Source organism: Borostomias antarcticus (genome assembly GCF_949987555.1).
Source record: "Borostomias antarcticus genome assembly, chromosome: 14".
NCBI classification, from domain to species: Eukaryota; Metazoa; Chordata; class Actinopteri; order Stomiiformes; family Stomiidae; genus Borostomias; species Borostomias antarcticus.
The window spans coordinates 13,251,634-13,323,722 of NC_140247.1; the positions used below are offsets into that span (position 1 = coordinate 13,251,634).

The following is a 72,089-nucleotide window of genomic DNA, read 5'->3' on the forward strand; positions in this document are numbered from 1 at the left end:
AACGAACAGCTTATGGCCATTCATTGACTATTGAAACACAAACTCTTAAATCAAAGTGAGAAACATAACCTATTTGAATTGACTAAACAGCTTTGTAAACCAATTATCTAAACTGATGTTATATGAAACCATAACTGAATACTCCTACTATTATGAAATTCCTGTAATAAACTGAACTTAGCATCAAATCATTGATAACCATTCAACACACATGACTTTTTGTTTTTGTTTTTCTGAACAAAAAGATGGTTCATACTCTAGAGTCCATATTCAACTAGTTTGCTTCTATAATAATCTTCTGGAGACAAGTGTTTCTCCAAACTGTCACAGATGTAATAAAAATATTCCTCATTACTTCAACTTCAATAATGAACTCAGGCTCAGAGGTGACAACGTAGGTTATCACCGCTATCATTCTCCTAAAAAATTGATTCTAAAAATGTAAGAAATACTTATTGTATTGTAAATTGCTGATGACATCTAGCCAATGACATGTTTAACTTCCTATTCACCCCCCCTTTTTTTTTTTTTTTTTGAATTCTTCAGAATTAATAATCTCCCCCTGTCTGAGGCTGTTGGAAAACAGGGAACGGGAATGAAGATTACATCATTGGTTATTGTCGTCGTTGTTGTTCTGCAAAACAACAGCTTGTTTCTACTCCTCTTCTATCCATTTTCCATTCAAGAGCTGACTTTGAGTGAGTTTCCTCTTCAGCTCAGCATCTTGTTCCTTCAACTACTTTGCAATTTCCTTCAACTACTTCCTAATCTCCTTCAACTACTTCCTAATTTCCTTCAATTCTTCTTAATCTGGTACATCCTTGGTCCATGTTGTATCATCTTCCTTCGAGTCAGACTCCTCATTCACTTCTTCACTACTACTACTAGTCTGTTTCAATAGCAACACTTCCTTTCTATACAGCACCTGTCATAATCTTTCTAATACTTTCATCATATCCTCCAATATCCACTCCTTCATCTACAGAAGAGTCACTGTCGCTTCCACTTTCCCTTTTTGTTCATCTACTTCTTCTTCTTTTCAGCTGGTATCAGATGCTTATCTAATTTCTTGGTTTTGCACTTCACATCAGGATGAGTTACAACGGTCGTCCTGGCATGTCCCTTCTGCATAATATCATTATTATCATCTCTGATTACATATCTTCCCTCCGTATTTAGCACAAGTAACTGTGTATAAGCCATATTAGCTTCCCTCTTGATGTCATAAGAATGCGAAGTCAAAACTTAATTCATGTGGGAGAACAGAGCATCACTCACTCAACAGCTTGTCCGTTGTGCTGTTGACTTCCTCTATTTCGGTTGGAGCTATAATTACTGCTTCCAATGCTGTGTTCTGTATCCGTCCCACTTTACTGAACAGCGTCAAGACTATTTAAGATCCTCATAACTTGATAAACTGTTAACAATTCAAACTATCAATAAGCCTATTAAGAATCTAACACTATAAAAATCAAGCTTTATCAATTATGTAATTAATAAAAAAATGAACACTCAATCACTCACAGACATAGGACACTTCTTGCTCTGCCTAAACTGCCTATCCAGATATACTCCTGCTCAATCTCAACCCTAGTCTTCAGCACAGGGAGCGATCGGTCCCATTTAAGCACTTTTAATTTTTGCAAATTAAAAACCACAAAGCCCGGTTTGACGCAAGCTTAGGGTATTGTGCACCAGAGGACAATCCCCTCATTAATCGCTGTATGCCAGAAAATAATGAATTAAAATAAAAAAGGTTTTGACGTAGACATCGAAATGTCCACACCACTTTGCCTGTCAGCAAGTTGAGTCCTACTGTCCGTTCACTCACAGTCCTTTCACTCCACACACACAATATGCAAAGCGTAATATATGTATGTACGTCTATATCACTCTACTAAAGCAACGCTTAAACTGATGTTTATTCTATCAAAAACCAAGACACCTTTAAACCAGATATCCAACAGACCACCAATCACTCAAAACCAAAGCTCAACACCAAACCATCTACATCCATTTAACAATTAAACACCCACAAAACCACTTATATCCAGTATCAAGTAGAATTATTATATATATAATACTTATAATAATAAAAAGTTGATTAACTATAAATAATTAATCAAGTAATCAATAAAATATTGAAGAATTAATCAATTAATGAACTAACCATGTATCCTTATTATCAAATCAAGTAACCAAACCAATCAATCACCTTATCATAAAATACCAAGCCTCAAATGCAGGTCAACCACTCAAAACAATTAAATCAGGTGATCAGTCTAGTTCAATTAATGAGCATTAATCAGCAATTCAGGCTTACTTTTCAAGCAGGTGATGGATGGGTGGATGGATGGATGGCTGGTTTGGACAAAAGCTTTTTCGGATATAACTGTAAAACAGATTGACTCAAAGGGGAAAACCCAATTAATAAAAAGCAATGATAATTAAAAATAAATGTGCTATTAACAATCCATTATTCTAAAGTCAAACTGTCATAAAACACACGAATAATCAAACAAATATAGAAAGCGGTCATATCTATCAACGGCCACACGATGGCAGCATTGAACCACCTATTACACTTGAATCCATACAATCAAAACCAACTTGAACTGCAACCTAAACGCCACTAGATGGAGGCATAGGACAACAGAGGTGAGAAGGATGAAAGATTTCTAAATATCCCTAAAATCTGGCTAAAGTTATAATTGACTATTCTTATCTAATCCCGTCGTCCCATACACCGCACGACCCACTGGATGAATTATCTGTCCCTAATTTCTAAAGACAGGAAAGAGAGAGAAATAAGAGAGAAAGAAAGAGAGAGAGACAGATAGATAGAGAGAGAAACACAATTGGGTGACTTCACACCTACAAACCACAGCACAACCCCCCTGGCCAGTGAACGCGTTTCACCGACCCCCCCCTCTTCACAGCTGTTTGATGAGGGCTAGGAATTTACAACTCAGGGAGTTGCTTCACCCACAAAAGACAATTAAACAGGAAATATCAGCCAATATTATTTACATTAACTCAACTTTCAAACCTTACAATGTATAAAACCAACAAACACACAATCTCAACTTTTAAACTTTAAAGCACAAAACCCACAACACACGGCTCTCCTCACTCTCTCTGTTCACACCTCAACTTTCACACCTCTCACAGCTGGTTTACAGTACACCCCCACGTGGAAGAGAGAACAAAGGTGCAGGCACACACACACGTGGAAGAGTGAACAAAGGATCTCTCTTCCTCAATCATTCATTCAAGAAAGTAAGAATATCTACATTGACAATTACAAGAAACAGGACCAAATAGCAGACTGCTAAACGTACTTAAAACGAGACAATACAGGACTCCGGTTTAGCCTGCTTTTACATACTGGTACCTCACATTTAACAACAATATGCAATCCTATGCATTTAATTTAACCGGTTTTTTTTATAGACATGGAACCCCACTCTGGAGCTCCCGTCTTCTCTGACTTTGCGCACTCGTATGCGTCTTTTCAAGACTAGGCCCTACGAAGTCAGCGCATCAATGCGTACACAATTTTAAATCTATTCTCCTTATTTATTGGAAGTTCTTTACGGCGAAAGCATAAAATAGTTTGCAAGACAGTTTACCTCGATCAAGACTCGCGAGGTCGTTCCCTCTTGTCCTCCTTGGCCGTTAGGTTCACGTGAGGTAATTGAAGTCGCTATCTTTCAAGGGTCTTGCAAACGTAGCTAGAATCGCCGTCTCGTCCCCGTCGCCAATATGTCGTATCTTTTTGTCTTGACTTGGAAAGAATCTTCTGGAGAAAAATGCAGTTTAAACCAAATTTATTGAGCACGCCATTCGGTCAAATCTCGGCGGTACTACTGTACTTTACTCGGTCGCCGGTTTATATCCTTGGCTTCAGGCCAATGAGCACACGATAAACAAACAATTTTGCATACGAGGGAGGTACATTTACAACTAGTCTTCTAATTGGTCAATAGGTGTCACTGGGCTCTGCCCCTCCTCCGGACATGGGGGCAGTCTTGGGGTTTTTCCGGTCCTGCTTTGATCACCTGTAGACTTCCTGACTTCTTCTCCAGGGGTGCCATCTCTATTGTTCCTCAGGGGCAAAGGAATGTTGACTCAGGAAAGGACAATATGTTGTCATCTACATGTTAAACTAATTAAGTTAACCAAGTTCCTACTGCAATGAAGTTGCTTGTAATTACAGAGTTCTATCTAAAATGGAGTTTATTCCTTATTCTTAGTAAATGATTACTAAATGAGAGTATCAAAATGTATTGATGTAATACCGTATAAAAATACACTACACATGGTCACAGCCAAAAACACTGAGTCAACTGTACCTTGAGTTTCCAAGAGAAATCCAGAGAGGACTATCCAACTACTCAACAGTCGAAATCAGTTATCTATGCATTATCTACATGTTAGAATAAGAAACCATTAGTGCTTACAGTTACTAACCATTCGGTGTGGATGCAGTGATTAATTAATATGAAATAGGACAGTACAGACAAGTGAAGTTAAAGGAGTACCCTACCAATACAGTACGTAAAGCTGACGGGACACATTGGTCGCAGTTTGGTAAATTTGCGACGGTACCAACAGTAAAGTAAAGGGAAATTGCATGTTTAGCCCTGTTTTAAGGCTACTTATGATCATATACAATGGTTCAGATCAAAACGTTGACAAAACTAGCACTTTTGTGAAAGTCTGATAATTGCTCTACCACGTTTAGGTCATACAATGGATGTGGGTGGGCACCTTGAAAAATCATTCACAAACATGTTTAACTCGATTTCAAAGACAAGAAGCTCACCGAGGGGGTAATGGTGTCCGTTGGTGTTCTGACATCAAATCCGCCGCAAAGTATGAATCCTGTAGGGTTTTATTGATAATTTTATGAAATCCATTGACTTGTATTGACGCGACCGTTGTAGATGTGTAGATCAATCCGCAGAGGGAATTCAGGAAGCGGAACTACTTACGGTTGCTATTGTTATTGTTTATGTTGCTAGGCTACCTAGTTTGCGGAAGTTTACACACGTATGTGCTGCGACTAAATAGTTCTATGCTAAATATTTAAAAAAGCCTTTCCAGATGAACTAGAATCTTACTTTATGGCGAATTATATGTCAGAACGCCAACTAACATCTCGGTGAGTTTCTTGTCTTTGAAATTGAGAGTTTGACATGTTTTTTGAATGATTTTCAAGGTGCCCACCCACATCCATTGTATGACCAAAACGGTGGTAGAGCAATTATCAGACTTTCTCAAAAGTGCTAGTTTTGTCAACGTTTTGACCTGAACCATTGTATATGGTCATAAGTAACCTTAAAACAGGGCTAAACATGCATTTTCCCTTTACTACTCCTTTAAACTTCACTTATGCATCATATGTATGTTTAACCCTAAAAAAGGGTCCAGATATTAAACTATGATGCCAGATGGAACTCTTCCAGGTAAGGACGTGCTCCGAACCATAAATGGGTCTTTCCGACCCGAAGTGTATAGAACTATTTGTGAAAAATGTTTTTAAAAACTATTTTACTACCATACTGACAACATGATTAGTGACTGGACTCCCCCTGCTGGCCAGTACGTGACCTGCACCCCTGCCTCTCATCCTCTGGGGTTCTCCCAGAAACAGCCACCTGGGAAACACGTTCAGACGTCAAATGAGAAGCAGCGTTTGTTTCAGTTTTGAATCACATTTATTGTTCAGGAGCTGATTCCTATGAACCTCAACCCTTTGTGTACAGTACAATTACAGTACAATTCTTTTCATCATCCTCCCCACTGTCTTCACGATCTTGCTCACACACACACACACACACCTTAGCCAGTCCGACCAGCTGAAGGCTGTGCACACACGCGCACACACCCACACAAACACTTAAAATGAACTATGTTCCTGTGTGTCAGTCCCAGCTATGCCTGGCTGAGGGGTATCTGAGCACACTGACCAATCCCCTTTAAGACTGGAGCACACTGACCAATCCCCTTTAAGACTGGATTTAGGGTCCTTGGATGGAAGGACGAGACAGTTACAATGTTCTCTAAACCTTAAGTCACGCCCAACATCTCCAACCCATTCTCACAAGCACCAATGTTTCAGCTTAGAGAACATCGCTTACAGATAAAATAAAAAATAGTCCCATACCAACTAGATTTATCTTCCTAGATTGCAAATACAGAAGTGCACAGAGCAATAAAATACAGAGGAGACGGAAAAGAAATCACAAGGATCACATTTTTTTTCATAACTAACTGTTAATAGAACTGCTGATAGCTCTAGTAGCACCAACAGGGTCATACGTACATATAGTTTATATATCTATATTCCATAAACGTACGGTAGGTTGCCGGTAGGGTCAAACAGTCATGTTTTCAGCATAGTAACTGTTAGGACAAACTTTGGAAGTTAATCTCATGTTGACCCTACAGTTATTGCCGCTGCTGATAAGAACACTGATGTGAATTGGGGTGAAGAGACTTCTCTCCCCCCTGGCCTAGTGTCCTCACAACGGCCCGCTGTGAGTCTCTTATTGGTTGACAGGATGCATACCTACAGTACACTGTCCAATCAGGACCCTCTGCTGCGGTGGAGAACGTCCTCCATGATCAGAGTGTTGTTCTAGAAAGCAAGCTTCCCAAAACGTGTCAAATAACTTGTTAAGACAAAATAATATGCAAAAGTGACTAAATACTTTCAAATTCATACCTGGACTGGCTAATTTAGTGAGATGGCTAGCTGGCTGCTCCTGCCTGCTGGAACAGCCCCAGGTTCAGGTTGAGCAGAGGCAGGACTGAGGTGGACACTCTTTGGCACGTCCTGACAGAGTGGTGGATGTGGATGATCAGACTAGATACGGACCACACACCTGAGTCAGATCAGCCTCAGCTAGGTCTCTGGACCTGACCTGGAGTCAGCTAGGTCTCTAGACCAGACCTGGAGTCAGCTAGGTCTCTGGATCAGACCTGGAGTCAGCTAGGTCTCTGGATCAGACCTGGAGTCAGCTAGGTATCTAGACCAGATAGCTAGGTATCTGTCCCTAGACCTGACCTGGAGTCAGCTTGGTCTCTTTCTCTAGAGCTGACCTGGAGTCAGCTTGGTCTCTTTCTCTAGACCTGACCTGGAGTCAGCTTGGTCTCTTTCTCTAGACCTGACCTTGACTCAGCTAGGTCTCTAGACCTGACCTGGAGTCAGCTTGGTCTCTTTCTCTAGACCTGACCTGGAGTCAGCTAGGCCTCTGGAACAAAACAGATCTGTCTCAAGCTGACAGACATTCTGAATGCACCTGTGATGCAGCTTCTACATATGAAAATAAGAACTAACAAGCATACACACACACACACACGCATGCATGCACACAGATGCGTGTGCACACACACACACACACACACACACACACACACACACACACACACACACACACACACACACACACTAGCAGGATGGGCACTTAAATAAAACTTCATTGTTGGCCTATTTTCAAACATTCCAATGTTCTACTTTAGCTTTACTAACACAGTTTACCACATTCAAATGTTTAATAAATAAAACAATTTTTTGGGGTTTAATTTACACCAAGCTAGAACAAAAGGAGACAGGGGCTAGTCTAGTCTGTAGTGTGCTGTTGTGTCGCGAATAGTGTGTAGCGTACTGTAGTCTAGTGTGTAGTGTAGTAGTGTGTAGTATAGTGTAGTGTGTAATGTAGTATAATGTAGTGTAGTATAGTGTGTGTAGTGTAGTATAGTATAGTGTAGTGTAGTGTAGTGTAGTATAGTATAGTGTAGTATAGTATAGTGTAGTGTTCACCCTGTATCTGGTCCCAGTCCTGCTAGGGGAATCCCACCAGCATGCAGAGCAGAGTTCAGGGGCGTGGCCAGGCATGTTGTAGACCTGCTATCAGACCAATCACAGTTCCGGGGCGTTGCCAGGCATGTTGTAGACCAATCAGAGACAGCTCACATTCATCAGTCTGGACAGCCACCCATTACAACTGATTTCCACCCGACCAGATATTGTTCGGGGCAATCACAACCATTTATCTAATATGGGGCAGGTTTCATACCCACTTGATATGATGACTAAGCCATGTTTCGTAGCTCTGATTGGAAATCGAAAATAAACAAATTTCCAGATCCTTCACATTTTTGCAAATTGGGTCTGGCGAGGCCAGACTACCCTGCCCCACCATCACCACAGCCCTGGACTACCCTGCCCCACCATCACCACAGCCCTGGACTACCCTGCCCCACCATCACCACAGCCCTGGACTACCCTGCCCCACCATCACCACAGCCCTGGACTACCCTGCCCCACCATCACCACAGCCCTGGACTACCCTGCCCCACCATCACCACCTCATCCCTGTGTCTGGTCACCATGTACCAGTCACATATCCCTGGTCATGGTGTACCAGTCACCTATCCCTGGTCATGGTGTACCAGTCACATATCCCTGGTCATGGTGTACCAGTCACCTATCCCTGGTCATGGTGTACCAGTCACATATCCCTGGTCATGGTGTACCAGTCACATATCCCTGGTCATGGTGTACCAGTCACATATCCCTGGTCATGGTGTACCAGTCACATATCCCTGGTCATGGTGTACCAGTCACATATCCCTGGTCATGGTGTACCAGTCACATATCCCTGGTCATGGTGTACCAGTCACATATCCCTGGTCATGGTGTACCAGTCACATATCCCTGGTCATGGTGTACCAGTCACATATCCCTGGTCATGGTGTACCAGTCACATATCCCTGGTCATGGTGTACCAGTCACATATCCCTGGTCATGGTGTACCAGTCACATATCCCTGGTCATGGTGTACCAGTTACCTATCCAAATACCTGATCTTCAATGGTGAATATGATGTAGACATAGACAACCAGTTAAGGACATCATGACATAGCACAGGAGTTTTGGGGAAAGATATATAAGTGTGTGTGTGTGTGTGTGTGTGTGTGTGTGTGTGTGTGTGTGTGCGTGTCAAGGTGCTACATTCGGTGCCAGATCCTCTGGTGTGACTGAGCCTGTAGAGGGCCAATAAGGGACTTCCCTTTAAGGGTGTGCTTCCTCTCTAGTTTCTCCCCCTACTTGCTCTCTCAACCATAGAGATTCATCTCTGTCATCGTTGTCCCTCTTCGTTGAGGATGTAGTTAAGTGCTTTGTTACCTCCACATCAAAAGTGCCATATCAAAACCCATGTGTTTCTGTGTGTTTAAAGTCTCTCGGACTGAGCATGAATACAAATCCCTCCATAGCTGTCGGGGCTGGAGTCGGGCTCCTGCAGTCCTAAAATGACTGGGCAGAGCCTCGGGAAAAGCACCATTAACCTAACTAAGGAGTGTTTGCCATTTGTGGCAAGGGAAGGGGATTTAACCACTGTACTGTATATGGACAGGGGGAGACTACCCTATAAGGACAGGGGAGACTACCCTATATAGACAAGGGGAGACTACCCTATAAGGACAGGGGGAGACTACCCTATATAGACAAGGGGAGACTACCCTATAAGGACAGGGGGAGACTACCCTATATGGACAAGGGGAGACTACCCTATTAGGACAGGGGGAGACTACCCTATATAGATGGGGGAGACTACCCTATATAGATAGGGGAGACTACCCTATATGGACAGGGGGAGACTACCCTATATAGATGGGGGAGACTACCCTATATAGATGGGGGAGACTACCCTATATAGATAGGGGAGACTACCCTATATAGATGGGGGAGACTACCCTATATAGATGGGGGAGACTACCCTATATGGATTAGGGAGACTACCCTATATAGATGGGGGAGACTACCCTATATAGATGGGGGAGACTACCCTATATGGACAGGGGGAGACTACCCTATATAGATGGGGGGAGACTACCCTATATGGATGAGGGGAGACGGCCCTATATGGACAGGGGGAGACTACCCTATATAGATGGGGGAGACTACCCTATATGGACAAAGGGAGACTGCCCTATATGGATGGAGGGAGACAGCCCTATATGGACAAGGGGAGACTACCCTATATGGACAAAGGGAGACTGCCCAATATGGATGGAGGGAGACAGCCCTATATGGACAAGGGGAGACTACCCTATAAGGACAGGGGGAGACTACCCTATATGGACAAGGGGAGACTGCCCTATATGGACAAGGGGAGACTGCCCTATAGATACACACAGCAGTTCCAGGAAGTGGGGTACAACGCATTTTAATGAATATAGTTTCTGTACTTTTGGCCACCTCCGACATAAACTGTTTGCTTTTTTGGTGGTTGAATAAACTTTTCTGCATGTTTGTTGGGTCCCTGTTGACACATTTAACAGTTATCACCATCAACCAACTGCATAATGTTCAAGTCACTAACCTTGTAAAGAAAATATTGCTAGCCGGCTAGCTAAAGCTAACAATAACAGCATCGCATAGCAGTGTGTTGGTCGTCAAGACAACCCCCGCCCTCACAATTTATTAGGTAATGTTAGTCAACCAAGCCTCAAGTGTAGGCTAGATAGCAACAGCCACTACCAATTTCGTTATTATTAGCTATATATATAGGCTATATAATCTTTCCTTTCACACACACCAACGTTACCAATAGGATCACTCTAACATTACCGTTGCGACGCTGTTAGCTTTAGCTAGCCAACTAGCAATATTTTCTTTACAAGGCAAGTTACTTTTGAATATTATGCAGTTGGTTGATGGCGATAGGCTACCCGTTAAATATGTCAACAGGGCACAACAAACAAAGCTTAAGTTTATTCAATCACAAAAAATCTATCAGTTTATGTCGGAGGTGGCTAAAAGTATAGAAACTCCATTCATTAAAATGCACTGTCCCTCACTTGTACCCCATTTCCCGAACTGCCATGGGGGAGACTCCCCTATATGGATGGGGTGGGGGGGGGGCTGCCCTATATGGATGAGGAGAGACTACCCGATATGGATGAGGATAGAGGCTTGTCTATCCTGGCAGGTTCAAATGTCCAGGGTCAGATCAGGTGATCACCTCTACCCCAGAACTAACCTCTGATTGGCAGAAACATTCAATTTAAACACACAGTCCACCCCCGCCCTCCTAGGCGAGCCCTCAGGTTCCCAGCTTAGTCCTCAGGCCTGGAGAATTCCATTCCCATGGCAACAGGGCTTTGTAACAGTCTCAAGAAGGTGCTCAGGGTTAGAAGGTGCTCAGGTTTAGGGGTTCGGGTTAGAAGGTGCTCAGGGTCCAAATACTCTTTGGAGACTCAATGGAAGGTGGTGCTTTTGGGGGGGGGGGGGGGGCGCGGCTACTCCTCTTCAAACACTCCGGCTCCAGGCGCTTGCTGTCCAGGCCTAATACACGGCCAGGGATGGTGAGGGTCTACGTGGCTGGGGTAGGGGTTGACAGGGGGGGGCAGGGAGGGCCGGGGGGAGGGGCGGGCGTGGGGTCTGGAGCGGGGGCCGGCGGGAGGCGGGGGGGGGCTGAGGGCGAGGCGGGGGCGAGGGAGGGGATGGGAGCGGGGGTGACGGGGATGACGTCGGATGATGTCGCGGGCGGAGCGGGGTTGGGTGGGGCGCGGACGGCGGGGGGGGCGGGACCGGGGACCGGGGCAGGTGTCGGGGAGGAGGCGGGCTCGGGATAGTTGGGGACGGGAGCTGAGGCGGGGGTGGGGGAAGAGGAGGAGGCTGGCTGGGTGTAGTTGAGCTTCAGGATGTGCTGCTGGAGGTGGCGGATCCAGTCCTCCTGGATGGACAGAGGTCCCTGGAACTCCACCTCACAAAACCTGACACACACGTGCACACACACACACACACACACACATACGTTTTATCAGAACAGCTTGTTCCTCTCATTATGTTACATTTAGCAGACGCTTTTATCCAAAGCGGCTTACGATAATTGCATTTAACGTGGGTAGTCAGTGGATTGTGCTTCATTTCAAAAAGCCATTTGACTCGATACACAAAGACGCGATGATGAAGATACTTAAGGCCCACCCTACCGTCTCCCTCCCAATCTACTCACAAGTGCATCTCCTTTCTACACACCTAAGAAGATAATCTACTGCTGACACACACTGTACTCACCTCCCTCCATTCTTGAATATTGTATTTTGCACTTGTACTTTACTGGATATACCGTATTTTGAATTTGCACTGTCCCATCCTGTCCTGCACCCTTTCTCCATCAGTGTACAGTATGCAACATCGACCTAAACAAGTACGTGTCCTAGTACGTGGAAACTACCATGGCAATAAACTGATCTGATTCTGAAGCCCAAGTGCGAGAGTAGCAAAATATAAAATGTAGGGGCGCCCCGGTAGCTCACTGGGTAAGGCGCGCCCCATATGAAGGCTAGTCCTTCGCGCGGCGGACCCGGGTTCGATTCCCGGCTCCGGTCCTGTCCTCCTCTCTCTTTCTCCCATGTTTCCTGTCTCTCTCGAACTGTCCTGTTCCATTAAAGCTGAAAAGCCCTAAAAAATATCTTAAAAAAATATATATATATATATAAAATGTATTTATTATATTTATTATATAATATATATTATATATTAATAATATATACATATAATATATATGTATTTATTATATAATATATAATATATATTATATTTATTATAAATACAATAGGTGCTTAAGAGGAAGGATCCTGGTAGTATTTCTTGTCCTTCGTCTCCTCTGTGAGGTGCGTCTGAAGCCTGGGGTCAGAAACTCACCGGCACTTGAGGGTGTAGATCTTCCCCACCAGCCTGACCAGGGGTGTGGAGGGGGGTTTGGGCACCAGGGCCGGCACGGTGCCGGAGCGCGGCCTGGGGGGCCCGCTCTCCCCCTCCCCCCCCTCAGGGTGAGATGGGTGCTTAGGGGGGCGACGCTCGAACCCTGGACACCAGAAACAGAGAGCTTAGGAAAAGGTACTGTACAGCTTTCATGATAAATCTGGACTTCAAGCCGCCCAGAACGATTTGAGTGGGCGGGAGAACTTGCCTCCTTCAGCCAATCAGCATAACAAAGCATAGATCAAACTTTTACCAACTCCAGTCGGAAGAAAGGCGAAAATTTAGTTTATTTCTGCAATTACTGCACTTATGGCTGTGTTTATTCTTCTAATTTTAACGTTACCGCTCATTGCTTCATTCTACTAGCGGACTCCTGTTGTATTTCTCGTCATCGTCTACGAGAACCAATGAGGGACTGGGGACGGAACAGCTGTTAAAATGCAGTCTCCTGATTGGTGCCCCATTTTCTGGGAAAACTCAAATCGTTCTGGGCGGCTACAAGTCCAGACTTATCGTGAAAAAGTACATTTTTCCTGCGATGAGTCTGGTTTACCAGCTACAGTATGGCTACTGACAGACAGCCTGGGAAGAGGGGCACTATGGCTACAGACAAGAGTGCCAAATAGACAGAAAGTGTGTGTGTGTGTGTGTGTGTGTGTGCGACTCCCTCACCCCTGGGCAGATGTGTGTGTGTGTGTGACTCCCTCAACCCTGGGCAGATGTGTGTGTGTGTGTGTGACTCCCTCACCCCTGGGTAGGCGGACGTTGAGTTCACTCCGAGCCACCTGTGGGTGTGTGTGTGTGTGAGGGGCGGGGCTTGACGCAGCGGGGGGGAGCGGCTCAGCTTCAGCCTCCAGGGGCCGGGCCTCGGCCAGCGGGCCCCCCAGGGACACACCCACACCCCACTGGGGGGAGGAGAGGGGGAGGGCGTGGTCGGGAGAGGATGGTGGGGAAAGAGGAGAGCTGCTCTTCTGAAATGGAGAAGAGGAGAGGGGAAGGTAGGAGAGGAGAGGGGAGGAGTAAAGAGGGGAGGAGAGGAGAGGGGAGGAGAGGGGAGGAGAAAAGAGAGGAGGAGAGGGGAGGAGAAAAGAGAGGAGGAGAGGAAAAAAGAGGGGAGAAGAGGGGAGGGGAAGGGAAGAGAGGAGAGGAGAGGAGAAAAGAGAGGAGGAAAGGGGAGGGAAAGAGAGGAGAGGGGATGGGAGCGGAGGAGAAGAGAAAAGAGGGGAGGAGAGGCGAGGAGAAAAGAGGAGAGGAGAAAAGATGGGAGGAGAGTGGAGGGGAAGAGCGGAGAGGAGAGGAAAGGGGAGGAGAGGAGGGGAGGGGAGGAGAGGAGAAAAGATGAGAGTAGAGGTGAGGAGAGGAGAGGGGAGGAGAGGGGAGGGGAGAGGAAAAGAGGGGAGGGGAGTGAGTGCCTCTCATTCGTTAGCTCACATATACCTTGTAATATCCCTGATCCCGACCCTAAGATCATGTATTTACATTGTAATAGCCTGACACTGACCCAGGTACACGATCCACACCGAGAAGAGGTCGAGCCAGAGACTAGGGAAATATCTACGGACATAGTATAGACATATATATATATATATATATATATATAACATGCCCAGCTTTATGGATCACACTGATTCCCTGTATAAAAAACAGTCAGAGGATGTTGGATTGGTGTTTAAAAGAGGGGGTTTATATCAGCCCCGTTGGAAGCATCCTTGGCTTTAACATCACAGTATGTTGGGAAATGTCAATGCAAGTCGCGAGGCTAAATTGGCCGCGGTTGTCAATGCAGCTGGCAAGGTAATAAACAGCAGATGCCAGAGTTTAGGGTTGCCATAGCAACTAAAAGCTGATTCCCCACTTTTCATCCCGATTTCAGGAATTAGCAGCAAACTGTGCCAGAGGATCTCAGCGACCAAGACGGAATATACCTCACAATCATGTCACTCGGGCAAAACCATGAAGCTATTTAAAAACTAATAAAATAATCTTAAAATCAATTCTAAAAGATTTTAGAACTCGTTGCAGGTTCTAATGGACTGGGTAGACCAGATAATAGGGCATTACAGTAATTGAGTCTACTAGACACAAAAGTGTGTATGAGTTTTTCACTATCACCAATGGAGATTAATCACGTACCTTAAGAGATATTTCTGAGGTGAAAATATGCTATTTTACAGACATTGCTGAGGTGGTTATTGAAGCTCAGATCATTATCGAAGATGGGTTTTGTTCTTTAGGAGTCTAAATAGGGTAACAAATAGATTTGAATTGTGTTTCATTTTCAACAACAAGGAACCCTGTCTTGTCTGTGCTTAACTGCAGAAAGTTCTGAGACATCAAACAACACATTTACGTCATTCATAAGTAGGGAGCTGATAGACTTCTCAGCATCAGGTGCTAACGACAGATATAGCTGAGTGTCATCTGCAGACTGGTGGAAGCTACAGTAATGTCCTGTTTATTGATGGTCCCAGGGAGGGGGTGTGGGTACCTTGCGGGGGGGTGAGGGGGTGTGGGTACCTTGCGGGGGGTGGGCCGGCTCCCCTGCATGTAGCCCCGGTGCAGCTCCACCACCTTGTGCGGTCGGCTCCTCATCCAGGCACTCAGGGTCTCGATGGGGGAACCGTTCACGCACCACTCCGTCACGCCGAACTGCCGCAGGTGGGCGCGCGCATGGCTGGCCAGGGCTTTGCGGTTCTCAAAGTAGAACCCGCACAGCTCGCAGCTCGCATCTGGAGGGGAGGGGTATTAATATTAAAGTCGCACTGAAAAGGACGTTTGAGATCATCTAACTTCCGTAGTTTGACGTATTTCCGACGCAAACAAGCTATGAGGGTGGGACATGTTTAGAGGAATTTGATTGGAACATTGACAAGAGGACGGGTTTTAAGAACTTTAGAGAGATTCGATAGAAGGGTAGCGTTGATTAACGGGTGCATGTCGTGAGATTATTGGCCTAAAATCTAAGGTACCTGTTGTCATCATTGCACGTGACCTACTGTTTTCCAGGAAGTAAGAAATTATATACTTTGATATACGATTACAACAAAAGTAGAATTTTGTACATTTTTTGGCATACAACATTGAGTAGGTGAACACCGACCAATTATGTGAACCAAAATGGGACAGAATGCTTTTTTATTTCAGTGCGACTTTAACAGAGAGAGAACAGTAGATGGAGATATAAGGTGTATAGTGTGATCATATCTGAGGGGGGGGGGGGGGTCTCACCCTGATGCCCAGCGGAATGCTTCTCTGGGGGCGACTTCCCCCGGAAGGAGAGGTCGTGAGGGGGCGAGAAGGTCTTGGTCAGGGTGGGCGGGGCGGTCTCCTCCAGCAGGGGTCTCTTCCCCAGGGGGGAGGGCCCCAGCAGCTTGCCTGGCGGCGGGGTGGCGGAGAGGCCCAGGGCCCCCAGGCCGTGCCGGTGCAGCCGCGACCCAGAATGCAGCAGGCTCAGGGGTGACTTGCGGGAGAATTTGGACGAGTGGTAGCCCAGCGCGCCCAGTCCCTCCCACGTGGGGCTGGCCCCCCCCTGGCTGGACTCCCTCTTCACCCCGGGGGCCCCGGGGCCCCCCCTTCGGCGCATGACCTCCCGGAGCGTGTCGATGGGGGATCCGTTGACCGACCACTCCGTGATGCCCATCTGGCGCAGGTGTGAGCGGGCGTGGCTGGACAGACCCTTGCGGTTCTCGAAGAACTCTCCGCAGAACTCACAGCAGATGTCCCGGATAGGCTCCGCCTCTTGGGACGCAGCTGGGGAGGGGGGGGGGGGGGGGGCAAGGTAAAGATGGAGCTACACAAAGTCCCTCTCAAATAAACCCACTAGGGCTGTAACCTGACTCAGTCTTCAGACAGCCGAATCGGATTCCGCTGTTCAAACCAGATTGGATTTGATATATAACCCCCCCGCCCTTCTAAAATACACCCACATCTATATAAAGCTTAATTTATTAATTTATATTCAGTCGACAGGTGTCCTACGACAAATGTCTGTCGACAGAAAAAAATGTCGACCGACGTTTAGCGTTTATACTTCAGCGAAGTGTCTGATCGCCTCCATGGTAACGCGCGGCTGATTGATCCATGGCAACGAACGTGCCTTCTATCTAGCTATCCAATCACAGCCGTGCGCCGAAAGCGACGGCGTCTGCGCCATTAGAGAGTTCGGTAGGTGCAAGACACCCCTGTCTGACACAAAAAGTGTCGATGGTGACGTCATTTCTGTCTGTCGACACTTTCAAAAGTATAAATTGGCCTTAAACCCCCCCCCCCCCCCCCCCCCCCCACAGCAGGACTCACCCAGGTTGAGAGGCATCAGACCCTCGGAGCTGCTCCAGGTGAAGTCCCTGGACGCCGACGCCCCCCCCGCCATGGTGACCTCCAGCTGCACTGGCTCCGCCTTCAGCCTGGCCACCAGCCCCACAGAGGAGGAGGAGGAGGAAGAGGAGGGAGGTGTGGAGGTGATCTTACGCACAGGGGTGGCCGGGCAGGCAGGGGGGGCGAAGGCGAAGGGCAGTCGACCCAGGAGGCTGACCGCGGAAGACGGGGAGGAGGGCGAGGAGAGGCGGAGGGAGGAGGAGGAGGAGAGGGGAGGGCCGGGGGAGGGAGGGGGGTTACTGAGAGGTCTCAGGGGGAGGGCGCAGGGCAGACCCCGGCGCGTGATGACCTCCCGGAGCGTGTCGATGGGGGATCCGTTGACCGACCACTCTGTGATGCCCATCTGGCGCAGGTGTGAGCGGGCGTGGCTGGACAGACCCTTGCGGTTCTCGAAGAACTCTCCACAGAACTCACAGGCAATCTCCTTGGTCTGCTCACCTGGGAGACAGAACCACTCAGAACCACTACTGCAAGTAGACAGTATAGCATGCAGTATCCTATATTAGACAGTATAGCATGCAATATCCTATATTAAACAGTATAGCATGCAGTATCCTATATTAGACAGTATAACATGCAGTATCCTATATTAGACAGTATAGCATGCAGTATTCTATATTAGACAGTATAACATGCAGTATCCTATATTAGACCGTATAGCATGCAGTATCCTATATTAGTATAGCATGCAGTATCCTATATTAGACAGTATAGCATGCAGTATCCTATATTAGACAGTATAGCATTCAGTATCCTATAATGCAGTATACAGTAGCATCTAGTATTCTATATTACTGTAGCATAGCATGTATTATTCTAAATTACTGTAGTATATCATGTAGTATTATATAGTACTGTAGTATAGCCTGTAGTATTCTATATTACTGTAGTATAGCATGTAGTATTCTATATTACACACTACTATGTATGTATGTATTCTATATTACTGTATGCAGTATTCTATATGAGAATATAGCATGCAGTATTCTATATTGCTGTATGCAGTATTCTATATGAGACAGTATAGCATGCAGTATTCAATATTACTGTAGTACAACATGTAATATTCTATATTACACACTAGCATGTATTCTATATTACACACTAGCATGTATTCTATATTACACACTAGTACGTAGTATTCCATATTACTGTAGTATAGCATGTAGTATTGTATATTACTTTATGCAGGATTCTATATGGGACAGTATAGCATGCAGTATTCTATATTGCTGTATGCAGTATTCTATATGAGACAGTATAGCATGCAGTATTCTATATTATTTTATGCAGTATTCTATATGAGACAGTATAGCATGCAGTATTCTATATTACTGCATGCAGTATTCTATATGGGACAGTATAGCATGCAGTATTCTATATTACTGCATGCAGTATTCTATATTACTGTATGCAGTATTCTATATGAGACAGTATAGCATGCAGTATTGTTTATTATACTGTGTGGGGGTGTGGCCTACTCACTGTTGGGGAGGGGTGTCAGATCTCCTCCGCTCAGACGGAAGACCTGGATATGGGAGGACTTGGCACGCTTGGGAGCTGGGCCAATCAGAGAGGAGGTAGCTTTGGACCCTGTCCCTCCCCCCATGGTGGTGAGCTTATAGAGGAGGGGTGAGGAGGAGGAGGAGGTCGAGGTGAAGAGGGGGCGTTTGGGGGAGGAGAGGGAGGCGGGGTGCAGGACGCTGGCTCTGTGCTTGAAGTCGTCTGTGTGGATGAGCTGGTTGAGCAGGTCGATGGGGGACCCCTTCGACTCGGAGTACTCCACCCCAAAGTGGCGCAGGTGGGCTCGGGCGTGGCTGGACAAGCCCTTCCTGGTCTCAAACCAGGCCCCACACAGCTGGCAGATTATATCCTTGTCGGGGTCCACCTCCAAGGCTACAGGAGAAAGAAGGGAGATGCAGAGGAACAAAAACTTACTTTAGATACAGTTATAACATGCTCGTTGACTGGTAACTATCAATCAACACTGATAAACGAGTGAATGAAACCAACAGAGGTTATTATAATGCTGCAAAGAGACGGACTATCCCTCCCCTGGTTATCCAGAGCCAGATGCCAAATCTAAACTCACTGCACAGAGAAGCCTTACTGAGTTAGAGGTTAGTGAGAGAGAGAAAGAGCAGTAAGAGAGCAGTGAGAGAGAGAGAGCAGTAAGAGACAGCAGCCTTACTGAGGCAGAGAGCAGTGAGAGAGAGCAGTAAGAGAGAGCAGTGAGAGAGAGCAGAAAGAGAGAGCAGTAAGAGAGAACAGTAAAAGAGAGAGCAGTGAGAGAGAGCAGTAAAAGAGAGAGCAGTGAGAGAGAGCAGTAAGAGAGAGCAGTGAGAAAGAGCAGTCAGAGAAAGCAGTGAGAAAAGAGAGCAGTGAGAGAGAGCAGTAAGACAAAGCAGTGAGAGAGAGCAGTCAGAGAGAGAGCAGTCTCACTGAGGTTGAGCGGAGCGTCGGTCTCCTGCGGGGCCCAGAAGGGCGTGGCGGTGATGCTGGGGGCCCTCTGGAGCCCCCCAGGCTTGTGCTCCGGGGATCGCAGGGGGGAGGAGGCCGGCAGCAGGGAGGAGATGGGAGCTTTCCTCACCATGGGAGACGGGGAGGGGCAGGGGGAGGGGGAGGAGGGGCGGGGCCTGGCCAGGGCGCCGGAACGCGGGGACTCTCCCGGGGAGGGGATGGGGGTCGGGGTAGAGGAAGAGGAGGAGGAGGAGGGAGGGGGCAGGATGGAGAGAGGGAGGGGTTTCTCCTCCAGGTCCATGTCTTGTTTGCGGGGGGCGGGGCCTGTGGCGTGGGCGTGGCGGGGGAAGTGGCCGTCCAGGCTGCGCTCCTTGGTGATCTGGTAGAGGAGGTCGATGGGGGCCCCGCTGCTCTCTGATAGGCCGACGCCCAGCTGGCGCAGGTGTGAGCGGGCGTGGCTGGACAGGCCGCGCCTCGTCTCGAATGGAGCGTCGCACACCTCGCACTTCAGCAGGCTTAGGACTAGAACATAGAACAGCAGGTTAGGGACTAGAACATAGAACAGCAGGTTAGCGACTAGAACATATAACAGCAGGTTAGGGACTAGAACATAGCACAGCAGGTTAGGGACTAGAACATAGAACAGAAGGACTAGATCATAAATCAGCAGGCTAGGGGGCAAGAACATAGAACAGCAGGCTAGGGATTAGAACATAGAACAGCAGGCTAGGGACTAGAACACACAATAGCAGGCTAGGGACTAGAGCAAAGTCCAGACTCACCCTTGGTTGAGGGGTTGGCCTGGTCTGTGGGAAAGGAGTCCTCTGGGTCTGATGAGAACGGTCCCTTCCTGCCCACGGGGCTACTGGGGCTCAGGCCTGACAGGGCTGGCATCTGCTCCTCCTCCTCCTCCTCTTCCTCCTCACCTGAAAGGTTACACACCACCCACAAGTGTGACCAAGCTCAGCACTCTGATTTACCACGGATTATTCAGAGAATATTTTATATCCTTTTAAGAATAAATAATTAAGCATAAGAGAATCAAGATCTTGTGGTTGGAGGATACATTTTTATGAGAGAAATAAAACATTTGGAAAATAAGAAATATCTCCGGTAGAGGAATCAATACCAGCAACAAAAACTATTGTGCAGTTTTTCAAGTTTAGGGGTTTGGTTTCAATTCAGTAAATTAGGATCAACCGTAATGCGTTAATGACACGGTGGCAGCGCCTGGCGTCAGAAAAATGAATCCTTTCTTTAGGTGTTATCAGGGATGTTATCACTATCAGGAATCACTATCAGGAATGCTATCACTATCAAGAATGAATGCTTTCGTGGATAAACGCGCCAGATCGTTTTGAAGCAGCTGGACAAAGTAGCCTACCATGTTATGCGACAAATCACTAAATCAAAAGAGACACGCAGACATACAATGCTCTCTTGTCTGACGGCTCGACGCTATACGAGATCGATCTCTCTACGCACCGCACTACACCTAGATGCTGTTTACTCTCATCTTTACATTACTTATCAAACAACGTAGGCTAACCAGTATGCTGAAATAATAAATGCAACAAAGTTAGAGAATGAACCCGAGGCTACCGAGTTTGCATCTCAAACTGACTCGCGCAACAATATAATTTAGTTACCTGCAAAAGTGACACTTTTTCTGCGTAAGATCTAAACAAGTTAGGGTATGCTTAATGATATTTATATTATTTATCCCGCTTATGTCATGCTTAAGACATGCTCGAATGTATTCATGCAATAAAGAACAGTTCGTCCTCAATCAAAAACGAAGTAGGCTAAATCCAGTAAAATGGCGAGGCGTGGGAAGTGTAGGTAATTTTAGAGATCCTGCAGCAGTATTGGAAACAGTGAACGTCATTCCAGACGCACATAATAGACAAAATATCTGACAGTTCTGCATCAGTGTTGCAAAAGCACATTCCTTTACGCTGCCACAATGTCATTCTCCTGTAACAATGGCACGAGTGCGCGACATGCTTTTGACTTTGTCATACCTGAAACGCGACAGGGATTTTAATGGTCTCGTGCGTCTGTAGTTTCTGATGGCTGTTGTGTCTGGAGGCAATTTGACAGACAGCTGGGGATGCGGGATCAGACGCGACGTGCAACAATGCAAACGAGTATATGTTTAAAGGGCACGCGCTGCACGGTAATTACGCTGCGCGTGTTACTCACCGGTCAGTAGCCGCAGCGCACTGGACTCCCGGCAGCTGAAGCCAGACAGTTTTTCTGCTATTGTTTGGGTATGCGGGGCGGTGGAAGCAGCCATTTTGCCCCCATATGCACCGTTAAGCTAAGGCGTGACCAATCGAGCAGAGGCGGGAGGCTGGGATAAAAGCAGAGTACCACCATGGGTATGGGCTGGCTGTGGGCTGCTCTCACTCTGAAGCACCGCTGTCCAACCCGGACCGTGCACTCTACTGACTGTCAGCTGCATTACATGTATAGTCTGGCTCATACAAAGAGGAGCAGACAAGTGCTACTAAGAGGAGAGTCTGTTACAGAGTATCCTGTCTCCATTTCAACCTGACCCGAAACACCTGGGGCTACTGACCAATCACTGACCCGAAACACCTGGGGCTACTGACCACTCACTGACCCGAGACACCTGGGCCTACTGACCAATCACTGACCCGAAACACCTGGGGCTACTGACCAATCACTGACCAGAGAAAGCTGGGGCTACTGACCACTCACTGACCCGAGACACCTGGGCCTACTGACCAATCACTGACCAGAAACACCTGGGCCTACTGACCAATCACTGAACACAGACCAAACACACTGACAAAAGTGACCATCTCTAACTCGGGCTGACCAAAACCTCACAAAACACAAGATCACCCAGCCTTCAACCTCCCAATAACCACCGTCTCACACGTACCAGCCACTATCAGACTGTTCAATGCATTCCCTGACTGGCTGGACACCATGGACCTGAGTCAGCTCTGATTGGCTGGACACTATGGACCTGAGTCAGCTCTGATTGGCTGGACACTATGGACCGGAGTCAGCTCTGATTGGCTGGACACTATGGATCTGAGTCAGCTCTGATTGGCTAGACACTATGGACCTGAGTCAGCTCTGATTGGCTGGACACTATGGACCTGAGTCAACTCTGATTGGCTGGACACAATGGACCTGAGTCAGCTCTGATTGGCTGGACACTATGGACACTATGGACCTGAGTCACCTCTGAGGGAGCTAAGGCCCCTTGGACAGGACATGTACATTTAATTTTACAGACATGGCATACTTACTTGATTGACATTTGCATCCTAGGTATTTTTGTGTAACCAAGTAGAGTTGGGACTCACTCCTCAGTCCTTAATATCGCCCGCCTACACCAGCGTTTTTCGGTGGCATAGCTGGCTAAAGTGGTGTTAATGAGAGGTGGTCATGTAGCTGATGGTGTTAATGAGAGGTGGTCATGTAGCTGGTAGTGGTGTTAATGAGAGGTGGTCATGTAGCTGGTAGTGGTGTTAATGAGAGGTGGTCATGTAGCTGGTAGTGGTGTTAATGAGAGGTGGTAATGTAGCTGGTAGTGGTGTTAATTTGAGGTGGTCATGTAGTTGGTAGTGGTGTTAATTTGAGGTGGTGATGTAGCTGGTGGTGGTGTTAATGAGAGGTGGTCATGTAGCTGGTAGTGGTGTTAATGAGATTTCCACAATCTAGGCATTCTAAGGAACCTAGCTACTGTTATGGACTTGCTTAAACAAAATTACAATAGATAAGATACCGAAATCAAGATATAAGAGTGCAAATGATTATTTGCATTCATATATCTGGATTTCTGTATATTTATTATCTATTATATCTACATTAGTCTGGATTTTGTTACTTTTGTGTCTTTTGATGCTGTAACAGTGCAATTTCATCCCAGAATCAATGAAGTATCTACTACTACTACTACTACTACTACTAATACAGTACTACTACTGTACTACTACTACTACTACAATACACATACCACAAACTCACACAAAACACGGTCACCACAATTATCCCATGTGATTTGATATCCAACCCTGGAGAACTACCTTAGTCATGTGATGTCATACCTTACTCTAGAGAGCTAGCCTAGTCATGTGATGTCATACCTTACCCTAGAGAGCTAGCCTAGTCATGTGATGTCATACCTTACCCTAGAGAGCTAGCCTAGTCATGTGATGTCATACCTTACCCTAGAGAGCTAGCCTAGTCATGTGATGTCATACCTTACCCTAGAGAGCTAGCCTAGTCATGTGATGTCATACTTTTCCCTAGAGAATTAGCCTAGTCATGTGATGTCATACCTTACCCTAGAGAGCTAGCCTAGTCTACCACAGCAATGTGAGAGTGACAGCACACCTAACCCCTTGGCTCCACTGCTTCCGTCAGTGTGAGTGTCATCCATCAACCATCAGATGCTAAGGAAATGAATCCATTGATTTGTAATTAATGACAGCGGCTCCACTGCAGCCATTGAGCCAAACCAGAAGAAGACCAGCCCAGAAACTTTTCAGATCCACAATCACGCACCTTCAGGCTTGTCCACACTGGGCTCTGTCTTCCAGAGCCGGGGCGGTGATGACGGCAGCAAGCTAGAGACTGTAGTACTGGCTGCTCCTAAACTCCTCTCTACTCCTGGTCTCTCCTCCTCCTCCTCCTCCTCCTCCTCATCCTCCTCCTCCTCATCCTCGGGCCCGGGGTCAGGGCTGCGTGGCGGGGCTGTGGGGAGGACCAGGTCTGGCCGGCTGGAGAACAGCTCTCGGAGGATGTGGATAGGGGAGACGGTCACCTCCCAGTTGGTGATGCCGAAGTCGCGGAGGTGCGCGCGGGCATGGCTGGAGAGGCCGGCCCGCGTGTCGAACCCGGCACTGCAGAACTCACAGCGCATCACGCTGAAGGTGTCCGGGTCGAAATTTGCCACTGAAGGGGTGAAAAGGGATGCAGGATTAGATAGGTGGACAAGGTTAGGGTTAAGGTTAATTTATGGTCATTCACCCCAATCTAACATTAAAAAGTGACTTGACAACAGAGCCAGGGTCGGGACAGTCGATATGTGGAAGGGGGCTGCCTCTGAGGGGGGGGGAGGTTATTAGGGAGGTAGAGAATGAGGAGTAAGAGCACTGCACACCGAGATCGGGGAGGGAGGGAGGGAGGGAGTGGGGGGACAAGCCGCAGGGGGGGGGGGGGGGGGAGGAGGAGTGTTTGGTTGTTTATTTGATTGCCATTTTTGCCTTGCGCTCCGTTTTACTGAGCGCTTAGTCACTATCTGTTGAATGTGTTTTTCTTTCATTTATTCATTTTCATGTAACGACCAATTATGGTTTTTGTCTATGACATTCTTGCAATAAAACATTTATTTAAAAAAAGCGGAAAAAAGTGACTTGACATGACTTGTCTCTGCGTCCCTGTAGTAATTAATTAACCATTAGAGGACGCCACTAGGTACAGTAGATCTGCTGTAACAGAATAGAACACTACTCTGCAGTACAGTAAAAAAATAAAATAATAATAATTTAAATAAATTTATAACACTTTTTTTTTTTTTTTATAACATAGAGCCTGCCCCATATCTGTCACACCAGGAAGTAGCAGGTCTCTCCTGCAAAAGAGATATATCTCAATGAGCCTAACCCTTCTAAATATGTTAATGAAGATTGATATGGATTCAATAAAGGTGATGACAGTAAAGTTAACAGCAGCTGTCTGTCTTGTGATAGCCCTCTGTAGTGATATCTGCTCTAACGCCTGACCAGACAATGGAGATCAGAGATGCTCACCTTTCTTCTTCTTCTTCTGGTAGGAGAACTTCCTCTCGATGGCGTTAACTTCCTCTGGTGAGATGAAGTGGCGTACGTTGTAGCTCACGCCCACTCGGTTGAGGTGTCCTCTCACGTGATTGGCCAGGCCGATGCCATTGTGGAAGCGCTCGGGGCAGTATGGACACTTCCTGTCCACGCGCTTCATCCCTGTCTCCTCATCCATCTCATCATCATCATCATCATCAGCAGCAGCAGCAGCAGCCAGTAAACGCCGCACTCTCTCATCGTCATCATCATCATCATCATCATCTTCATCTTCATCACTGTTGTGGTTTTCAGCGACCGCAGCCCGCTTCTCTAATGAGACTTCCTCCTCCTCCTCCTCCTCCTCTTTCACGATCCTCTCCACAGCGGGCGAGGAGGCTCTGGGCTTCTGTTGTCTCGGAGTCGTCTCTTCTGGAACAGGAAGGAGAAGGATGACAACCAACCGTACTCTGGTCTACCCTAGATTCTAGAAAAGTGTGCTATTTTGGTGTGTGGATTGTTGTGTGTATGCTACAACACAAGAATTGGAACAGGGATCAATAAAGTTGATATCACCCCAAGTTCTCCCACACAACTTCCCTTCTCCGTTGTCTACACTGGCTCCCTGTAGCAGCTCACATCCACTTTAAATTGCAGTTACTTGCCTACAGGGCAATGAAAGGAACAGCTCCCTTCTACTGCCACGCCTTGGTCAAACCTTACAGTACTTAAAACTGAGTGACTTGAAAGAAAATATTTCAATTGGTTATTTACTAAAGTCTCCAGAGCTTTGACTAAGCATAAGCATGAGTAATCTGGAGATAGGATGATAGTTATCCATCTTATCTCTATCACCCTCTTTGTACAACGGGACCACCTGGGCAGATTTCCAAACCTGAGGAACTATACCTGACGCAATGGAGAGATTAAAAATGCATGACAACGGCTCACTAATGACTAGGGCTGCCAGTTTTATAAAATAAGGTCGCGGCTATTCTCTGTCCTGGCCCCGCAGTGGGAGAATGAATGCCCACTGGCGTCAGGAGAGCAGAGTCGCTGCCCATCTTTCACCGCAGGCTCAAAACTCACCTCTACAAGAAGTACTACCACGATCCTCCCTCTTAAGTACCTATTGTATTCTTAGTTGGCTACTCTTGCACTTTGGCTTTAGCACTAGATTATGCTCTTAATCACTTGTTTAGAAAGGAAATACACTTGTGAGTTCTGGTGAGTAGTAGTACACTGACTTCCTACGTTAAATGCAGTTATTGTAAGTCGCTTTGGATAAAAGCGTCTGCTAAATGACTGTAATGTAAATGTACTGTCTGTCTGTCTGTCTGTCTGTCTGTCTGTCTGTCTGTCTGTCGGTCTACCCTGATGAGGCCACCCTACAAAGTAGTCATTTACACATGAACAACTCTATTCCTCAGACCACTCTACTGCTCAGAGTCCAGACCAGAGGACCTGTCACTGAACAGGCAGCTCAGGGACACAGGGGGCTTGACCGTCCCAAGGGTCAACATCAGTCTGGTTAGAGGCTCATGGCTTATGGAGGTGTGTTGAGTATTGTGGAAGTCTAGAGAGATGTGACTTGGTGGTGTTCACTGTAGGGTTAGGGTTGGGTTACTCTCTGTCTCACCTCTTATGGACCGGGCCCTAGTGAGCGGTCTGGACTCCGCCGGTGGTCCGGCCCGGGTGTGGCTCCGCTCCGCGGGTTCTGAGCCCTGCTTCTGGTCCTGGGGGTCCTCAGGGCCAGGGGGCCTGCTGGGGGTGCTGTCCTGTCTGGGTCCACCAGGGCGGGGGGGCCGGTCCTTCCCTCTCCTGCTGACCCTTCTGGTCCCGATGCTCTTGAAGGCCGGCTCCGTGGCGTGGGGGGCCGGGGGCCCCTCGGGCGGCGGGGCCTCCTGGTTGCTGCTGCCCTCCCTGGTAACGGTCACACCAGCGGAGGGGACTCTGCTCTCGGGATCAGGGTTAGCATCGCTCTCAGGTGAAGAGCCAGGTCTGGACAGAGGATCCGTCTCCTGAGGCCCTTCCCCACTGGCCGAGGCCTGGGGGGGGGCTGGGAGGGGGGAGGTTGGTGGCTGGGAGGGGGAGGCCGGGGGCTGGGCCTTGGGCTGGAGGCGGGGGGAGGCGCGTTTCAGGCCACTGATGCGTTTCCTGTTGTGGGTCTTGGCGTGGTTAGCCAGAGCCTGAGAGGTCCTGGTGCTGAAGTCACATTTGGAGCAGAAGTACCGTCGGCGGCTGATGGGTGCAGCTCGTGTTGGGGCTGGGGTTGGGGCTGGAGCTGGGGTTGGGGTTGGGGTCGGGGCTGGGGCTGGATCTGGAGCTGTGGCTGGAGAGGGGGCGGGGCTGCTGGGCTCTAACCCTTCGCCCCGCCCCGCCCCTCCGCCCCCACTGTCCCCCAGCTTCCCGATCTCCTCCAGGATCTTGTCCCGGGCCTCCTGGTGACGGCCGCGGTGTTCTGCCGAGGCCAGCCTGGTGGTGAAGCTCCAGCCGCACTCCGCACAGCGAAAACGACACCCCTTCCCCTGCCCCGCCCCCCGGCTGCCCCCCGGCGTGCTCTGAGCGTGCTCCCTCATGTGCTCCTGAAGGTGGGCCTGCTTCCGGAAGTAAATGCTACATTCCACACAGGTGAAGATCTCTTTACCGACATCTGCCTCTCCTCCTCCCTCTCCTCCTCCTTTCTTCTCCTCCTCAACCTTCTCTCGCTCCATCTCCTCTTTGAAGTCGTAGACCCCTCCCACGTCCGGCGCCGGTCCGGGCGCCGCCCGCCTGGCTCTCCTCCCCGCCCCCGTGCTACGTTGCCAGGTGACCCGGCCGGAAAAGGGGCGGAGCAGAGCTCGGGTCCTCCTCTTGCTCTGGACGAAGGTGCACTGGGCCCAGGGCCCGGGCGGTGGACTCTCGGGGTCCGAGTCCCCGGGAAAGCTGTACACATCTTTCTCCTGGTCCCTGTTGCTTTGTTTCTGTTTCTCCTCCTCCTCCTCCTCCTCCTCCTCCTCCTCCTCCTCCTCTCCTCCCTCCTCCTCCTCTACAGTTTGGCGCCGTTCCTTTGGTGTGACTTTGGACACGAACATCCCAGAATGCTCGGGGGCATCCCAGACGTGGTGGTCTGCAGCTGTGGACGGAGAGAAACGTGAACATGTGTCTCAGTGTTGCCCCCCCCCACCCCCTCCGTCACACTCTGTCAGCATTGCCTCCCCCCCCCCCTCCGTCATGCTTACATTCTGTTGAACTGGTCTGGCACGTCTTTGGCTCCTCCTCCTGTGTGCTCGCCGTGTGCTGGCCCCGCCCCTCTGCATGGCAGGGGGTCAAGGGTTCGGGAGGGAGGGGCTGATCCTGCTGACTGTCCACCCTGGGCGGCAGGGACACAGCGTTAACTGGGCTCTAACGCTACATCGTCATCTCCATAGTTTCCTACCAGGTAGCAGGGCAGCACTTGCTGACTGCGCTGTGAACGTTGTAGCCTTAAAATGTTTCCATCTGATCGGTTTCCCTGACTATCAGTCTCTGTCTGTCTGTCTGTCTTGTCTGTCTGTCTGTCAACCTGTCTCTCTCTCCCCTCCTAGCCTATATAAAAGACAAAACAACTGACTCTGTACAACTGTCTACTTGAATGTTATTTAACTGCACTGCCTATATGAAGGACACAGTCTCCCATGATGGGATGGGATGCTGTATGTAGATGAGGATCAAATTGATAGAGTTGACAGACTGCTACACTATGGAGAGTAAATTGCCAATTTGGGAACCTTAAAATGTCTAGCTAGAACTGGAATGAGGAACTGATTAGTGCTGATAAGATACTGTAAGGACAAGCAATGACAAGAATTCCAATGCACCTGTGCTGGTTATATATGGCAAATTAAACTTTCTATTCTATCCCTCCATCCAACCTCTCTCCCCTCCATCCCTCCATCCCTCCATCTCACCTGTCTCTCTCTCCCCCATCCCCCATCTCACCTGTCTCTCTCTCCCCTCCATCCCTCCATCTCACCTGTCTCTCTCTCCCCTCCATCTCACCTGTCTCTCTCTCCCCTCCATCCCTCCATCTCACCTGTCTCTCTCTCCCCCATCCCCCATCTCACCTGTCTCTCTCTCCCCTCCATCCCTCCATCTCACCTGTCTCTCTCTCCCCTCTATCCCTCCATCTCACCTGTCTCTCTCTCCCCCCATCCCCCATCTCACCTGTCTCTCTCCCCCCATCACCCATCTCACCTGTCTCTCTCTCCCCTCCATCCCTCCATCTCACCTGTCTCTCTCTCCCCTCCATCCCTCCATCTAACCACCCCCCCCACCCTCCATCTCACCTGAGCCCGGGGGAGGGGGGTCCAGGGCTGTGGGCTGCTAGGCCGTGAGGGTTAGAAAAGTGCTGTAATTCCTCCTCTGACACACAAACAGAACAGGAACGTCACTGTACATCAGCAGCCACAGGTGAATACTACAGTACCTTAATGTAGCACTAGTATTGTAGAGTGATGAAGTACAGTGTAGTAATTATTGCAGTATTGTAGTGAAGTACATTCTATTCCTACTGCAGTACTGTATTGTAGTATAGTCTTGTAATTACTGCAGTATAGTAGTGAAGTACATTTTAGTAATTTAGTAGAAGCTTTTATCCAAAGCAACTTACAATTATGAGTTAGAGTTAAGTGTTTTGGTCAAGGGCGCAACAGTGGGAAAGAATTTGTCAGATGCTCTACCCACTAGCTACCTATCACCCCCAATACTTCAGTATTGTAGTGTAGTACAGTCTAGTACTACTGCAGTATGTGGTGTATATTGTGGTGTGTATTTTAGCGTGGTGTGTATTGCGTTGTGTATTTTAGCGTGGTGTGTATTGCGGTGTGTATTTTAGCGTGGTGTGTATTGCGGTGTGTATTTTAGCGTGGTGTGTATTGCGGTGTGTATTTTAGCGTGGTGTGTATTGCGGTGTGTATTTTAGCGTGGTGTGTATTACCGTCTAGTGTCTCTTTCTCAGAGTCCGAGTCCCAGGTGAGGGAGGAGGGGAACGCTGAGGGCCTGAAGCTCCTCTGTGGTCTCCTCCCTCCTTCCAGGCTGCTCCTCTCGTACGGCTCCTCTCCTGCCCCGGTCCACAGCCCTCTGCTGGGTTCCAGCTCCTCTCCTGCCCCGGTCCACAGCCCTCTGCTGGGTTCCAGCTCCTCTCCTGCCCCGGTCCACAGTCCTCTGCTGGGTTCCAGCTCCTCTCCTGCCCCGGTCCACAGTCCTCTGCTGGGTTCCAGCTCCTCTCCTGCCCCGGTCCACAGTCCTCTGCTGGGGACCAGCTCCTCTCTCGCAGTGGGGGAACGGGACACCTGTGTGTGTGTGTGTGTGTGTGTGTGTGTGTGGTGGGGGGGGGGGGGGGTGTTACCGCAGTGGAAGAGCTGAGACTGACAGACCTCTGGGGTCCAGATGTCTATCAGCTCACCATGTTTCAGTATGCAGCCGCCATGACACTGCTGTTACCTGTAAGGGGCCCCTGTGGAAGGGGGCCGTGGGCGGTCCAGGGTAGTGAGGGGCCCCGTGGCTGGTCCCCGGGGGCAAGAGAGAATCCCCCTCCGGCTCCATGATGACAGACCAGAGCTCACTACTACAACCAGACTGGCCAGCCAGCCTACATGGCGCTATCTTACACACACACACACACATGCACACACGCACGCACGCACACACACACACGCACACACGCACGCACATACAAGCACACTCACACAAATACACACATGCACAAAGTTAATCCTGATGACTTCTATATAATGTGACACATGATGCAGCATCACTCCTCAATCAAGACGTTTTGGGAAGGTTTACGCAAGGTCTACCGGAGGTGACGTCATATTTCCAGCAGTTTAGACAGTCTGACCCATTTTAACTGTCTGCTGACACATTGAGAATAAACGACATCTTCACATGACAGAAGTAGACTTTTAGTCCCCATCTCGACGTTTGCTGGCCTAAATGCAGGCATTGCCAGGCTATGCTAGTCAAGAATCAGCAGCTGTGTAGTCTCTTGCTAAATAGTGGAGGAATAACGACCATTTTTAGCTAATGAGTCAGGTGTACATGTCTGACATTTGCGTGAGATAGTTTTTTAGGCTTTAAAACCCCGACGGTTGTGCATACTTACAGAAAACGGTCTGGCTCGCGGCTAAACGAGGACAGCCTTGTTTAAACACCGTTCTTCATGTTTATACCGAACAAAGCTGTTGTTGTCTTCGGTCCATGCATGCACCAAAATGCACGAGCCTTGTTGCAGTATTAACGGGATCACATTGCTGATCAGTTTTAGCCTGAGCCTTCGGCAGACAGCAGCGGACTCGCCTCCATGTTATCTGGCTTTGAAGCACGCCACGGCTGCGTGCATGACGTCGGTGGGGACTCGGAGGGGGAAAGAGTTTGCAGCCGCGCGGTCAAGTTCAAGTTGCGATGAATTTTCTTGCTTTTAAGAAAAGGCTTGTCAGTAAAAATATATTTGTAGCAAAATTATTGGGCTATTATAGAATAAAAAAAAAATGCTATAGCTATACTTTATTAGATTGGTCATTTAGGAATGTGGGTAAGCGTGGGGAGAGGATGCGTTGTGGCTGTTGCAGTTAGATGTGGCTTTCGGCGACGGTGGCACCACTCTTCTGCGACGTCTCCAAGGGTCAGTCCCAAGTCAGCCCCCGGCCCGTTGTTCAGGATAGAGGCAGTCCGCCTGGGCAAAAAGCCCCCCCGAAGGCTGGTGGTCGTGGCGGCCAAGATCGTCTGGCACGGAGATACCGGGCCGACACCTGCGTGGACTGCCAGCGCTCCAAAGGGCACCACCGCACTTGAATCGCGAGGATCACGCAATACTAACTGATTGATTCATACTTCACACTTCACCTTGTCACAATCCTCACAGAAATGAAGGACCGTGTTTATATCAACAATATTAAACTAGTCACATCAACCTGAAGTGCGTATTCTGGTCTTTTAGTAAAGTAGCATGGAGCATAGCAACGATAGTATGATTTCTGACTCAGAAAAGGAATGGTTAAAGAATACCATTTATTTAAAAACTCAGACAAATATACACCTTTACGGATTGAACCACATGAACTTAGTGCGAATCAGTGTTATTGTGTCAAAACTAGACAGATGTGCCAGTGATGTAAACGTCTGTGTGACGTTTACATCTACGGTATGACGTTCTATCTACAGAAATTGCAGAACCTGTTTCCGTAGTAGAATAACTCGACCCCCAGGTGGCGATGTTGGTCTCCCTATGCATGCACTACTTAATTACAAACAACAGAAATTCAGTTTTTTTCTTAATGATCGATGAGATAAAAACTAAGAGGATGATATCAAGTTAAGATATGAGTAGAGTTACATTATAACAGACTTTCATTACATTAAATGATCAACTTCAACATACAGTATTGCACAAATAACCACACCCCTCAGTGCTAGTCTCCACCCCCTCAGTGCTAGTCCCCACCTCCCTCAGTGCTAGTCCCCACCTCCCTCAGTGCTAGTCCCCACCCCCCTCAGTGCTAGTCCCCACCCCCCTCAGTGCTAGTCCCCACCTCCCTCAGTGCTAGTCTCCACCCCCTCAGTGCTAGTCCCCACCTCCCTCAGTGCTAGTCCCCCCCCCCCCCCCAGTGCTAGTCCCCCCCCCCTCAGTGCTAGTCCCCACCTCCCTGAGTGCTAGTCCCCACCTCCCTCAGTGCTAGTCTCCACCCCCTCAGTGCTAGTCTCCACCCCCTCAGTGCTAGTCTCCACCCCCTCAGTGCTAGTCTCCACCCCCTCAGTGCTAGTCCCCACCCCCCTCAGTGCTAGTCTCCACCCCCCTCAGTGCTGGGTCTCCAGCTCTACCACGGTCCAGTCCCCAGGCGGGGAGCTGCCCTGGCCGTCTGGGGAGTAGCTGCTGACGGAGGTGACGGTGGCGGAGGCGGGGCTGAGGGCCGGCAGCACCCGGCTGGGCCACATGCTGCTCTCCAGGGGGCTGAGCGTGCCCCCCGTCCCCATGGGCAGCAGCAGCAGCGGGGGGCAACCCCCGTCTCCAGACAGCAGCAGGGTCTGGTTGATGAGCTGCTGGACCATGTCCACCTTCCTGCTCCAGTCCAGGTCCTGGGGAGGGACAGGCCGCTCCCTCCTCTCCTGCTCCTCCCACCTCTCCGCGTCCTCCTCCCTCAGCTCCTCGTCCTCGCTGGTCTCCATGGCCTCGTAGATGGTGCACAGCCCCAGGGATGGGGACAGCATGGTGGTGGTCGGGCTCCTCCGGTGTTGTTGTTGTTTGTTTGTTTGTTTGTGCTGCAGTCGCTGCTGCTGCTGCTCCATCTCTAGCTGCCACTGCAGCAGTAGCCTCCTCTGCCGGTGCTCCTGCAACTGGAGCTGGAGGAGGTCCCTGCGCTGTCTCTCCAGACGCATCTGCTGCTCCTGCCTCTCCTCCTCCTCCTCCTGCCTCAGCATCTCCTCCACCTCTTCCTGCTTCTCCTCCTCCTGCCTCCTCACCTCCTCCTCCTCCTGCCTCAACTGCCACAGGTGGAGTTGATGCAGCTCCAGATGGCCCCAGGCCACGCCCCTTGCCTGAGCTGTCCGGAGGCAGGAGGAAGAGTCAGTGGGTCTCTTGTTGCCCGGTACCTCCACCAGGTAGTGGCCATTGGCTATGGGGGGTGGAGGAGGTTGGGTCTGGGTCTGAGGCTGGGGTTGAGGCTGAGGCTCTGTCTGAGGCTCTGTCTGAAGCTGTGTCTGAGGCTGAGGTTGGGTCTGAGGCTGGGGTTGGGGCTGAGGCTCTGTCTGAGGCTGGGGCTGAGGTTGGGTCTGAGGCTGGGGTTGGGGCTGAGGCTCTGTCTGAGGCTGGGGCTGAGGTTGGGGCTGAGGCTCTGTCTGAGGCTGGGTCTGAGGCTGGGGCTGAGGTTGGGGCTGAGGCTGGGGTTGGGGCTGAGGCTCTGTCTGAGGCTGGGGCTGAGGCTGGGGTTGGGGCTGAGGCTCTGTCTGAGGCTGGGGCTGAGGCTGGGATTGGGGCTGAGGTTGGGTCTGAGGCTGGGGTTGGGGCTGAGGCTCTGTCTGAGGCTGTGTCTGAAGCTGGGGCTGAGGCTGGAGCTGAGGCTGGGGTTGAGGCTGGGTCTGAGGCTGGGGTTGAGGCTGGGGTTGGGGCTGGGTCTTTTCCTGGTCATCTGTCTGTGGTGGTGTCGGAGCCGAGCGCTGGCTCTCTGCCTGGCCGTCTCTCCTGGGCCGTCCTGTGGGACAGTCAACATCATCTGGGGTTCATGTTAGAAAGGCATGTACGAGGAGAGGCGTGGCTAGAGGAGGGGAGGAGCTATACGAAGGGAGGGACAACTGAGGGGAGGGGCTAGAGGAGGGGAGGGGCCAGTTGAAGGGTGGGGGTGGGAGGGGCTAGAGAAGCAGAGTGAATGGTGGGATAGAGAAAATGAAATGGCGACGGTATCCAACAAAGTCGCTACACCTACCCAACCACTGCTGATGAAATACAGCAGCAACACAACCCCCCCCCCCCCCCCCCCCCCGTCTGAGTCTCCCTGGCCCCGTCCTACTTCCTGTCAGAACACTGAGTCCCTCATCAGTTACATCACATCAGCCTGCCGCTCCACATCCACCACAGCTCTGAGCTCGCTGCCACACTCTCATACCTCAATCTACAACATGGCTACACACTCTCATACCTCAATCTACAACATGGCTACACACTCTCATACCTCAATCTACAACATGGCTACACACTCTCATACCTCAATCTACAACATGGCTACACACTCTCATACCTCAATCTACAATATGGCTACACACTCTCATACCTCAATGTACAACATGGCTACACACTCTCATACCTCAATGTACAACATGGCTACACACTCTCATACCTCAATGTACAACAATGGCTACACACTCTCATACCTCAATCTACAACATGGCTGCAATTTATCCAAGCAACTAGAGTAGGTCATAACTTTAACCGTGCTGTCAAGGATGAAATATTCTGAGTGGACTCAAAATCGATTTGTTTAGATAGATTGGGACGACAGTAGCAAGAGAAAGACCTCGCAGGAGTGAGGAGACTGGATGACTGATTAATAACATCACTGAGGAGGACAGGGGAGGAGGACCATAGAGGAGCTGGAAGAGGTGGGGGAGGAGGGAGAGGAGGAGGTGGGGAGGAGGGAGAGGAGGGTCATAGTGGAGGAGGTGGGAGAGGAGGAGGTGGGGGAGTAGGGAAAGGAGGGAAAGGAGGGTCATAGTGGAGGAGGTGGGAGAGGAGGAGGTTGGGGAGTAGGGAGAGGAGGTGGGGGAGGAAGGTCATAGTGGAGGAGGTGTGCGAGAAGGAGGTGGGGGAGGAGGGTCATAGTGGAGGAGCTGGGAGAGGAGGAGAGACTGGTGGCAGGGTTCCAGGAGCAGGTGGTTCCAGGTGTCCAGGAGCAGGCAGGAGGTAGGGAGGCTGGAGTGTCATCGTCATCGGCTCGGAAGATTCCACTCCTCCAGGGGATGAGTTCAGGCGGGTGAGAGGTTGCACCAGGGGGACTGGCTTCCATTGTGTGTGTGTGTGTTTAGGGCATATACACATGTACATGCTACAGAGGAGAGGAGATGCAGGACACCAGTCAGTGACTTAAAACTCAAAAAATTCAAAATTCCATTTAGTTTTCAACACCATTCCACAGAGGCGCATCACTTCCTGTGGGGTCGTTGTTGTCACGGACTGATCCAGTCAAATCGTCACAAGGTAGCTAACCCTAACCCCTAAAGCTTAACTTATACTCAGTCGACAAGTGTCGTACGACAAATGTCTGTCGACAGAAAAAAATGTCGACCGACATTTAGCATTTATACTTCAGCGAAGTGTCTGATCACCTCCATGGTAACTTGAAGGCGCGTGGCTGATTGATCCATGGCAACGAACGTGCCTTCTATCTAGCTATCCAATCACAGCTGTGCGACTAAAATGACGGCGTCTGCGACATTAGAAAGTTTGGCAGGTGCAAGACACCCCTGTCCGACACAAAAAAGTGTTGACAGTGACGTAATTTCTGTCTGTCAACACTTCCAAAAGTACGACGAAGTCTAAATTGGCCTTAACCCTAACCTAGCATTGGTTTTAAACAGAACCCCCTACTGATCTGACACACAGGTGAGGGTGTTGGTGATGTCAAAACCAACGACTGGTGTTGAAGCTTCATTCCTAGTACAGTTAGCTGCTCGATAGCCTTTTACTAGTGAACCAGGGAGAACTAAGTCCTCCCAGCTGAGAACCCAATGGTTGTGGGAGGAAGTGATGTCACGAGAACCGTGTGTAAACCTGTGAGTCATGCTGTCCTGGGAAATAAGAGGCAGGAACACGGTGCCTTGCAATGATGTTTAATGGAATTTTGAAAAACCGTAATTAGTGTGACCATGACCATTCATCTCTGAATAAACCTACAGTCTAGCAGTTTCAGATAGTACAGATTCTTTGTTAGTTAGTCGAACATGCAAGTTACTGTCCAAAAACCCCAACTCTAAAACCCAGAGTAGAGCCCCACAATAGAACTCCACAGTAGAACTCCACAGTAGAGCCCCACAGTAGAACTCCACAGTAGAACTCCACAGTAGAGCCCCACAGTAGAACTCCACAGTAGGACTCCACAGTAGAGCCCCACAGTAGAACTCCACAGTAGAACTCCACAGTAGAGCCCTACAGTAGAACTCCACAGTAGAACTACACAGTAGACCGTCCTCTATAATAGAACTCCACAATAGAGCCTCACAGTAAACCTACAGTAACACTCCCACACCCACCTCAAATTAACACAACTGCCAGGGCGAGAGCTGGTAAAATATCTACTTTATTCTACCGCTAAAACAGGAAAATCTGGAAACTGGAACACAACATTTTTAAAAGGCCTATCGCTATGGTGACAGGAGAAGAGTAAGCGTGTACACAGGGCAGGGAGGATCAGGGTTCAACAACAACAAAAACAACAACAACAAAATAAAAACAAACAAACAAGCAAGTACAAAAAAAAGTCCATTGACATTTGTTGGGTAAAAACAGTAGGATAAATAGACAGGCAGGTCGAGTCCAGCGTGGCGCTTGCGTGTCTCTGGGTCCATTCAGACGCAGCATTCCAGAGCTACGCAGTGTTACTTGGAAAACAACATCCTAATAGAAAATGGTAGTAGCTATAGTACGCAGAGTACAGACCAAAACACGCACCACCATGATGGAAGCACAGACAGACAGCCTTTTCATTCCCTCGCTCCGCCTACCTTCTGCTGGCTCCTCCTCCTTCTAAGTCATCTAACCCGACTGGGGTGAATATGAACACCAACGGGTACGGCGGGGGTGGGGCGGGGGGGGGGGGGTGCGGGGGTAAGGTGCGTTCCGGGGGGAGGGGCTTATACGTTACCTGCCAGGAAGCTATCAGTCTTATCACCAATGGCAGAGTAGTATGGAGGCTGGGCGTCGCTGGGGGCGGCGGCCTCCTCGAGCGGAGCCGCCCCCCCGAGGGGCAGCAGGGCCACGCCCGCGCCCCCCGCCTGGGTCAGCTCCTGGATGAGGGAGGGGTCTTTGGCCTCCTCGCACAGCTGCTCCTCGTTCTCCAGGGAGAAGATGCCGGGACTCTTGCCGCAGCTCTCGGCGGCGGAGTGGGCGTTGGAGGAGGGGCCGTCGAAGCCGTAGGACGCCACCGAGTTGGCCGACTGGGGGGTGGCCCCGCCCCCGTCCTCATCCCCCTCCGCCGGCGCCTCCTCCGCCGCCTCCTCGTCCTCCCGCAGGGCGGCCAGGCTAGCGGGCGGGGACTCCGGCTCGTTGATCTGCATCTCGCCCTCCGTGTCGCTGGCCTCGTCTCCGGAGGTGGAGGGAGAGGAGTGGGAGGAGGGGGAGGAGGCGGGGGCGGTGGGGGGGCCGGCTCCCGGCACCTCGTCGGCGGGGAGGGTCTCCGCTTCCGCCTCTTCCTCCTCGCCGTCCCCGCCCCCCAGGTGGATGCCCAGGTCCTGCTCCAGCTCCGCCTGCGCGGGGCGAGGCGGCGGCGGCGCCTGCTGCTTGTCGGAACGAGACTCCACCCCCGAGCTGCTGTCGTAGTCGGGCTCCTCTGGCGTGCTGGCCTCGCTGCTGCCGCCGGGGGCATCGGCACTCTGGGGGGGGGGCGGCGGTGGCGGTGGGGGAGAGGGCGGGGCTCTGTGCGGGGCTGGTGTGGGGGGGTTGGGCCCAGGGGTCAGAGCAGAGAGGCTGGCCCCAAGCGGAGGCAGGGGGAGCAGGGGGCGAGTCGGGGGAGCGGGCGGGGCTCTGTGTGGGGGAGGCGTGGGGGGGATGGGCCCAGGGGTCAGAGCAAAGGGACTGGCCCCAGGGGGCGGGGCCGGGGGGCGGGGCAGAGCGGTTCAGGTTGTCCTGGCGCTCTTCCTCGTCGAAGTCGTCCTCGTCTGCGTTGCCGCAGCTCCCGGCCACTCCCCCCTCGCTGGGCATCTCCTCGTCCTCGTCTTCCTCCTCCTCCTCCCCCTCCTCCTCCTCCTCCTGCTGGCTCGCCCCGCGCTGGTGCTCCGCCCTCTCTGCGCTCAAGTCCATGTCATCCACACACTCCTCCTCCTCCTCCTCCTCCTCCTCCTGGTTGGCCACAGTCTCCTGGTCGGGTGAGCCCATGAACAGGGAGGAGTCTGTCCCCCCCTGCTGGTGGCCGCCGGAACTGCTGCCCACCTCCTCGCACTCCATGGATAGCAGGTCATCGCCATGCCAACCAGCGGATTGGGCCTGGAAATCCTCGGAGTGCTGAGAGCTGCTCACCTTCCTCTCCTCTTCCTCTTCTTCCTCCTCCTCCTCATCCTCATCATCTTCGTTGATCTCCTGGTCTGCCTTCTCCACCGCCTCCTCCTTCTCCTGGGCGGGGGAGGCCAGGGAGGGGAGCTCCTCCTGGGAGTGTGGGGTCAGGGAGGCTGGCTCCTCTTGGGAGTGTGGGGCCAGGGAGGTGAGCTCCTCCTGGGAGTGAGGGGCCAGGGAGGTGAGCTCCTCCTGGGAGTGTGGGGCCAGGGAGGTGAGCTCCTCCTGGGAGTGTGGGGCCAGGGAGGCTAACTCCTCCTGGGAGTGTGGGGCCAGGGAGGCTAACTCCTCCTGGACCGGGCTGTGTGGGCTGGGGTCAGAGGGCACCAGGGGCCGGCTGCAGCTCCAGGGTTCTGGCTGCTGGGGCCCCCTGGCCGGGGAGAGGGGTCCTGGAGGGGAGCAGGGGGGCGACAGGACCGTGGTGCCCAGCGAGGAGACTGCGTCCTGGGCCGATTCCCCCAGGTGGAGCAGGTGCAGCTCGTCAGACAGCTGGGGGAGCAGGGGGGTGGGGTCTGCCTGGGGGAGGGGCATCTCGGGCTCCTCCTCCTGCAGTGCCTCGGGCTCCACCGGAGGCGGGGGCTCTGGGGTTTCTGCGGCGACAGCGGCCACCGCGGCGACCGAGGCCGCCACGACGACGGCAGTGGCGGCGGCAGCAGCAGCAGCGGCGGGGAGGGGCGGAGCTTCTTCCTCTGGGCGGGGCTCAGCGGCCGGCGTAGGCTTGGGGCCGCGCTTCACGGGCATTGGCGTGCTGCTGCCCACCGCCTTCTTGGGGCTGGAAGCCTTGGTGGCGCCTGGTTTGGCCCCGGGGGTCCTGGGGCTGGGCTCTTTGGAGGCCGGGGGCCTGGCCTTGGTCTTGGATTCGGCGGCCTTACTGGCCACGAGGGGCTTTTTCAGGGTGGGCTCTGTCTTGGAGGCCGATGCCGCCTTGGGTGTGTCGGGTTTGGCGGTCTTAGTTGTGGAGGGGCGGCCGAGAGGGGAGGCTACAGGCTTTTTGGCGGCCGGAGTGGAGGGTTTGGTGACATCTGCAGCAGAGACACAAGTTAAAAGGAGGACAAGATAGGATCAACTTCCCTTTAGAACATTCTAGACAGGTCAGTCACAGACATATCTGACACACAGGACGACAGACCATAATACATCTATACCATCCCGGCTGCCATGCCAACCGGAGGCCCGTCTTACCCTTCTTGAGGGGTGTGGTGGTTCTGGTGGGCTGTGATGTGGGGGTCCGGCCAGCTGAGGGCGTGGCGGAGGCCAGTCTGGGGGTGGAGCTCTTCACCGTGGGTGTGGAGGTCTTGGTTGTGAGGGTGGCGCTCTTGGTTGTAGGGGTGGAGCTCTTGGTTGTAGGGGTGGAGCTCTTGGTTGTAGGGGTGGAGCTCTTGGTTGTAGGGGTGGAGCTCTTGGCTAAAGGGGTGGAGCTCTTGGCAGAGGGGGTGGAGCTCTTGGCAACGGCTGGTCGAGGTGCAGAGGCGGGGCGGGAAGCTGCTGTACCAGTGGAAGGCCTGAAGAGGGCAGCAGAGAAGGGCGGGGTTAGAGACACCGAGAACAGGGTTGAGGGGTGGTTAAACGGTGGTGTGTAGAGACCCTCTACTGATTGGCTAACACATAGAAAACATGTCGTTTGACCTGGAAAACGCAGCAAAATAAACGTTTTTCAGCGTTTGGTCGGGGCTGAACTGACCCCAGGACTTTCACATGAAGCACAGACTGGTCCACTGGACATGGCGGGCTGCTGCCCCCTACAGGGAGGAGAAGGGACTGCAGGGCTGGAGAAGCTACACTCTCTCGCAACACTGGCTGCACAAAGCTGGCAACGCCTCTAAATAAAGACATGAGTTCACTCTGGCAGAAAGAGAGCGAGAGATGGAGCGATAGGAGGATATAAATCTTTAATCCTGAAACAAGAACAAAAATAACTGTTTGAGACCTCAGCTGGAGAGAACAGAGGCACACCTCCAGCCCTGCCGAGGGTAAGAGAACACGTGCCTGGTGCAACAGAACACATGGCGGAGTAACAGAACACAGGCCTGGGGCAACAAAGCACATGGCGGGGGTAACAGAACACAGGCCTGGGGCAACAGAACACATGGAGGGGGTAACAGAACACAGGCCTGGGGCAACAGAACACATGGAGGGGGTAACAGAACACAGGCCTGGGGAAACAGAACACATGGAGGGGGTAACAGAACACAGGCCTGGGGCAACAGAACACATGGAGGGGGTAACAGAACACATTTAGGGGGCAACAAGACACATGCAGGGGGAAAACGGAACACATGCTGGGGATAACTGAACACTTAGGATAAAGAAAAGGGGACACGCCTAAAGTCACAATCTAAACTGTGACCACTTCTTCCTCACCCTGACTGTCCAGGATATATGGTTAACGGGGTTGACAGGGTTCAGGTCAACATAGACTCATCCATAGCATTCATCCTTAATCCGAGGAGTATGGTATCTCCACCATGACAGGAAAATAGTGACCCTGACCCCATGAGAAGAAGTGACCCGTCTCTACAGACCTGGGCTCCGTTGGACCTGGTGTCAGAAGGCCTGCGGACCTTTCCGAGATGCTGAGCAAGATTCTCTCCAGTTGTGAAGGTCACATGTTAAATGTGAGTCACTCTGGCCTAGTTCTAGCGCTGGGTTGAACTGGTCCGGGCCGGAGAAGCACTGAGGCTGAAGAATTGGGCGGCGCAGCTGATCGCTGGGTGGGCAGTCAGGCGCACGCAGCCCTGACACACTCAGAGCTCCAACACAGTCGCCTGGGGACTTTGATATAAATAGCCATTTTACTGTCATTATGCATTCCTGCCTGTGGGAAGTTTGTCATTATAAAAATTCAGATCATCGTGTGATGCCTCCTCCTGGTTTGGGGGGAGTTTTGGGTGCTGCCCAGGGATGCGAAACAGGCGTCCACCTCTCAGCAGGAATGGAGCGTCCAGGAGAGAGAGCGAGAGAGAGAGGCGGAGAGAGACGGGACACCCAGGGTGTTCCCAGGAGCCGGTTCCCTCTGAGCCTGGGGAGAGATGCTGAGAGTTCTGCTGCTTCAGCAACCTACAGGGTTCCTCGAAGAGTTCCACCTGGTTCTGACCTGAGGCTTCCTGCCAGTAGAACGACTGGAGCCACACACACACACACACACAGCCTCCATGTGTGTCACTCTGCCGCAAGGCCAGGAGAGCATCCTCCCTGCTTAGAGTAACTCATCTGATACCGCCTTAAATTACAGGTAAGAGGGGGGTTAGGGAAGTGTGTGTTCGTGTGTGTGTGTGTGTGTGTGTGCATAGGGAAGGGAAAATGGCTGAATCTAATTACTAAATGGATTTATAACCCTGTCACGGAAATCATATACAAACACAGACACACACTCACTCGCTGGTTAGCTCTACAACAACGGCTTGCCTACCTGGTTGTCTTGGAAACTGGGGGAAGATCAGGTTTGGGTGAGGCAGTGGTGCTGGGCTTGGTGGGAGCTGGAGAGAGAGAGAGAGAGGAGAGAGAGAATGAGAGAGAGAAGGAGAGAGAAGGAGGGGGAGAGAGAGAGGGAGAGGAGGAGAGAGATAAGGACAGTGGGGGAGAGAAGGAGAGAGATGGAGAGAGGGAGAGAGTAGAAGAAGGGGGGAGAGATGGAGAGGAAGAGAGAGAGAGAAGGAGAGAGGGGGGAGAGAGAAAGAAAGTGCCTCATGAAATACACATGCAACCAATCACCACCAAATACTCAGACCTACCTGGGTAACAACAAATCACTGCCTCTGATACTCAGACCTACCCAGGTAACAACCAATCACTGCCTCTGATACTCAGACCTACCCAGGTAACAACCAATCACTGCCTCTGATACTCAGACATACCTGTAGGCTTCTTGGGCCCGGTGGTGGTTTTGACGCCATTGGTGGTCGGAGCAGGAGTCTTCCTACTGGCTGTGATCCCAGGCGCCTTCACGCCATCGGTGGAGGCGAGGCCAGACGCAGGGCGTCTGGAGGCCAGGCCGGAGGCGGGGCTCTTCTTCTCAGTGGCCAGGGGGGCCGGCGTCTTCCTGGCCACGCCATTGGTCGGGGGCTTGGAGACGCCGTTTGTGATGCGGCCCTGGGCCGGGGAGGGGCGTGGCTTGGCGGCTGGGGGGGCCCCGGGCTTGGCCTTGGGGGGGGCTTTGGTCTTGGTTTTGGGGTCTGCGGGGGTCTTGGTGGCGGGGCTCTCCTTGGTTGGCTCCTGCTGGGGCTCGCCCTGCCCCACCTCTCCCTGCTGGCCAATCACGCCCTGGGGGTCTGGCACCGCCCCCTGGTTAGGCCCCTCCCCCGCAGGCTGCACCTCCGCTGCGGGATTGGCGTCTTGCGTTTCCATTGGCTCCATCGCTGCCGTGGCAACCCCATCCGGTTTCATCTCCGTCAGTCCTGGCGGTCTGTCTGCAGACGGGGGCGGAGTCTCAGGTGGTGGGCGGAGTCAGGCTGGTCTGGAGAAAGAAGATGAGGCGATCATCAGACCAGACCAGAAGCTGAAGAGATCTGATCAGATCTCTATTTGGGATAACAAGTTCCATGTTTTTTTAAATGTTCGTGTCCTATTTCTGTCTTTGTATTGAACGTCTGTCTGTCTGTCAGTAACTTTGTGTTGTGTTGCCAGTTTCTCAGACCAGATTTCTCTTGAGAATGAGACCCTGTGTCTCTATGAGATTTGCCTGTCTAAATAAAGGTCAAATAAAATAAATAATAATCATTTTTCAGTAAAGTCAGTATGGGCTACATAGCTGGCTAATACATTAGGGGGCCCAGATCGATCAGTCAGTAGAAATATGAGATCAGGGAATTCCGATAATGCTTTCTAGTCGCCAATCACGACAACCGATCAGAGGAGAATGTGTTCCCAGATGGGGATTTAAATTCACGTGCGTTAGGTTGCAGCACGCTATGTAGTGTGCGTTCGTTCGAGTCACTGGAAAGTAACTCACTTCTCTGACTCAGGATAGTGTCGAATGTGGTCACTACTCTGGTCATCTCATTAAATCATGTTGTGCGACCTAGAACGCATGCACATGGTTGTGTTTACATAATGATCAAGTAAATATTAAGGTAGAAAAACATACAATCTGGATGGGAGGCCTACTTTGGACTCAATTTGATGGATGAAATGTATTTAAATGGAAACTGTACTGGAGTGGAGAGTTCTGCGGAACTGGCTGGATGTATGGAAGACCGAGATGATTGGAGACTTCGCTGTCAAGCTCGTCTGAGGACGACCTAATGATGTACTGCTATCAGCTGCTATAACAAAACAAAGAAAGATTGGTACTATCGACAGTGTATCGGCAGATATGGCTCATAGATGATCAGTGATCGTTATTGGCCACAAAAAAACGTATATATGTATATAGCTAGGTAATAGATGGATTATGTGTAATATGCTACTGTCTAGTCAGAGCACATGTAAAGAGCCTCCAGCATAGACACAGGAAACCCACACCACCAAATACTGTGCTTTCCTTTACTCCCCCCCCCCACTCAACATCCCTCTTTCCTCTCTTCCCCATCCCCCCATCCCCCCTTCCTCTCTCTCTCTCTCTCTCTCTCTCTCCCCCCCTCTGTTCTCTGTTTGCCTTCGCACAGATGGCCAGAGCAGCTGAGCACTGCCAGAGGGGAAAGAGTAGCATGGAGGGAGAGGCCTTGTGAGAGTCCGCCCCCTGACCCTGCTGACCCTACCCTGTCCTCCCGGCATGGTGGCGGCTCACCTACACCACACACACCAGGTCAGCAGACCCATAAGCTACCCAGTGGCCAGCGTGCGTGTGAAAGACATCATGGTTCTCTCACTGGTGCTCAGTGTTCTAGAACACCTCGTCCTCCTCACACTAACGTACTGTACATGCGCACACACACACACACACACACACACACACACACACACACACACACACACACACACACACACACACACACACAAGCATAAAACCAGCATCAGAGCCATAGATGTCAAACTCAACAGAACTGAACACCAGCTACCTGGAATCAACTGTAGCTCACTAACACTAACCCTCAACATAACTGAACACCAGCTACCTGGAATCAACTATAGCTCACTAACACTAACCCTCAACATAACTGAACACCAGCTACCTGGACTCAACTATAGCTCACTAACACTAACCCTCAACATAACTGAACACCAGCTACCTGGACTCAACTATAGCTCACTAACATTAACCCTCAACATGACTGAACACCAGCTACCTGGAATCAACTATAGCTCACTAACACTAACCCTCAACATAACTGAACACCAGCTACAGTACCTGGAATCAACTATAGCTCACTAACACTAACCCACAACATAACTGAACACCAGCTACCTGGACTCAACTATAGCTCACTAACACTAACCCTCAACATAACTGAACACCAGCTACCTGGACTCAACTATAGCTCACTAACACTAACCCACAACATAACTGAACACCAGCTACCTGGAATCAACTATAGCTCACTAACACTAACCCTCAACATAACTGAACACCAGCTACCTGGAATCAACTATAGCTCACTAACACTAACCCTCAACATAACTGAACACCAGCTACCTGGACTCAACTATAGCTCACTAACACTAACCCTCAACATAACTGAACACCAGCTACCTGGACTCAACTATAGCTCACTAACACTAACCCACAACATAACTGAACACCAGCTACCTGGAATCAACTATAGCTCACTAACACTAACCCTCAACATAACTGAACACCAGCTACCTGGAATCAACTATAGCTCACTAACATTAACCCTCAACATAACTGAACACCAGCTACCTGGACTCAACTATAGCTCACTAACACTAACCCTCAACATGACTGAACACCAGCTACCTGGAATCAACTATAGCTCACTAACATTAACCCTCAACATAACTGAACACCAGCTACCTGGACTCAACTATAGCTCACTAACACTAACCCACAACATAACTGAACACCAGCTACCTGGAATCAACTATAGCTCACTAACACTAACCCTCAACATAACTGAACACCAGCTACCTGGAATCAACTATAGCTCACTAACACTAACCCTCAACATAACTGAACACCAGCTACCTGGACTCAACTATAGCTCACTAACACTAACCCTCAACATAACTGAACACCAGCTACCTGGACTCAACTATAGCTCACTAACACTAACCCACAACATAACTGAACACCAGCTACCTGGAATCAACTATAGCTCACTAACACTAACCCTCAACATAACTGAACACCAGCTACCTGGACTCAACTATAGCTCACTAACACTAACCCTCAACATAACTGAACACCAGCTACCTGGAATCAACTATAGCTCACTAACATTAACCCTCAACATAACTGAACACCAGCTACCTGGACTCAACTATAGCTCACTTCAATCATGTAGTTCCCCTTTTCTAATTTTAGGACGTCATTAGAGGACATTTGTTGTGCACTTATGTTTACTGATCTAATTGTGTGTATTATTCATCTTTCTACTCTTATTTATTGTTTATTTGTAGGCTATATTGTATTTACTGTTTATTACTAAGCTATATTGTATTCATTTATTGTTTATTACTAGGCTATATTGTATTTATTTATGGTTTATTAATGGACTATACTGTATTTATTTATGGTTTATTACTAAGGTTTTTATATTGTATTTGCACACCTCCTCCTGGAATCAACCAGAGCTCACACTCCACCATTTCTTTCTCAATGGCTACGTTGTTGGTTAGTTTGCTCTGCTTTCATAGAGCGCACTGCACAGCGCACAGAAACACACACGCACACACACGCACACACACGCACACACACACACACACACACACACACCCAAACACAGACATCGCACACACACACACACACACAAACACACACACACACACACTCACACACAAACACACACACACACACACACAGTCCCCAGGGCCAGCTGTAAATAGCTGAGAAAAGGAGACTGGAGAGTGCAAGAGATCAGCGTTGGTGAGCCAGCATTTCTCTAATGTTCCTGTGACTACGTACCGCTGGCCACACACACACACACACACACACACACACACACACACACACACACACACACACACACCTATAGAGGAGAAAGGAGAGGGAGGAGATATAGAGAGGTGGAAAGGAGAGGAGAAGAACTGTGGTTTTGGCCGGTAGGTCTAAGTGTTTCCCAGGAGAGGGAGGAGCTTGTTCCAGAGCCCTTCCTACACGAAGGCCTGGGGGGCAAAGAGGCACATGATCCCATCCAAGACCAGCGCCTCCTCCTCCTCCTCCTCCTCACAGACCCGGCCACAGCCATAGACCCTCCTCCTCCTCCAACCAATGACCGGCAGATGGACGGACCGAACGACCCACACAACAAACACGTAAACATCCCCCCAGACCCACACAACAAACATGTAAACAACCCCCCCCCCCACCCCACACACACACACAAACACATGAGAGCTTGTTGACCCGGACAAAGACAGACACTAATCCTGGGGGGCCAACCCACTCACCAACACACACACACACACACTGTCCCAGAAACACACCACCAGCACACACCCTGCCCTAGCGCTGGCAGAGAAGGACCCGCTGGTAGAGAGGGGCAGAGGGTTTGGGGTAGTAGCTTTAGGGTTAGGGCAGAGGCCAGCAGAGGGGGAAGGCGAGGGAAAGAGAGGAGGAATAGACAGGAGATCGAGAAAGAGGAAGGGAGGGAGGAAGACAAGGAGAGAGAGTGAAAGAGAGGGAAGGATAGACAGAGAGAGAGAGAATGATAGACGTGGAGAGAGAAAGAGATGGAAGGATAGACACTAGAGAAGAGATGGGCAAGGCAGAGTACAGTAGAGTACAGTAGAGGAGAAGAGAGTAGAGAAGAGTAGAGGAGAGGAAAGTAGAGGAGAGTAGAGTACAGTAGAGTAAATTAGAGGAGAGAGGAGAGAAAAGGAGAGGAGAGCAGTGTTTCCTCTACCACTGAAAGACCCCAAATTCCCCAAAATAGGGGACTACAAGTGAGTTATTAAAATATTTTCTGTTGCTGTAGTTAGCTACATAATTAATGTAACCACAGTTTAGTCTTATGTCTTCTGATTTTGCAATTTCTTTTCAGCTGTTCAGCATTCACACACATTTCCTGCAGGAAATATATTTTTTTCTATTATGTTTTTTTTTTTGTAAATAAATATTGTTAATATTAATATTTATTTACCTAAGTTAAGCTATGTGCACTAATTTCCTTTGTGTAGAGAAATGCACCGATAAACACCTTACTGTGCAAGTCTATGTACCACACTGTTGACATCATGTGAGAGGAAATGAGACGAGAGTAGAGGAGAGTAGAGTACAGTAGAGAGGAGATTAGAGTACAGTAGAGAGTAGAGGAGATTAGAGTACAGTAGAGAGGAGATTAGAGTACAGTAGAGAGGAGGAGTGTATAGTAGAGAGTAGAGGGGAGTGGAGTACAGTAGAGAGAAGAGTAGAGTAGCAGGGAGAGGAGAGGAAAGATGAGAGGAGAGTAGAGTAGAGAGGACATGAGAGGAGAGCTGCTGACCATCTGGTATGGAAGATCAATGACACCAGGGGAACCAGGCAGACATCTGGACTAGTACACTACACACACACACACACACACACACACACACACACTGGCTGTGTAAGAGGATTATCCTTCTCCTGTTAGAAGCTCCAGATGGACTCTCAGCCAGGTGACCTCAACTGCCAATCACAATACACCTGAGCACTGACCAACACTGACCACACCAACCAATCACAAAACGTATATAGCCAATCACAGCACACCTGACTATCCCTCTGGTCATGATAAAAACTGCCCTGCGTTTGCAGAACCGCCCTTCCCACAATTCCCCACTTCGTCTCTGTAATGACGTAGGCTATGCAAACATAAACCCCATTCACACACACACAGGCTTTCCCATTCAAGTTCTAGGGAATTGACCTGTTAGTTTCACAGGAAATCTGCACAGCCAATTTCCCATGTCAAGACCTAGCATAATTCCCTGGAAACTGATGGGAAGGCTGTGTTGTGAACAGAAGCTGTTACATTACCGGGTAGGTCAGTCTGGAGAAAGACTAGGGATTTCAGGCACCAAAGGAAAAGTTATATTTTGATAATTTAAACATGAGCAAAATAGTTAGGGCTAAAAAAAAAAATTCTGACCAAGGGTTTTGGGCACTTTTTTTCCCCTCTAAGGCCTATTTCCAAAATAAGATGAATATTCAGTTACTACTTCGTTATTCTGCATCAATTATTTGTTATAGTATTTTATTAAGATATATCCATATTCATATTCATTCTATAGGCCCAGTAGGCCGGTGCCGATCTATAATTTGTCTATACCCTGGAAATGAGGCCCTTTTCAGGCCTATCCATCCATCCATCCAAATTATGATTTAATTGCATGCACTGCCATTAGGTACATCATTTAAATGTATCATAATCCTCTTTGTTGTGGGCCTAGTACTAAATAATCAATTTTTTTTTAAACACATTTATGTACTAGGGCTGTCAACTGAGCTCGGAAATTATATTAAACTTTCTCTCTTGAATATTTTCCGAAAATCGAATATATTCGATTATTGGGTGTTATATAATTTTGCATAGAAAATGACGCATACAATGGAACCACATCTAAGCACAAGAGGGCGCTCTCCACCTACTGTTATGAACAAGCACCAACGGAACTTTCGTGTCCGTGGGTGTTTACAGGATTCTAATCTAAAACAGATATGAATAACATTAATACCCAGTCAACATGGGTGACATTTAGTGCAAACAGGGTCCTTTAATCCGGCCTATATCCTAGCCAACTGAAAACAAAACAAGAGGAATAGCTATAACGCTGTGCTGGTTCACTTGATCGTAATGTGTTTTGGCATGATAAGAAGATGGGTGAGACTCTGGAGGCTGTGTGTGTGTGTGTGTGTGTGTGTGTGTGTGTGTGTGTGTGTGTGTGTGTGTGTGTGTGTGTGTGTGTGTGTGTGTGTGACAATGACAATAGAATACACATATATTAGTGATCATTCAAAAGCCGCGCAGCACTGGGGTAACTATCTCGCGAACGGCTACTAACCGCTCTTATGGACCGATATCGTCTTCCAGAGTGTTGTCTTCCTGATCCTGATACACAAAACATATCACTTCCCTTGCCATGACAGGATTTCCCGCCAGTGTACTAGCCACTACACTAAAATTATTATAATAATAAGTTCACAGGGTCTCACGCAGTCTCATAGCCTGGCGTCACCAGCCTGATCTCACAAGCTCACATTCGATTTCACTCCACAGATCAGTCTGGACATCCAACCGTTCTAACGGAATCCACTCGAACAGAAATCTGTTCGTGCCAATCACGACCGTTTATCTAATATGGGGCGGGTTTAATAAGATGACGGAACAGAGGAGCACCATAGAGGAATTTCGCTGATTGGTTGTAGGTCTATCCAATTGTGTCCAGAGGCTTTTTGATCTACGCCTGTTGGTAACGCCCCTTGAGAATCAGAAAGCAACTATGAGTTTCCAGACCATTCGCATTTTTGCGAATTGGGTCTGGCGAAGCCAGGCTAGCGGTCCCATGCCATGAAAATTAAAAATCCAGTCTTGTTAAGGCCAATTCATTAAAAAAATAATATTTTACTATAAAAATATAATTCTATATAACATTACACAGGCTATAAAGGCACCAGGATAACAACGTTTCCAAAGTCTGAGACAGCATGGCAGAATAGCATGTCTGGATGTCTGTAGGAACAGCTGGTGGAAACCAGACCCTTCATAACCCTCTATAAACCTCCATAACCCTCTATAAGCCTTCATAACCCTCTATAAAAGTTTGCCACGGTTGTCAGTGTTACTGGTGTTAATCGGTGTTTGGCCATACACCGATCAGTCATTCACCATTGTCCATCGTGTTGCTTTTTTCATTTTTAACCTGTTCAGTTCATTTTCATGTATCAGCATCCCCGTTAATCAAATACAATAACTATCATTTGTAAAATACTAAGTGTGTTATCAATACTTAGTGACAAAGCCACAAGCTGTATCTGCTCTGGTTCTCTCTCTCTCGCAGTGACACCCAGGCTCGCAGCACAGAGCAGTGTAGAATTTCACCCAGTGTGTCTAGAGCGATCAGCCCACAGCCCTCGTTCACTGTCCTTCATGAATTTTGTAAACTATTTTAAACTTCGGAGAAGCAGCTGTAAGTAGGCCTACAAATGCTCTCGTTGCCATGTCTGTTTAATGCAAACATTTTTCAAACTTTGTTAAAAAGCTGTTTGAATCTAACTGCTTGATGTGCACAGACAGAGCAGAGCAGAGGGTTGTCTTTGGGGGTAGTCGCTGTGTTCACACAGAAGGAAACGGGGTCCACAGGAGCAATTCGCTGTGAACTTAATTCCCCCCAGAAAGCCCCCGTTGGCGAGGTAGTACTTTTAACAGGGAAAGGTACTTTGTGGATGGGGTGGCAACGCTGAACATTTCTGACTGAGTAGAGAGCCTACTGGTAAAGTTGTATTTCAAGGGCACATTTTAATTCACTTCATGTTTTAATTCACTCACTTCTTCAATTCACAAGCTTCTGTGTTTAGCGATCACTTTGAACAGAATAAATCCTACACATATAAACACAAAACTGCTCTCACGCTGTGTGAACACAATCTACAACAGGGAATCCCAGGGAATAGGGAGTTCTAGGGGATTTTCCCCAAGGGGAAAGGTACCATGGGCTTTCTGGTCTGAAAGCACCTAAAGCGTATTCGCCGAAAACAGCAAACATGTTCGTCCATCTGCACCTGGCAATTACACTACCCTGGCAAAAACTACCCTCAAACCCAGAGGCCTTGGAAGTCTTGGAAGGAGCTGTGTTTTTTTTTCTAATTAGCCATGCAAATACAAATTAGTGTAATCCAGGCCTCAGTGTCACATAGCCCTCCATAACCATTTGCATCCCTCCATAACCCTTTATAACCCTCCATAACCATCTATAACCTTCCATTACCCTCTATAACCCTCCATAACCATCTATAACCTTCCATTACCCTCTATAACCCTCCATAACCATCTATAACCTTCCATTACCCTCTATAACCCTCCATAACCATCTATAACTGTCCGTAACCCTCTACAGCCCTACATAAGCATCTATAACCATCCATAACTCTATATAACCCTCCATAACCCCCCAGTAAGACCAAACCATTCATAATCCCTCACTCTCAAACCAACTGACAGAGACAGACATCTGATAGCAGGACAGACCATTCAGACTTATCAAGCTTTTATCGGGGGACACACATGGACAGTAGCTGCCAACCATAGTGACACTGCTGGAACCCTGGACACACACACACACACACACACACACACACACACACACACACACACTTGCCAGAAGTGCTTCTGCCTGCTGGCTCTGAAAGGGTTGGGCAAGTTGAAATGTCTGGACATTTTGTATCTCGGCCTGTCTGTCTCTGCCTGCCTGTCTCTGTCTGTCTGCCCATCTCTCTCTCTCTCTCTCTGTCTCTCTCTGTCTGTCTATCTATCCGTCAAGCCAGATGAGTCTGGGCCCAGAGGATCATAGCAGAATATCGACCAGTAGCGATTCCACTCAGACCCACACTCTCTGTCTGGCCAGTCAGGACTGTACCGTACGGACTAGCTACACGGACAGACAGAATGTCTCTCCCATTGTTCCGGAGCTAACGCTGGCTAGCTAGGAGGGAGTGTCTCTCCGCCATGGCTACTGTATCTCTCACTCTGCCTCCGGCCACTACAGAAACACTTGGCTGAGGAGTCTGTGAGGAACGGGGAGTTTAATGTCATATCCTTCTAATCTACAGTCAGTATTCACGCACATCAGATCTCGCAGTCACAGACTTGATCTACATCCAGATTATACCAAATCTTTAGTAAGGCCGTGATAGAATCCAAACTGAGTGGGCTTCCGTGACATTATTAGCGCTAAATTAGCCTACATCTGGCCCGCATCGCCGTGAATGGATCGGCTCTCAGCCGAGGCAGAACAATAACGCTAGACTAACCAACCCCGGTGGAGGGCGGGGGCAGAAAAAAGTTCATGCGAGGAAGGGGTACTTCACAATGGGAAGATATGAGTTAGACATTATCCATACACAAAGGCTTCGCCTTTACGGATTTGTACCAGTTCACTTTTAAAATTAGGTTAGCTGATGATTGCTGCCTCCCCTCCACACACACGCGGGCTGCCGCCGCCCCTCCCGACCCCGTACCCGGAGACCCCCATACCCGATCCCCATACCCGGAGACCCCCATACCCGATCCCCATACCCGGAGACCCCCATACCCGATCCCCATACCCGGAGACCCCCATACCCGATCCCCATACCCGGAGGCTACCATACCCGACCACCGCTGGAAACGAATTTAAAATATATTCTCAAATGGCTGGAGACTGGAGTGAGCAACTGGTACTACTGTAGTTTTTACCAGCTAACTTAAAATGCACAGCGTCTACTAACGTTAGCTAATTTATTCTAGAAGTAGGCTAATGTTAGTCTAAACAGGCAATGAAACCGCCTCTTCCCCTCAATTCTCCTCTACTTGAATGCTTTGGGGACCATGAAACAATATGCGAGGATGCTGAACTATTTAGCATTACAATGCCGAGCTTTTTCGCGTGGCGCCGTTTGCAACAACAGGCACGGATAGATAGATGGATAGATAGATACTTTATTGATCATCCTATAGGGAAATGTTACGTTTCAGCAGAGGAATTACAGCAAGGTTGGAAAAATGACACTAGATACAAAGCAACGTTAGTATCACAAAAAGAGGAAGAACAGGGACTATACATCCATATGTACAGCATGTACAGTATAGAATAAAAAATATATGTATGATAGCTAGATCGTCTATCCATAAAATAAGCTACCACAAGCTAGATACTACCATACAATACTACGTTCATAATCTTTCTGTATAGCAGCCAGGCCAAGCGTGTTGCATCGGAACATCGCTCGCTAGCTGTAGCTAGCTATATTAGCAAAGAGATAGTAGCCCCCGAAAAAAAACTTTATTTCTAGCTATTCATAAAAGGTATAAAATGAAATAAAAATAAATTGTAGTACATCAAACTGCTAGCGACTACCGTTACACAGTCAACATTACACTTGGAAGCTAATTTCACCAGCTACTAAGCATGCTAAGCTGGCTGGCCTTACCAATGAACGCTACAAATCCTCTCCAGATACGCCCCGTCCCAGCGATATCCTTCACGCCTTTCACAGTCCTCGACCACAAAGTGGAGCAAACTGTGAAATGAAACGGAACGAGGCGAGAAAAGAAGAGAAAGCAGCGGTGCCAGGTCGCCAGGGAACTTCTATGTCGACTGCCGTTTTCTGAAGTGATGCACGTCCGTTCCTTGCCAAAGAAAGGAACAAGGCTTTGCAGTCCGCGCACACACACACCACTCATACACGCGCACTCCCCCGGGCAGCACGGCGCACGGGCGGAGGAGGAGGAGAGGAGAGGGTTTTACCATGGCGCAGCGCGCGGGGGTGAAATTGAAAGGGATGAATAGGCAAAGAACTCCTGTTCCTCCTGCTCGTGACCAATCAAAGCCCAGACTGGGATTTATTCAAATGAGAGATGATGTCATCCCTCTGTGTCCCCCTTCCGTCTCAAGTTCCTCCGGTTGTCACCCCCCCGTGCCCCTCCCGGGTCCCTCAATCCGAGTGCCTTCCGACCGCCAGCGCACACGCCTCCTGCCGTTTCTTTCAACGGTGCATTCTCGTCACACAATGGCGGAATGTGTATCGGGTCCTCCTTTGGCGCTGTCAGTTGAGCTAGCATTACCTTATTTTTATTTTTTTTATCATTATGATGTGCTGCACGTGTTACAATGTGACAAGAATGGGTGAAGTAGCGATATGGAGCGATGCCATCAACAGTAGTGGCTAGCTAGGTGATGCAGCATCAAAGGTATGAAACATCGGTAATCAAACTCTGCAGACAGCAGCTCATTGTCTCCTCGGAGGAAATGTTCATATAGGTTAACTTACAGGAGTATCCGTGCACACTGCCCTTTACCGGCAAAATAAACGTTATAAAGGAAAGTTTCAGTGAAGACCTTCGTTGGGATACAATTCTGACGAAGCTCTTAGGACTGAAACGTTGTCTTCGAATAAAGTATTTTTGCAAGTTGCCTAAAGGGCAGTGTGTAGGAATCCTCTCTACAGCAGCTGAAACGTGTCTCCAATGAATCAATATTTCAAAAGATCTGACTGGACTGACACAGTCCTGCTCAGTTCTAGTAGAGAGAGAGAGGAACGTTATGTTCCTGTCCAAACACACCCAGGGCATCGGCAGATGCACCAACATGTCGCTGATCCAGTCTGTCAGGCTGCAGTGAGTAGGCCTATTGACTTCACAGTGTAGCTTACACTCTACTGCTGTGTGTGTGGAGGTGAGAACGCTAGCCTGTCCATCTGCCTGTCAGTCCGTCTCCCAGTCTGTCTGTCTGCCAGCCTGTCTGTCTCCCAGTCTGTCTGTCTCCCAGTCTGCCAGTCTGTCTGTCTGCCACTCTGTCTGTCTGCCAGCCTGTCTGTCTGTCTGCCTGTCTGTCTCTGTGTGTCCATCTGCCTGTCTAGCTGTCTGTCTGCCAGCCTGTCTGTCTGTCTCTGTCTGTCTGCCTGCCTGTTTGCCAGCCTGTCTGTGTGCCTGTCTGTTTGCCTGTCTGTCTGTCTGCCAGCCTGTCTGTCTCTGTGTGTCCATCTGCCTGTCTGTTTGCCAGCCTGTCTGTGTGCCTGTCTGTCTGCCTGTTTGCCAGCCTGTCTGTTTGCCTGTCTGCCTGTTTGCCAGCCTGTCTGTGTGCCTATTTGCCAGCCTGTCTGTGTGCCTGTCTGTCTGTCTGCCTGTTTGCCAGCCAAGTCTGTCTGTCTGTGTGCCAGCCTGTTTGCCTGCCTGTCTGTGTGCCTGTCTGTCTGCCAGCCTGTCTGTGTGCCTGTTTGTCTGTAGTTTGGGCCTCTCAGCAGCAGCAGCAGCCAGTCTTTGTTCCAGAGTGGTGGGGGGCTTTGTGCTCTCTGTGTTTCACTCTTAGCCTTCACACACTGGAGTTCAACACCATGTCCTGCACGCGCGCGCACACACACACACACACACACACACACACACACACACACACACACACACAGCATGTTCCACACACTCACAGCATGCCCTGTGCAGTGTACATAGCCCACAGACTATCATACTCCAACATATTTCCCCTGAAAGATTAGCTGTTCTGTCCGTCTGTTTTCAGAGCTATAGTCCGCTGGTGTGGTATGTGAAGGTGTTATAACTGTACTATAACAGGCAACGCTGTGTTTCCTGCTATGCCTAATGTCTGTCAGATCATCTGTCTCTTGTCAGACAACGGCAGCTCTTCCCATCACTACTGGCTACACCCAGGAGCCTATACCACTCTCTCTAAACATACCTGGGCCTATAATCTACACCCACAACCACTCTCTCTAAACATACCTGGGTTTATAATCTACAGTACACTCACAACCACTCTCTCAAAACATACCTGGGCCTATAATCTACACCCACAACCATTCTCTCTAAACATACCTGGGTTTATAATCTACACTCACAACTACTCTTTCAAAACAAACCTGGGCCTAATCTTAGGCTTCCGTAACACGTAGCAATTTTGACACAACTTTAGCTGCTTGCAACGTAATTTCGTCTCGGTTGTCATGTAGGCTAACACCCCCGGCAACTGATCATCTGCAACTTAGTTGCATCCAGTTTCAACTGTGAGCACCCAGTTACTGTACGGCAGCAAGTCTAAATGCAGATATTTGTCCCACGACATTCCACCCAAAATATAATGATCGGCTGGTTACCATGGCGACAGTCGGTGACTTGACTCAAGGGAGGGACATCACTTGTGTAGCGCGTGCACACGGGTTGGTGCCAGGCGTGAAAACTTTCAGGTTGACCATCATTGAAACGAAAGGGATTGCCATCTCCTCGTTTACAACTTGTCATGACCCCCAATGGCAGAATCAACGGTAATTTGTTGCGTTGTTGACTAGCTAACGTTTGATTATTGGTTGATGTAGATTTCCTCAGATAACATGTGTAGTAGATGTCAAATAGCTGTTGATGTAATGGGCTGGACATGATTTGGTGACCTGGCAACCCCAACGGACATGATTGTGTTGATATAACACAGCTAAGTGTTTCAAGATACTAGATTATATTCTGGAGAGAATGAGACAGGGCTGAAGAGAGAGAGAGAGGGAGAGGAGAAATAGGACACAAGGGAAGGGTTTGGGGTCTTGTGAGTTTTGCCTTGGCAGCTGATGGACATGTTGGCACGGTAACCAGGAACAACAAAGACAGGAAGTTTGTTTGAGCCAGGCGGCAGGGATAGGAAGGGGTTGGGCTGTGTACAGGAAGGGGAGGGGCTGTGTACCCTGTTCTTTCTCGTTGTTTCCTCCATCAGCAAGCCAGCTGGGTCAGACACCTGGCACACACACACACACACTCCCTCACATGTACAAACACACACTCACTCACACATGCACACGCACATGTACGAACACACGCACAAGTACAAATACACAAACACAGTGCTGGAGCACATGCTCAGTTCTCCCATCAGATTTATTGTCATGTTTGGAGCCGAAGCTCTTCCTGTGGATTCCTTTCTGTTTTTCACGTTGTATTTTTTATCTACCACATACTAACATACGTCTAGCACATACTAACACACATCTAGCACATACTAACACACGTCTAACACATACTAACACATGTCTAGCACATACTAACACACGTCCAGCACATGCTAACATATGCTTACTGCATACAAACACTATTACAGCATACTTACAAATGTTAACTGCATACTAACGCATGCTTACTGCATACTAACAAATGCTTAATGCATACTAACACACACTTTTTCGTCAAACTATTTAGAGGGAAGTAAACAGTAACCAACTCTGGTAAACAGGATCAAACAGACAAAAGCTTTGTCAGCGCAATGCCTGTGGGTGTGTGTGTGTGTGTGTGTGTGTGTGTGCGTGCGTGTGTGTGGGTGTTTGCCTTAGCTAACCCTAACCCTGCTGTCTGCTGGGAGCCAACCCTAAGCACTACTTCTTGTTTCATTGTGCTTCTCTTTTTCTATGCAAGTCCTCTGAGAATCACACTCCGAGTGACACTCCTCCGATGGGAAAATGTACTTGAGAAATCATCCGATTTCTGATTGTGATTCTAACCTTTGATGAGACTGGTGATGAGGGTTAGGGTGAGAGGATGATGAGGCCTGTTCCTGGCGGAGGGTGAGAGGGTTAGGGTGAGAGGATGATGAGGGTTGGGGTTAGTTCCTGGCGGAGGGTGAGAGGGTTAGGGTGAGAGGATGATGAGGCCTGTTCCTGGCGGAGGGTGAGAGGGTTAGGGTGAGAGGATGATGAGGGTTGGAGTTAGTTCCTGGCGGAGGGTGAGAGGGTTAGGGTGAGAGGATGATGAGGGTTGGAGTTAGTTCCTGGCGGAGGGTGAGAGGGTTAGGGTGAGAGGATGATGAGGGTTGGAGTTAGTTCCTGGCGGAGGGTGAGAGGGTTAGGGTGAGAGGATGATGAGGGTTGGGGTTAGTTCCTGGCGGAGGGTGAGAGTGCTCCTCGGCAATGACGGCAGCTGGCTGTAAATAATGGATGCTGAGAGCTTCCAGGACAGAGCCAACAGTCTCCCCTCCTCTCATCCTCCTCCCCTCCTCTCATCCTCCTCCCAGACAGGACGGCACTAGAAATGCTGTGCTCTCATCCTCCTCCCCTCCTCTCATCCTCCTCCTCCCCTCCTCTCATCCTCCTCCCAGGCCAGACTGCACTAGAAGAGCTTCCTCCCCTCTAGCCGATTTCTTTCTTTGTTTGTTAGTGATGCACGTTTGTCAGAGCCAGCATGTCTGTCAGTAGATCTGTAGTGTGCGGCTGGGATGCCCAGTGAAAGCTGCTCACACCGTGGTTCCTATCATCTCCTTTAGTAGATAGCTCATCATGATTTCAAACTGTAAATTAAACTAGCCTTAAACTAGCCTACCCTCCTCTCTCTGTCTCAGCTCCCCCTTATGTCTTTACAGCCTCTTAGATGTGGTATTGATTTACAATAACTGGCTAGCAGCTAGTCTGACTGGTTGGCCGGCTGTGTGGTTGGCTATCTGTCTGTCTGATTGGCTGGTTGAATGGCTGATATACTGTATGATATATGTATGAAATAAACAGGATTTCCAGACCCTTTGCATTTTTGCGAATTGAGCCTGGCAAAGCGAGGTTAAGGAAACACATGAAGGTAACATGAAACGAGTACAAAAGAATCAGTAGAGCAACCTCCTCTGGGCAGCCATTCAACAGCAGCGCTACACCAACAGGAATAAATTAACACCTTAACAACGTCAATGAAACATGGATTAAAAAGTGTCCAGTTTTTGTACAGTAAAGCAGACCATATTATCAGCCTTCAGGAACTGGACTCTACATGAACACAGATGAATACTAGTCCCCAGTAGCCCCTACTAATCTCTAATAGCCCCTAGTAATCTTTAATAACCCATAGTAGTCTGTAGTAGTCTAATAGTAGGTGGATCTAAAACAACATTAACCATGTTAGATTTTTTTGGTCCAGTTTTTCCACATGGAGCCTGGTAAAGATGGTGTCAGTGCACCTTTCGGGCATTAGTGAAAAATCAGCTTCCTGTCAGAGAGGGAAAGTTAGTGGAGTAAAAAGATTGTAAATCTAATCTTCTTACCTGCTTAAATAAAGAATTAATAAATAAATAAAAACACCTCTGTGGAACAGGGTGCGTCTTGACATTTTCAGTGACTACAAAAAAACATTCTTGGTGGTTCCTGTTGTGGTTTCCTAAAATGCAGCTCTGCAGCATGGCCAGCAGAGGGAGCCGGTGTGCAGGGTTGGGTTTCCCCCCATCTGAAATAGAGAGGAAGACGACGAGGAAGATGAGATGGAAATGAATGCAAGCATCCTTCTTCAGGGCAGTGTGGTATATGATAGTACGGTACAGGGCAGTGTGGTATATGATAGTATGGTACAGGATAGTGAGGTATATGATAGTATAGTACAGGGCAGTGTGGTATATGATAGTACAGGGCAGTGTGGTATAAGATAGTATAGTACAGGGCAGTGTGGTATATGATAGTATAGTACAGGGCAGTATGGTATATGATAGTATAGTGTTTTTTTTCCCTCTACCTCTGCATTTCTGCTAAAGAAAAAGCCCAATGGTTTAAGACTGTTACATCTTTATTTACAAAGAACTCCTCCAGAAACTACCCCTCTACCACACGCTAAACTACCCTTCTACCACACTCTAAACTGGAGAAAGACCAGACATGGTCCCAGGTTTTTTTTGGATTAGATGCCCCCCCCCCCCCACCCCCCACAGCCTCTGTTCTAGGTGGAGCAGCTTTTAGTGTGTGGGCAGCATTTTCTTGGACTGGCCTTTGGGAGTTTCTGACTCCTGTAGGATTTCTCTGTTACCTTGGTAGCACCTGGACTAGGTGCCAGTCATGAGAGGTGTGTCACTGATAAGAGTTTAGATCATGGTGCCAGGCTGCACCCAGCCAGGCTGGCTGTTTCCCCATGACCACACAGGCCAGGGATTCCACTGATGTGGGTGGAAACATGATCGTGTTTATCTTGATATTCTGGGAGCAGGAAATAGGGTTGGACAGATATGGCAGATATGTGCCAGGCTGCTATTGCAAATAAGAAAATGTTCTTAATGGCTTGCCTGGTTAAATAAAGATTACATTAAGAATAAAAAAAGATATCTCAATTCCTAATGACCATATATGTCTGCTCTGACTTCATCATGGCCATACACTCAATGGCCCCTTTATTAGGTACAAACAAGGAAGTGATTTGGCATAAAAGCATGGAATTTGTGGATGTTTAGGCTTAATCTGTCATGGAAAAAATATATATTTTCCTGCGAATATCTTAATTTAATACAAGATTGATTGATAAGTCATTTAGCTGACGGCCACTGCCATTCTCCCCCCACATAAACATAGCCCACGACATAGACATAGCCCCGGACATAGACATAGCCCACGACATAGACATAGCCCACGACATAGACATAGCCCCGCACATAGACATAGCCCACGACATAGACATATCCCACGACATAGACATAGTCCCCCACATAGACATAGCCCCCACATAGATAGCGCCCCACACCGGCATAGCGCCCCTCAGATGTCTGTGGCAGGCAAGGGTACTGCAGGAGGAGAGATAGAGGAGAGGGAGAGAGATGGAATGAAAACCTCTTATGCATCAAGGCTTGTTTCTGTCTATGTGGGCCATAAAATAAAAATCAAGCAGTGGTATCTCCTGTAGGCGAGGTGTCTGTAGAGACTTCTACACTCCTGTACTGATAGTATCAGTGTTTCTGTGTACATAGTACTGGGTGTGGTGGTACCTGCTTGGCAGCATGGTGGATGTGTCTATAGACCTGGTCCTGGGTGTGCATAGCCAGGGAACGCTCCTGGTAGTCCTGGAGGAACAGGTGTCTGAAGGAGGCCATGTTCTCCTCCTGGAAGGTCATCACCATCTGGTTACTCAAACCACAAACAGCACCATCTAGGAGGCAAAGTCACATTAGACCATACTGACAAAACAGAATGTCACATCATCTCCACCCCTCACTGTGATAAAACAGAATGTCACATCTCAGATCATCTCACTCTGAAAACATGACATGGAACTAGAAAGTACATTTCCTGGAGAAAATGTGAGGTGGGCTAGCTGCTGCAGCTGTATGTAACAGCTACTGCTAGAACTACTATGGACCAGGCAATCTCCATGCACCCACCTGCGAAGACCGTGCGTCTCTAGCCCACTCAGGGGCTGAGTTGTGGGGTCTGTTGCATTGACAGTGGCATGGTGGTGAGACTCCGCCCCCTCAGGTCAGAGCTGGTTGAGGACAGTGTACCCCTCTCTGGGCCACCTACCCGCCCACACCGGTGAAGACCATGTGTCTCTAGCCCACTCAGGGGCTGAGTTGTGGGGCCGTGGCGTGGATAGTGGCGTGGTGGTGAGACTCCGCCCCCTCAGGTCAGAGCCAGTCAGGGACAGTGTAGCCCTCTCCGGGCCACCTACCTGACTCAACCGGTGAAGACCGTGTGTCTCTAGCCCACTCAGGGGCTGAGTTGTGGGGCCCGTGGCGTGGATAGTGGCGTGCTGGTTAGGCCCCGCCCCCTTGGGTCACAGCTAGTCGGGGACAGTACAGTGACCTCTGGGCAATTTCAATGCATCCACCAATGAAGACTGTGTCTCTAGCCCACTCAGGGGTTGAGTTGTGGGGCCCGTGGCATAGATAGTGGCGTGGTGATGAGACTCCACCCCCTCAGGTCAGAGCCAGTCGGGGACAATCCACCCCTCTCCGGGCCACCTACCTGACTCCACCATGAAGACCTCCGGGCAGTCTCCTTGCACCCACTGGTGAAGACTGTGTGTCTCTAGCTCAATCAGGGGCTGAGTTGTGGGGTCTGTGGCGTGGTGGCGAGACCACCACACCACCACGAAGAGAAAGAAAGAAAGAAAGAAAGAAAGAAAGAAAGAAAGAAAGAAAGAAAGAAAGAAAGAAAGAAAGAAAGAAAGAAAGAAAGAAAGAAAGAAAGAAAGAAAGAAGGAAGGATGGAAGGAAGGAAGGAAGGAAGGAAGGATGGAAGGAAGGACGGATGGAAGGAAGGAAGCAAGGATGGAAGGAAGGAAGGAAGGAAGGAAGGATGGATTGAAGGAAGGATGGAAGGAAGGATGCAAGGAAGGAAGGAGGGAAGGAAGGAAGGATGGATGGATGGATGAAAGAAAGAAAGCAGGATGAATGGAAAAAAGAAAGAAAGAAAGAAAGAAGGATGGATGGATGGATGGATGGATGAAAGAAAGAAAGAAAGAAAGAAAGAAAGAAAGAAGGATGGATGGATGAAAGAAAGAAAGAAAGAAAGAATGAAAGAAAGAAAGAAAGAAAGAAGGATGGATGGATGGATGAAAGAAAGAAAGAGAAAGAAGGAAGGAAGGAAGGAAAGAAGGAAGGATGGAAGGAAGGAAGGAAGGAAGGAAGGATGGAAGGAAGGAAGGAAGGAAGGAAGGAAGGAAGGAAGGAAGGAAGGAAGGAAAGGAAGGAAGGAAAGATGGAAGGATGGAAGGATGGATGGAAGGAAAGGAAGGAAGGAAGGAAGGAAGGAAGGAAGGATGGATGGAAGGAAGGAAGAAAGGAAGGAAGGAAGGAAAGAAGGAAGGAAGGAAGGAAGGATGGAAGGATGGATAGAAGGAAGGAAAGGAAGAAAGGAAGAAAGGAAGGAAAGAAGGAAGGAAGGAAGGAAGGAAGGATGGATGGATGGAAGGAAGGAAGGAAGGAAGGAAAGAAGGAAGGATGGAAGGAAGGAAGGAAGGAAAGGAAGAAAGGAAGGAAGGAATGAATGAATATGAATGCTACCACAATAGTCATAAAAGGGTGCCTGTACAGAGAGCCTACACGTGTCCTGTAGTTGAGAAAAATGAAGTATTTGCCAAAGCCCAGGTTCGCTCAAAAATAGGTTCAGTCAGATTTATTAAGAAAACAATACGATTGCAAACGGACCTCAAAGTAAAACACAGAGTGGTTCACCAAAAATAGAAGTAAATCAGCTCGCCAAATCTTCTCCTTATATCTGCCAACGATGTGGTGCAGCCGACATTTGAGTCGTCTATACGTCATCGTAAGGTGACGGATATCACACAGTGGTCGAGGGATGAAAACTCACTTTGAATATGGACAAAGAAAACAAAAGGTCTGAGCCAGGACGGGAAGGACAGAAGGTGTGGCCCTTCTGACTTAAACAAAGAGAGGAGGAAGAGCGAGGTAGAGGAGGTGTTTACAATTACAAAAGAGAGAGAGAAACAAAAGGTTGAGGTGTTTACAATAGCAAAAGGCAGGGGACTGGATGAATAGGTATTGAAAGAAAAGATATGAATCTGAATAGTCTTGAGACTATGTGTAAAATTCCATGACAAACTCCCTCATCTGTGGCTGAACAGCCACATAAAATATATACATCAGATATAAAATAAGCATAATCAAAAAAAAAATCAAAAAAAAATCAATTACAAACACAAAATTGTAAAAACTCTATGCTATACATGTGGAAAGGAAGTAATCTCTCCACTAGGTGGAGCAAGAATAAAAAGAACAAAAATAGATTATTTTCTTTCCACATGCAAATCACGCACCAAAACTCCTTGTTTCAGAAATTTGACAGGAAACAAGGTAAAAAAGATGACATGATTATATACTATTTATAGTCTAAGAGTGGACAACCATTCACCAAAAAACCTTGATTTAAAGTTTGAACAAGGCAAAAAGATAAATGGTTACCAGTGTAAGAAGGGCAAAAACCTCTTGGTCAATTTAGAGGAAAAACCCAAAGAAGTAAAACTTCAAAATCATCTATCAGCTCATGTTTCAAAACATTATTAATCCTGTAGATAGATATTATGCATTTCGTCGAGATAATTTTCAAAGGGGTCATCTACTTCTCCGCTCGGTACTGAAGTCTGGACCATTAGTGCTTTAGCTGGAATATCCACTAAACACTTTGTAGCACATTTGATAATCACTGAAATGATAATGAACCCAAAAATAATACACACAAGAACAATAATAATAGTCCTAAAAATATTACCAAAACCTGAAAATGCATTATCAACCTGTCCCCAAATATCCCAGGTATGTAATTTGTTTAAGGTCTCAAGTCCTCTTTTGTTTGCTTCATGAAATTCAGCTAGTGTGACGTTTGGATCAGAAATGTACGAACAGCATTCACTCCCTACGATTGCACATGTACCTCCTTGAGAGGCTAGGATTGTATCTAATGCGAACCTATTCTGGAGAACGACTTTCTTTATTTCATTTACCTCTTGGCCAAGGGCAGAAATAACTCTATCAGATGCATTTATGTGTTCTTGTAGGACATACGATAAAATCTGTATTTCAGCATTATTCTGAAGAAAGCCATAACTAGGAATCATTATTCCTAGTGCCGCATTGAAAATTGTGAGATTCCTACGATGTCTAATAGTAGTTTGTTTATGGAGTACTTTCATCTCTTCCTGAGTAACTTTCCTGATCATAGGAATTAAATGAGCTAAATAACAACGTCCCATACTATCTTCAGGTAGTTTAGAGTATGCAGTGTTTCCACAGACTAGGAAAATGCCTTCAGGGAGTTCTATTTCCTTGCCTCGATACAGATACTCATAGACTGGGTCTATACAAGAGCTGGTTCCTAAATCAGTAATGGCTGAGTCTAAGTTCTTCCTAAAAACATCAATACAACCTGTTACCTTCTGGAGAGGGACGATTTTGAATTGATCAGTGTTTGTTTGAACTCTAAGATTAGTTTGGTTGAATAGTTTTCTCTGAGACTGGACAAAACAATCAATACTCTGACATTTTAACCCGGAAAAAACAATTGAATTTCTCCATTCTACAGTTGTGGATAAGCCAGTACACGCTAACTGTGCAGTTAAAGGAACTGTATATATCTGTGTGAAGACAGCTTGAATATTATGAATTAACTGGGGTCCAGGTACTCTGGAAAAATGTATAACTCTAGCTAGTTCTAGTCGAGTAAATTCTCTTGGTTTCTGGTGTTGATTGACCTGCATAGTTAACTCTGTTAAAATGCTATTCTCTATACCGTCGTAGGAATTAATTAATCTATCTACTCCTGCATGAAATTGACAAGATGAGACTTGTTCCCTAGTGGAGAATGTATGGGTTGCTAACCCTTGCCAGTCATATTGTAACCACTCAGCTTGTGTTAAGGGAATTGGATATAGGGTAGGTGATGATGTACTAGAGGGGACCTGTTGACAAATCCAACAATCATCATAATCCATTTTTGATGCAAATTCCCGTACCATACTTATAGCAGTGTTAGGATGGGTCTTCCGATCTGAGTTGGATGACCTGGTTAAATACTTGTTACAATTAACTACCATAGTAGAGGGATAATCTGGGACAGGTTTGCAAATATCAGCACCATAGTTTTTGCTTCGAGCTACATTAATCACATCTCTGCTTAAACCACACCAATATGGCATTTTCCAACTCTTTTCATCAGCATTGGTCAGAGTCACCAGGGTAGATCCAAGGAACTTCTCATCGTCTTGGATTTTGACATCTGTAGAGCGTAACAGAGTCCAGTCATTCTTGTTCACAGTGTATATCCAACAGTCATTTAGGTGACACTTCTCTTTTGGGCAATAGAATGTCACTGGGGAATGCAAGGCGTCTTCTCTTCTAGATCGCAACTTCAATGTCGCGTTGTTTGAATCAGTTATGTTCAATGTTAGTTGCAGTGTGTGCAGGTGTGTGTGCGTTTGTGGTGCATCTTGTGAGGTCATGGCTGTGGAGTTTCTCCATGTTGCCATCATAACGACCATGAGAAGGAGGTGACCAGCAAGGTCATTTTTCCTCCGGTTCCTCATCAGAGGAGAGGACAGTGTGGCGGCCCATGGTTTTGGCCTCTGAGCCCTCTGGTTCAGCTGCATCCTTGATCTCCTGGTGTTGGCGATCCCCTGGTGGACCGTCCTCTGCTGCTTGGACCCGTCGGCAATGGCTTGCATGGATCCACGAAGTCCTCTCAGCTACTTTGACCGCTGTCTGCGTGGTGAGTAGAACCTGGTACGGCCCGAGCCACCTCGGCGAGTTCCAGCTCCTTCGTCTGTGGTCGCGGACCAGGACCCAATCCCCCGGAGAGATGTGATGCAGGAACCCCTCCTTAGCCTCAGGAATGGCGGTCCTCACTCTGTTGAAGACATCTTTTAGAATGTTATTCAGTGCAAGACAATATTGTATCATATCATCTTCACATGACATGAGACTAATCTTATTTTGGGGAAACGGTGTGTTAGTCATTTTCATAGGTCGACCAGTAAGGACTTCATATGGAGCCAGCCCTGTGGTCTGGTGCGGTCTCCCTCTCATGTACATGAGTGCCAGAGGTAGAACTTTCATCCATGACAGACCTGTCTCTGCCATCAGCTTGGTGAGCTTTACTTTCAGAGTTTGATTAGCTCTCTCCACTATTCCAGCACTTGCTGGATGATAGCTACAATGCGTTCTAAGGTCAATCTGTAGGCTATTGCAGATTTCCTGAATGACACTATTTACAAAATGGCTCCCTCGATCTGAAGAGAGTTTGGTTGGCAGGCCCCATCTTGGAATGATTTCTCTCAGGAGACTCTTTGCCACTGACAACGCTGAGGCATGCCTGCAAGGAAATACCTCAGTCCATTTGGAGAAAACATCAGTTAACACTAGGCAATATTTGTACCCCTGGCATGGAGAGAGTTCAATAAAATCCATCATAACATGTTCCCATGGCCCACTTGGCCGAGGATGTGCTGACAGTTCCATTTTTATCCCTTTTCCAACATTGTTTTGCATGCATATGATGCATTTGGCACAGTTTTGTTCTGCAAAAACCGTGAACCCTGGTGCATACCAATACCTGTTAACATCCTCCGCCACCCCTGTTTTTGAAACATGATCTGGCCCGTGGGCTAGTTTGAAAGCATAATGAAAACATGATCCAGAGACAGGATCAGAGCTTTTAACATGAGCTTGGCATTTACACACTGCTAGGCTAGATGGTCAAAGCATAGCTTCTAGAAGGTTGTTGATCAACACATGGTGTGCAATAGGTTTACCAGTTGACGTGAGGAACCCATGGTTTCGCCAAAGGGAGCCGAAGTCATGCACAACTCCAAAAGCATAACCACTGTCTGTGTAAATGGTTGCAGACTTGCCACTTGCTATTATACAAGCTCTGGTCAGAGCGAACAATTCAGCTGCTTGCGCTGAAAGGTGTTGTGGGAGTTTTGCTGATTCTAAAACTCCATCTAATGTTGTGACTGCATATGCGGCAAGTGGTTGACCTGTTGTCGACCGCTGGGCTGATCCGTCCACAAAAAGCTCAAAATCAGGGTTAGAGAGAGGAACATCAGTGAGGTCTGAGCGTGGCTTATTGACCTCCTCTACTATAGCCACACAGTCATGCGGTTCCCCGTCTCCTGGTTCGGCATTCACCCATCACTCCCGGAACGACAGTTGTCTATAAAAACACTCAGAAACACTCAGACCCGATGAATGTGCCTCAAACTATAAACATGAGATATTTAACATAAACATTAAAAATATATAATTGAGTTAGGAGATGCTGTATTCAGATTAAGACACTGGCAAACATTATCTATCCCCCCCCCTTATCATGTACAAACCTTAGGTCCTCTGCTACATCTGTCTTGTCCTGTTTATTTACCTTAAAAAAATGGGTCTATATTGGCTAGTTAAAATCTACCTTGTGGGTTGTTCAAGGGAACCCCAGCAGGTGGCGCCGAATCCCAGGTTGCAGGATTCTCCCTTTCAATTTGCCTGCGGTAACTGCGACAGTTCCTGATCCAGTGACCAGTTTTACCACAGTGAAAACACACGTCAGTTCTGTCTCCGTTTTCGTTTCCCTCCATCGGTTTCATTCTGTAGTCTATTCTGTTTCTATACCTACGATTCTTGTTCGTGTGACGACCCTGTGGTCGTTGTTAGTTGGGAGCAGACGGAAAAACAGAGTTGGGAGGCGGGGCAGCAGCTGCGGGTGAACCAGTTTGGGAAGGATGTGTGAGCTCTGAGTGCCGAGTCGGCGTGATAGAGTTCAAAACGGAATGACTAGGAGGGGGGAGGGACTCTGAATATTCCCCTCTCTGATTAACTTCCTCAGCTACGCGTCTTTCTGACTTGAAAAAACACTTGTGTGCGACTATTTCCCACTTCCTGAATGCATTCCAATCTATCGCATTTCCAGGCTCCCTTCCTAACCTAGTCATCTCAAACGCCTGTAACTGAGCCCTAACAGTCGCTAACTCACTAATCTTGAGTGTACCGGACAGGGGGAAATCAGAATGCTTCGCCCAGATCAAAAACTGTACACAAGCATCATCCCAAAACCTTTGCGCAACAATCTTAGCTGGCCCAGACAGCGAACTAGTATTGGTATTCATAATTAACACAATACCCTACAGCCTATAATTCAAAACTAACGGTGAAAAGAAAAGTATAGTAAAAACAGGCAGGAAATAAACAAAGGAATACAATTTTGAAAGAAAACAAAGAAACAGTGTACAAAATACTTACAATACTTTACCTGGATCCATGGCGCGCTTAACAAACAATACAAGACAGAGCCGAAGCTCAAACAGTAAACAAGCAGACTAACAACCCCGTGCACATACAAGACAGAGCCGAAACTCCAACAGTAAAACAGCAGACTAACACGGGGACGCAAAACAAAGAACGACCAAAGACGACGAAAAGAGGACGAATACAGGACGAACACACGACGAACACACGACAAGCATGCCCGGCTGCACCAGCCACTTGGTCAAAGCTAAACCTCGTTTAGGTTTACCAAACCACTGCACCAGCCACTTGGTCAAAGCTAAAACTCGTTTAGGTTTACCAAACCACCCGGGATCAAAGGGGAAAACGTTTCTCCAAGAAACGCGGATTGGAAACACCAATCACTCCCGTAGCTACATCTGTTGGTAATCGTTCTAAAACGAAACATCAACAATCACTCTGCGGTTTTAATTCCACCCGCGACCGGCCAAAGGGAAACCCGTTCTGTGCCAACTCTTTGGCGTATTAACTCAAAAACCCGTTCTAAGCTGCAACCGATAAACAACCTTAACTGTACATCAACTGCAGGGGAACAAATTCACGAGACCAAACTCACAAAAAAACTGTAAGTCACACTGCTTAGATACTTACATTGTACGAATCAGCACAGTTGTGTGAATGTTTTGATGTATAATATGTGTATGAGCTGTTAAAACTGTAGGCATAGCGACAAGTTAGAAAAAGAGAAAAAATGCAAAATTAGCAGCTCAAAAGCTAGTGTGCGTTGCCATACGTTTCAATGAGGAGCGCAGTTGCCGAACAAATCGTCATACAGCGAAAACTATAAGTCACACTGCTTACTTACATTGTACGAATCAGCACAGTTGTGTGAATGTTTTGATGTATAATATGTGTGTGAGCTTTCAAAACTGTAGGAGTGCCAGCAGTTTACAAAATGTGTGAATATTTTCAAAGCAACTGCTGCCACCACTCTAAAAACATAAAGTTTCTGAACATTCCAAAAGTAGTTTCAAGCAGTTTCAATGGGACAAAAAATAGTTTTAAAAGTTAAATTTCTAAAAAACTATCAAAACTATAAAAAATCTGAATGGATCCGTTCAAGAGCTAAACATTATGAACATTTTAAAGTTTGAATGAAGTTTCTAGGACAAAGTATGAAGAACTAGTTAAGGTTCAAAAAAGTGGGGAGAATAATAATAAAGAAAGATAGAAAGAAAGAAAGAAAGAAAGAAAGAAAGAAATAGTGGGAATATCACAAGTTGGGCTAGCTTCTGCAAGCTAGCCCACCTAATAAGAAAGAAAGAAAGAAATAGTGGGAATATCACAAGTTGGGCTAGCTTCTGCAAGCTAGTGGACTGTACCATGATAGAGTGGACTGTACCGTGAGAGAGTTCTCGGTCAGTCAGGACACAGTGTGCCTCACACACTTCCGCAACTCTGTCGTATTTCCTCCCCCCCAGCTTCCTGTGTAGGGGTGCCTTGGAATACCCTGTGCTTTTCCTGTCTGAAGTCACACTGTCAATACGACATGATTACACAGAGATCTGTCTAGAGACCACAGAGGTGATTGGTGCTGATCTCTTATAGAGTAGCACTAGTCTATGCACGCCACACAAGGAGAGAGACACTACACAGTAGCAGAGCAGTCAAGTCAATATTGAAGGATGTTGACATATGCAGAAAGGTCAAACACAAATCCACACACGTAATTGAAAAAGGAGTTGCGCTTCTACAAATGGGTTTTTGAGAGAAGGTTGCTAAGCACATCTACCTGGTGCTGGGCAATGTGGTATCAGTAAACACTTTAAGTGTTTACTGAGTAGGCAAAAAGTAGAAAAACGTTTCAACCTGTGGTAGTTCTTCGTCGGGGACCTCTCTACAAATGGGTTTCCCAACAGAGTGCTAAACCAAAAAGTTTGAATGTGTGTTACCAAAAGATATGACACGGTAACACATCTCAGTTTCCAGTCAAGGCGGACAAAAATACTAAAATTCCCTTAACACACACTGACACACACATGCGCACACGCACAGACACCCACACACTCATACAGTACACACACATATACATTTGCCCAACAGCTGCTAAATTCCCACATTGCCCAGCGAGAGAGGCAGGCTGACCAGCAGTGACCAGCATGCGGTGGCGGTTGCATCATACCTGTAGCTATATAAATCAGGAGTAAGACTGACTCACAGACATACAGGTTCAGGAATACAGACCGGGGAGGATCAGACCAGCACACCAGTTCACCTGGACCATTACACCAGTAGACCAGTCACCAGGACCAGCCCACCTGGACCAGCAGAACGTAGAACAGCCTACTAGGACCAGCAGAACATAGACTAATCCACCAGGACCAGCAGAACGTAGACCTGCCCATCAGGACCAGCAGAACGTAGACCTGCCCATCAAGACCAAGTGACCAGCCGACCAGGACACCAGCCGACCAGGAGACCAGTACACCAGATGGAGCAATGCTGGAGATGGCCTCTCACCCTGATCCTGCTAGCAGTGTCTCTCGGCCCCACTGAAGGTAAACACCATACATACAGTTAATTTACCTTTTACCTTCTGTCACTTGGCAGGGAGTGGATATGGAGTCTTATCAAGTGCTGACCGGGTAGGCAAGGCAACCATTTCAAAAGGCAAGCAGTG

At 48.5% G+C, this 72,089-nt stretch overlaps 3 protein-coding genes across 3 annotated transcripts in view; 1 reads left to right on the plus strand and 2 right to left on the minus strand.

Annotated features, from left to right (window-relative positions):
* Positions 1-8,741: 8,741 nt before the first annotated feature.
* On the minus strand, positions 8,742-31,642 carry wizb (WIZ zinc finger b). The gene is made up of 19 exons (XM_084448477.1): positions 31,550-31,642; positions 30,889-31,050; positions 30,383-30,737; positions 29,733-29,808; positions 28,647-28,777; positions 28,442-28,540; positions 27,065-28,360; positions 25,420-25,857; positions 24,173-24,562; positions 20,404-20,535; positions 19,803-20,143; positions 19,604-19,760; positions 18,647-19,057; positions 17,084-17,599; positions 16,016-16,537; positions 15,305-15,516; positions 13,536-13,758; positions 12,728-12,890; positions 8,742-11,793 (listed from the first exon to the last, which is right to left on the minus strand). Exons 2-19 carry the CDS (start codon positions 30,988-30,990, stop codon positions 11,391-11,393), a joined length of 5,967 nt encoding a protein of 1,988 aa, XP_084304603.1. The 5' UTR covers positions 30,991-31,050; positions 31,550-31,642; the 3' UTR covers positions 8,742-11,390.
* Positions 31,643-33,240: 1,598 nt separating this feature from the next.
* Positions 33,241-33,651, minus strand: LOC311317395 (proline-rich protein 36-like; the record flags this gene model as incomplete). Its single annotated transcript, XM_084448478.1, has 1 exon — positions 33,241-33,651. The coding sequence occupies one exon, from the start codon at positions 33,649-33,651 to the stop codon at positions 33,241-33,243; it is 411 nt and encodes a 136-aa protein (XP_084304604.1).
* A 38,007-nt stretch (positions 33,652-71,658) lies between these two features.
* The window catches only part of LOC311318005 (N-acetylmuramoyl-L-alanine amidase-like), a 4,320-nt gene continuing 3,889 nt past the window's right edge, over positions 71,659-72,089 (plus strand). Inside the window, exon 1 of the mRNA XM_084449181.1 lies at positions 71,659-71,967. Within this exon, the coding sequence (XP_084305307.1) occupies positions 71,901-71,967 (67 nt within the window). The 5' untranslated portion in view covers positions 71,659-71,900. The remainder of the gene's footprint in view (positions 71,968-72,089) is intronic.

Coding starts and splice junctions, on each gene's coding strand:
- wizb (XM_084448477.1), bottom strand. CDS start 30,990: ATGGAGCCGGAGGGGGATTCTCTCTTGCCCCCGGGGACCAGCCACGGG. Junction 24,563..25,419: donor CCAGAAGAAGAAGAAGAAAG/GTGAGCATCTCT, acceptor TCACCCCTTCAG/TGGCAAATTTCGACCCGGAC. Junction 13,759..15,304: donor GCCGGCCCACCCCCCGCAAG/GTACCCACACCC, acceptor TCTCCATTTCAG/AAGAGCAGCTCTCCTCTTTC.